At 44.8% G+C, this 72,089-nt stretch overlaps 2 protein-coding genes and 2 long non-coding RNA genes across 11 annotated transcripts; all 4 read right to left on the bottom strand.

The window, feature by feature from the left end:
* Positions 1-33,493: 33,493 nt before the first annotated feature.
* On the bottom strand, positions 33,494-34,534 carry LOC127342917 (uncharacterized). The gene is made up of 3 exons (XM_051368937.2): positions 34,130-34,534; positions 33,908-34,056; positions 33,494-33,801 (listed from the first exon to the last, which is right to left on the bottom strand). Exons 1-3 carry the CDS (start codon positions 34,274-34,276, stop codon positions 33,759-33,761), a joined length of 339 nt encoding a protein of 112 aa, XP_051224897.1. The 5' UTR covers positions 34,277-34,534; the 3' UTR covers positions 33,494-33,758.
* A 523-nt stretch (positions 34,535-35,057) lies between these two features.
* On the bottom strand, positions 35,058-37,872 carry LOC127342916 (uncharacterized). The gene is made up of 6 exons (XR_007876960.1): positions 37,826-37,872; positions 37,656-37,736; positions 36,815-36,926; positions 36,574-36,660; positions 35,860-36,197; positions 35,058-35,673 (listed from the first exon to the last, which is right to left on the bottom strand). It is a non-coding gene; the product is annotated as an uncharacterized lncRNA (long non-coding RNA).
* A 5,256-nt stretch (positions 37,873-43,128) lies between these two features.
* On the bottom strand, positions 43,129-49,635 carry LOC127342915 (uncharacterized). 8 transcript variants are annotated; one of them, XR_007876951.2, is made up of 12 exons: positions 49,549-49,635; positions 49,276-49,324; positions 48,512-48,572; positions 48,268-48,430; positions 47,949-48,013; positions 46,955-47,121; positions 46,641-46,874; positions 46,414-46,570; positions 45,908-46,105; positions 45,591-45,800; positions 44,245-44,379; positions 43,129-43,404 (listed from the first exon to the last, which is right to left on the bottom strand). It is a non-coding gene; the product is annotated as an uncharacterized lncRNA (long non-coding RNA). The 8 variants fall into 8 exon arrangements; XR_011755640.1 differs by having other exon boundaries at positions 44,245-45,800; positions 45,908-46,124; XR_011755636.1 differs by having other exon boundaries at positions 44,245-45,800.
* Positions 49,636-52,506: 2,871 nt separating this feature from the next.
* LOC127339728 (uncharacterized) lies at positions 52,507-58,033 on the bottom strand. The gene is made up of 4 exons (XM_051365547.2): positions 55,551-58,033; positions 54,370-54,477; positions 53,588-53,697; positions 52,507-52,827 (listed from the first exon to the last, which is right to left on the bottom strand). The coding sequence occupies exons 1-4, from the start codon at positions 57,892-57,894 to the stop codon at positions 52,750-52,752; spliced, it is 2,640 nt and encodes an 879-aa protein (XP_051221507.2). The 5' UTR covers positions 57,895-58,033; the 3' UTR covers positions 52,507-52,749.
* Between the last annotated feature and the right edge of the window lie 14,056 nt (positions 58,034-72,089).

Here is a 72,089-nt window from a genome sequence, read left to right as displayed (position 1 = left end):
TACAATATGCAGAACATGAACAAAGAGTTACCTGAACTCTTCTCCATGCTAAAATCTGCTGAGATTGAGATCAAGAAAGAGCACCAAGTGTTGATGGTCAACAAGACCACCAGTTTCAAGAAACAGGGCAAGTCTAAGGGAAAATTCAAGAAGGGTGGCAAGAAAGCTGCCACGCCTCCTGTGAAACCTAAGACTGGCCCTAAGCCTGATGCTGAGTGTTATTACTGCAAGGAGAAGGGACACTGGAAGCGTAATTGCTCCAAGTATTTGGCGGATCTGAAGAGCGGCCTTGTCAAGAAGAAGAAAGAAGGTATATCTGATATACATGTTATAGATGTTTATCTTACTGGTTCTCGCACTAGTACCTGGGTATTTGATACTGGTTCGGTTGCTCATATTTGTAACTCGAAACAGGAACTAAAGAATAAACGAAGACTACTAAAGGATGAAGTGACGATGCACGTTGGAAATGGATCCAAAGTCGATGTGATCGTTGTCGGCACACTTCCTCTACATCTACCTTCGGGATTAGTTTTAAGCCTCAATAATTGTTATTTTGTACCCGCGTTGAGCATGAACATTATATCTGGATCTTGTTTAATGCAAGACGGTTATTCATTCAAGTCTGAGAATAATGGTTGTTCTATTTTTATGAATAATATCTTTTATGGTCGAGCACCTGAAAAGAATGGCTTATTTCTATTAGATCTCGATAGTAGTGATACACATATACATAACATTGATGCTAAGCGAATTAAATTGAATAATAATTCTACTTATATGTGGCACTGTCGTCTTGGTCATATTGGAGTGAAACGCATGAAGAAACTCCATACCGATGGATTACTTGAATCACTTGACTTTGAGTCACTTGATAGATGCGAAGCATGTCTAATGGGAAAAATGACTAAGACTCCATTCTCTGGTATTATGGAGCGAGCTACTGACTTATTGGAAATCATACATACTGATGTGTGCGGACCAATGAGTGTAGCATCGCGCGGTGGTTATCGTTATGTTCTAACCTTCACAGATGATCTGAGTAGATATGGGTATATCTATTTCATGAAACATAAATCTGAAACTTTTGAGAAGTTTAAGGAGTTCCAAAGTGAAGTAGAAAATCAACGTAATAAGAAGATTAAATTTCTACGATCTGATCACGGAGGTGAATATCTGAGTTATGAGTTTGGCATGCATTTAAAGAAATGCGGAATACTTTCACAATTGACACCGCCAGGAACACCTCAACGAAATGGTGTGTCCGAACGTCGTAATCGAACTCTCTTAGATATGGTTCGTTCTATGATGTCTCTTACTGATTTGCCGTTATCATTTTGGAGTTATGCATTAGAGACAGCCGCATTCACTTTAAATAGAGCACCATCAAAATCCGTTGAAATGACACCGTATGAATTATGGTTTAATAAGAAACCTAAGCTGTCGTTCCTAAAAGTTTGGGGTTGCGAAGCCTATGTAAAAAAGTTACAACCGGACAAGCTAGAACCCAAAGCGGAGAAATGCGTCTTCATAGGATACCCTAAGGAAACTATAGGGTACACTTTCTATCACAGATCCGAAGGCAAGATCTTTGTTGCTAAGAACGGAACCTTTCTTGAGAAAGAATTTCTCACTAAAGAAGTGACTGGAAGAAAAGTAGAACTCGATGAGATAGATGAATCTTCACTCATTGATCAGAGTAGCGCAGTGCCGGAAGATGTTCCTGTGCCGCCTACACCGTCAACAGAGGAAGCTAAGGATAATGATCATGAAACTTCAAACGAGATAGCTACTGAACCTCGCAGATCGACAAGGGAACGTGCCACTCCTGATTGGTATGATCCTTGTCTAAATGTCATGATTGTGGACAACAATGATGAAGACCCTGCGACGTATGAAGAAGCGATGATGAGCCCAGATTCCAACAAATGGCAAGAAGCCATGAAATCCGAAATGGGATCCATGTATGATAACAAAGTGTGGATTTTGGTAGACTTACCTGATAGCCGCAAGGCTGTCGAGAATAAATGGATCTTCAAGAGAAAAACAGATGCTGATGGTAATATTACTGTCTATAAAGCTCGGCTTGTCGCAAAGGGTTTCCGAAAAATTCAAGGTGTTGACTACGATGAGACTTTCTCACCTGTAGCGAAGCTAAAATCTGTGAGGATTTTGTTAGCAATAGCTGCATTTTTCGATTATGAGATTTGGCAGATGGATGTCAAAACGGCGTTCCTTAATGGAGACATTGAGGAAGAGTTGTATATGGTACAACCCAAAGGTTTTGTCGATCCTAAAAATGCTGACAAAGTATGCAAACTTCAGCGTTCAATTTATGGACTGAAGCAAGCATCAAGAAGTTGGAACCGACGCTTTGATAAGGTGATCAAAGACTTCGGGTTTATACAGTGTCATGGAGAGGCCTGTATTTACAAGAAAGTGAGTGGGAGCTCTGTAGCGTTCCTGATATTATATGTAGATGACATATTATTGATTGGGAATGATATAGAACTATTAAGCAGTGTAAAAGGTTATTTGAATAATAGTTTTTCAATGAAAGACCTTGGTGAAGCATCGTATATATTAGGCATCAAGATTTATAGAGATAGATCAAGACGTCTAATAGGGCTATCACAGAGTACATACCTGGACAAGATTCTAAAGAAGTTTAGAATGGACGAAAGTAAGAAAGGATTCTTACCTATGTTACCAGGCAAGGTCTTGAGTAAGACTCAAGGTCCGGCTACGGCAGAAGAAAGAGAAAGGATGAGTCAGATCCCCTATGCCTCGGCAGTAGGCTCTATCATGTATGCCATGTTATGTACAAGACCGGATATAGCACATGCTGTTAGTTTGACTAGCAGATATCAAAGTGATCCAGGAATGGAACACTGGACAGCGGTCAAGAATATCCTGAAGTACTTGAAAAGAACTAAGGATATGTTTCTTTGTTATGGAGGTGACCAAGAGCTCGTTGTAACTAGTTACACCGATGCAAGTTGGAACACTGATCCTGATGACTCTAAGTCACAGTCTGGGTACGTGTTGATATTGAATGGTGCTGCAGTAAGATGGGCAAGCTCGAAGCAGTGCACGGTGGCGAAGTCATCAACAGAATCGGAGTACATAGCGGCTTCAGAGGCTTCATCAGAAGCGGTATGGATAAAGAGGTTCATTGTAGAGCTCGGTGTGGTTCCTAGTGCATTGGACCCATTAGTCATCTATTGTGACAACATGGGTGCCATCGCCAATGCACAAGAACCAAGGTCACACAAGAGGCTGAAGCATATCAAGCTGCGTTATCATTCGATTCGCGAGTACATCGAAGATGGAGAAGTAAAGATTTTCAAAGTACACACTGATCTGAATGTAGCAGATCCGTTGACTAAAGCTCTCCCTAGGGCAAAGCATGACCAACACCAGAATGCCATGGGTGTTAGGTACCTTACAATGTAATCTAGATTATTGACTCTAGTGCAAGTGGGAGACTGTTGGAGATATGCCCAAGAGCCAATAATAAAAGTGGTTATTATATATCTTTATGTTTATGATAAATGTTTATATACCATGCTATTATTGTATTAACCGAAACATTGATACATGTGTGTTATGTAAACAACAAAGAGTCCCTAGTAAGCCTCTTAACTAGCTTGTTGATTAATAGATGATTAGTTTCATAATCATGAACATTGGATGTTATTAATAACAAGGTTATATCATTATATGAATGATGTAATGGACACACCCAATTAAGCGTAGCATAAGATCACGTCATTAAGTTATTTGCTATAAGCTTTCGATACATAGTTACCTAGTCCTTATGACCATGAGATCATGTAAATCACTTATACCGGAAAGGTACTTTGATTACATCAAACGCCACTGCGTAAATGGGTGGTTATAAAGGTGGGATTAAGTATCCGGAAAGTATGAGTTGAGGCATATGGATCAACAGTGGGATTTGTCCATCCCGATGACGGATAGATATACTCTGGGCCCTCTCGGTGGAATGTCGTCTAATGTCTTGCAAGCATATGAATAAGTTCATAAGAGACCACATACCACGGTACGAGTAAAGAGTACTTGTCAGGAGACGAGGTTGAACAAGGTATAGAGTGATACCGATGATCAAACCTCGGACAAGTAAAATATCGCGTGACAAAAGGAATTGGTATCGTATGTGAATGGTTCATTCGATCACTAAGTCATCGTTGAATATGTGGGAGCCATTATGGATCTCCAGATCCCGCTATTGGTTATTGGTCGGAGAGAGATCTCAACCATGTCTACATAGTTCGCGAACCGTAGGGTGACACACTTAAGGTTTGATGTTGTAATAGTAGAACTTGAATATGGAATGGAGTTCGAAGTTTTGTTCGAAGTCCCGAATGGGATCCCGGATATCACGAGGAGTTCCGGAATGGTCCGGAGAATAAGATTCATATATAGGAAGTCATTTTATGTGTTTGAAAATGATCCGGTGCATTTATGGAAGGTTCTAGAAGGTTCTAGAAAAGTCCGGAAGAAATCACTTTGGAAGGCGGAGTCCCGGAGGGACTCCACCACCATGGCCGGCCAACCCTAGAGGGTGGAGTCCAAGGTGGACTCCACCAAAGGTGGCCGGCCACCCCCTCCCAAGGAAAGGTGGGAATCCCACCTTGGGTAGGTTTCATGTCATATGGAAGGTTTTGGTTTGGGGTCTTATTCGAAGACTTGTAGACCAACTCTTGGGTGTTCCACCTATATAATGAGGAGCAAGGGGAGGGGGCCGGCCACACCAAAGCCATAGTGGCCGCACCCCTCATAGTGGCCGCACCCCTCATAGTGGCCGGCCACCTCCCCTCTCCCAAACCCTAGCCGCCCCCTCTCCTCCACCTCTCCCGCAACGCTTAGCGAAGCTCCGCCGGAGTTCTCCATCGCCACCGCCACCACGCCGTCGTGCTGCCGGATTCAAGGAGGAGCTACTACTTCCGCTGCCCGCTGGAACGGGGAGAAGGACGTCGTCTTCATCAACACCGAACGTGTGACCAAGTACGGAGGTGCTGCCCGTTCGTGGCGCCGTGATCAAGATCTTCTACGCGCTTTTGCAAGCGGCAAGTGATCGTCTACCGCAGCAACAAGAGCCTCATCTTGTAGGCTTTGGAAATCTTCAAGGGTGAGTCTCGATGATCTCCTCGTTGCTCCCGTCTTCTAGATTGCATCTTGGCTTGGATTGCGTTCTCGCGGTAGGAAATTTTTTGTTTTCTATGCAACGTTATCCTACAATTTTCCCCCGGCCTGGGCATTTTTAGATTTTTTTTCTCACCCTATTCTCCCCAAATTGGCACATAGATATGTAAAAAAACGAATGTTTCAGTGTGATGTTTAACAAACTTTATTACATCTAAACAAATAACAGAGTTTACGTGCATTGCCATGCATAAAAAATATGAAAGAGCACATTTCCTAATTAAAAAATAAAATGAGATGACATTGCCTACTCCTCATTCTCTTCTTGGCTTGCCAATGTCCATATGTCATCAATCAATTTCATCAGCATCCGTTTGGAAATGTGACACATAGAGATTTTAACGTTCATATGCAGAAACTCCTCCCATGTTCCTGCCCTAGGCTGTGGTTGAACCAAGTCATCCTAAATTTCCCATTAGTAGCTAGTCATTGAGGCTATCAGGACGCTTTGTCTCAACGATCATGTTGTGCATGATCACACAACAGGTTATCACCTCACGTATTGTCTTCAAAAACCATGTTCTAGCTGGGTGATGAACAATAGCCCACCGAACTTGGAGCACACCAAATTTCCGCTCCACATATCTCATGCAAGCCTCTTTCCTCTAGATAAACCTCTTGGTTTTCTCTGTAATAGGTTTGCAGACTATCTTCACAAGTGTGGCACAGTCAGAATATGTGTCATCAGCAAGATAGTATGACGTATTGTATGTATTGTCATTAATCTCATAGTTCACCACATGAGCAATGGCTTTTAGAAGCCGGTCAAATACCGGAGAGCATTGGAGCACATTAGTGTCACTGTGGGAACCCGCCATGCAAAAAAAGAGTGCTAAATCCACAAATCATGTGATGTCACTGCCTCAAGAATGATAGTGCATCCCTCGACATGGCTGCTGTACTGATCCTGCCATGCAAATGAAAGGTTCTTCCACTCCTAGTACATACATTCTATGCTACGGATCATTCCCGAGAACCTTCTTGCCTCATTGATCGACAAAAGTTGTGATGTATCCTCAGCTGTTGTCTCTTTCAAGTGAAGTTTACCGAACATTGCAATTACGGCTTGGCAAAACACATACATGGACTCAAGGCAGGTGCTCTCACTCATTCATATGTACTCATCGAAGGTATCACGAGCCACTCCGTACAAAGGCATCCAAATAGCTTTGGAACACTTCTGATAAGAGGTGAAGCCTAGCTTACTAGTGACATTAGTCCTGCATTGGAAGTATGGGTCGTAGTCTCTAACATCCCCTAAAATTATCAAGAACAGGTCTATTGACATCTGATAACAACACCAGAACATGACTTCCTTGCAGATCACATCAGTCAAATGAAAGTAGTCTTTGTAGAGCCGGTCGTGGCTACCCACTTGGTTGCGCTTCACGTTAGCCGAGCGGCCCTTTTTCGAGCCTTGATAGATCGGCATCTACCTATCATTGTGCTCGTGGATGAGGGAAGCCGCGAAAGCCATGAGCTGCGACGTCTCGTCGGACGCCTCGTTAGAGGAAGTGTCCACGACTTCCCCCTCCCCAACATCTCCAACAATTGCCTGAGGTCCATCTACGGGGGCAACAAGAGTGGATAAATGGCCATAATAGTTGGCGTGAATGGCCTTCAATTGGCTAAACAGTTCTTCGGTGCCATCGCACAATTAACCGAACAGGTCCTGTGCGCAGAGCCTAGTGGGGGAGTATTTTTATCAATGTGTTGTCTGATTCATGTTTCTCCATGGGACACAAGCTCTACTCTTTGATTTTGTGCAGTAAAGAAAATGGACATATATTTTCAATGTGTTGTCTGATTCATGTTTCTGCATGGGACACAAATAGTCAATACCATCGCATAAAAAGATTCTAGGCTTTCATTGATAGCATCTTTTTTTTTCAAGCATATAAACCATTCCTAGCATTGTTTACAACATTACAACCGATGATAATTAATTTAGAAGGCTCCATCTATTGATTCTCATATGTTTGTTTGCCTTACACATGTACCGTTGGATATGTACAACTGAGTGACGTCAATCTTCTCTTAGGTTGACACATTGATTTTTTTGTGAGAGAAGAGAGAATAAAGAAAAAGAAGATTATCTTCTCTTAGCTAAGTAATGCTCCCCTAAAAATGAAACAAGGTTATTTTCTTCATTGTACTACCATATGTATTTCTTTATTATAATACAAATTTCTATTAAAATTTAATTAGTTTTCATTGATTGCTATGATGCGTATTGTATAACTTATTTTGACTGCCTTCTCTAGAGTAGAAGACATGGAGGCTTCTCCAAGATTTTATATTCCCCCTTTGGCAATGAATGAAAGTGGAACCTTTCATTTATATGTTTTCTTGTGAAAGTTGAGACTTGCCCAACTTGTTAGCAGGATCTACAATTGTTTTTTTCGTTTATATAGATCATATATGTGAGCATAGCGGAGCACATAGCATCGCATCTTTCTTTCTTTTCTCTTTCCATGTGGCATACTATCAACCAAGTGCAACTAATCATCATTATCAGTTTATCATCATACTTCATATGGCTTTGGCGGGTCGTGAAGGTTTCTCTGCTACTCCTTTGTGGCGATTTTCTCTTTTTAAAACGTGGCGCGCTATACGAATGGTACGTGAGTGAACACGGCGGTGGTTCCGTCCTTTGTTCCTGTTCCTAGCCCAGCCCAGCGGAGAACGTCGCGGTCCGAAACGATCGAGTGGCGAGCGTTGATCAATGTAGCAGCGCCGGCCAGGTACGTACTGCGACGTGCAATCGGGCTTCTTTTGGAGAAGAATTGATTGATCAGATCAGTCATAATCCGTACCTATCTGCAATAACGCCGCACTGTCGCCGAGTCCTATTTTATAGTACCAGTACTAGTACGCATAGCTGTAGCTCATGCCGCGTCATACCTCTTATTTTAAGTTTTTAAAAAACTTTGATAAATTTTGTTGAAAAGAGTATCTACAGATATGACATAAAATCTGCATAATACGAAACTACATTTCAAGACGTATCTAGTTTTTTTTAGACAAATATGGACTGCTTCCTGGCACCCTTTTTTGATTGAAAAACAAAACCATAGCGTTCTTGTACAAAGTAAATAAAACACTAAACACCAGGGAAGTAGCTAAGCTAAAGAGTTTAAGGGCATGTTTGATTTCTAGTTACAATTTGTCAAGCCAAAATTTCACAGCCATAGTTTATTTGTCATGTGTTTGGTTTTTATCACACTTTGGCTTGCCACACTTTATTGCATATATGATTCGTTTGTCATAGACTCAATACCTTTGTCAAGTTTTGCCAAAGTTTGGCTTCAATATTTTAAGCCACAAAATGGATCATACATGCAATAAAATGTAGCGAAAACCAAACACATATCAAATAAGCTATGGCTGCCAAATTTTAGCTTGGCAAATTGTGGCTAGGAACCAAACATGCCCTAAAGCAACAACATCCAACACAAAAACAATTCTAGGGCACATAAGGTTTTCCAAACCGACTAAAACCATCATCAAACTTTTCCAGGCAGCAGAAGCAGTACCCAGACACCACATGCACTGAATTATCATCGGGGTGATCTTGGAGATAAGCCAGAGAAGCTCCTCCTCCATGTGGTGCCAGACTTGCTGAGGTCTTCCAGGAAGTGATCCAACCAAATGGCTACCAGGTCAGTCCGGCTCCAGCTCTAGTAGCATCTTGAATTTCCTTAGAAGAAAGCTTTTGAACTAATCCACGAGAGCCCAGTCCTAATCCTTGAATGGGACCTCCCGATCCCTCAAATATCTTAGGGTTAGCTGCTAAACATGTTTCATATTAATACAAGCTTTCATGTTAAATACAATCAAGTTACTATTGTTCCAAATACTCCAAAGAACACCAGCTGAGACAATATCAAGTTGCAACTATCTAGCATTACACAACGACTTGGAAGCTAATGTAAAGAAATCGAGGATCATCACATCAAAGATTTAAACACTTCAGTCCAAAGCAATCAAGATATAATTCAATCAAAGAACTAGTGTGTAACAATTATATTTCTTTACGGTGGCTACACTCTAAAGGTTAGGTATACCCCTTTCTTCTCAAATTATCTCAGCTAAAGGACAATTTGAATTCTCGGGGCAATTTTCAGTTCCCAACCCGTAGGCAAATGTATTGGTTTTACCCCTCTAAAATTAATTATACCATATGGAGGAATAAACACCATTAAATTCATAAGCCTAAATTATTTGATCCTCTTGGCCAGAGAAGCAAACAGAACCAGCTATTGCTAAAACCGCATACCACTGATTCATAAGGTCCTCTGTAAAAGTTCTCCTAAAAGTACACCTAAGCTGAATGTCATCCCATAAATCAACAATGGTCTTTATTCATTGATTAACTCTAAAGTATATGTCAAAATACTGGGTGGCCAAAAGCGTATTTCCAAACCAAATATCCACCTAGGAACGGATACAAAGCGGCACCCAATCCGCCCCACTAGGTAGTCAAAACTATCAGGTTAGTTATACTTTTCTTCTTTATCAAATTAGTCTGGTTTGAATTAAATTATGCTTTCGCGCTCGCAACGCTAGTTGATAGTGATAGAAAGGACAACATTTTCTCCTTCCCAATTTAGGATGCATATTCGTTTTAGTTAAAGTCATGAAATTTGACTAACTACATATGAAAATATATTAATTTTCATAATATTAAATGCATATAATATGAAACCATATTTCTTGATGGTTCTAATAGCATTGAGTTAGTGTTGTACTCCCTGTCTTAGGGATTGTAAGACCGGTTCGCATACCTAGGTCGTTAATTTAACAACCGTAATGCAAGGTATATATTACAAAATATAAATCATTAGAAAGTTTAGACGTTCTACTTTCTAGTGATATAATTATTTTGCTATACGATTCATGGTATGTTGGTTAAATTGACGATCTACGGGGTACGCACCGGCCTTATAATCCCAAACAGAGGAAGTAGATGTTAATATTATTTCTTATACATTTGATTAAAACTTATAATTTTTTTAACTAAAACTAATATACATCCTAATTTAGGAAGGAAGAAGAGATTACTACTCTAGACCCCAGAAACAAGCTGGATTACAGGGCGTATCCCGATACCCGCTTAACCGGTCCAATTCTTGCCAACAAGTATAAGAGCATGTCTAACAGGCCTTTTATAACCCGCCCACCCCGTAAAATTCCGGCGAGATACGGGGCAGGCGCGGTTTGGGCCGTCTAGCAGGCCCCGTATTCGGGCCGCCCCGTTTCGGCGGAATACGGGGCCCAGGAAATCGGCCCCGCCGCCCCATACTTATACCGCGCGCAGGTGCGAGTGAGGGGTTAATCCCTCACTCGCAACCCTAGCTCCGCCGTGCGCCGCCGCCTCCTCCATCCTGCTCCGGCGAGCAATTCCTCGCTCCCCCGCGCCGCATTCCACCCCATCTCCGGCATGGACTCCCGCCGCCGCAGTACCGCCTCCCCGGCGAGCGGATCGAAGCGATCCCGCTCGCCGGACAACGTGGAGGATGCCTGGCGGCTTCAATGCAAAAGATCCGCCGCCGGGAGCCGCCGCGCGGCCTGCAAGTACGACGGCGGCCCGTTCGTCCCGCCGAAGCTGCGTGACTTCACGCGGGGCGGCCGCTGGTACCACGAGGTCCCGCCGCTCAGGCCGATGAGCGGCCCCAAGTTCGAGGCGTGGCGCGCCGAGTGGGAGCGCCGCCACCGGGTGGACGAGGCATGGAGGGCGACCATCGGGAGCACCAGCGGCGGAGGTGCTCCGCTCGCCGGCGAGGAGGAGGAGGAAGACGAGGACCAGGACCCCGCCTTCTTGAAGGTGATTGAAGAGTCCCTCAAGGACGCCGACGAGAGGAAGAGGGCGGAGGAGGAAGATAGGGCGGCGGCCATCGCCGCCGTGAAGGAGGCGGAGGCGCGGGAGGCGGAGGTGGAGGCTGACGGGTTCATCATCGACCTCTCCGAGTAGAAGTCGCGATCCTTGATCGCGCATTTTGTATGTAGGTACGTCGATTCCTATGTATGATCGACGAACTATGTGAATGAACAAGTTTCCCGGGGTTTTAATTTACAAATATACGGGGTCAAATACGGGGTCTGCTAGACAGAGCGGTGCATCTACGACCAATTTTTTTATACGGGACGAAAAAGCGGCGAAATACGGGGCAGAAAAGTAAGGAGGCTGCTAGACATGCTCTAACAACAAGCACATCATGCGTTGCTTCACCATGACGCGAGCAATACGCCAAGACGGCACACGCAGAATGGACTCATGGAGTCATGGGTAGTAGGGCATGTCACGCACGAACTTGACGGTACGCCACTTGCGCCTCGCGTGACCTTGCCTGCACAAAGAGAACAGTTGAGAATCACACCGGCAAAAACAGGGCACCACACGTTGAGAATCCGAACGTGCGTGACTCGGGCCACTCGGGATACTGACCTCCCGATGTTGTTGGGTGGGAAATGGATGCGATGATGTATCGCGTCCATTATGTACGCAACTAGGCGTCGGATCAGTGGTACAGTGGCATATTATGACCCGTAAAAGTCGTACACACCAGAGGATGAGGGGTGTGGGTATGGACGAGGAGCACGACCGATTTTTTTGGGCATCTTAATGCATCTCTAACACGGCGGATCCATCCCGCGCCCACTTGTCCGGATGGGTCTAACCGGATAAACACGCGGTCCAACGCGGCACGTACCGTAAATGCGGATGGCCGCGGCGTCTGGAACGACGGAAACCCGGCCCAAATCCGGGCTAGGTTTGCGTGGCCGCGGATGGCACACGGCGTCCGATCGCGTCCGTCTGCTCGCCTGCTCGTCTCCCTTGGGCCCATCTGTCGGTGACCACGCGCATCTTATTAAATGTGGACTGGATGGATCTGTCCCTTTCCAGTCCACTCCCCACTCCAGTCTCCACTCTCTCGACGGTTCCGCACGCACGCGCAACCGCCGCCATGGCCACGAAGAGACGCTTTGCTCCCGGCGCAACGACGGCGAGGCTAGCAGCAGCCGCCGTCCTCCGCCGCCGCTGCGGGCCGGAGGAAACCGCGGCGGTCTCCACATCAGATAGGCCGCCCGCGGCGGCTCGGCAATGGCGCAGCCCGCGCCGCTGCTGCTGCTGCCGAAGCCGGAGTCCCCGGAAAAAGAAGACCCCGACCTCCGCGCCGCTCTGGCGCTGTCGGCAGTGGAGGAGGAGGCGAAGTGGCCGCATCTTGCGGCGGACATTCGCACCTCCACGATGGAGGAGGAGGCCCGGCAGCAGGTCGAGGACGCCGAGGCCTGGGCCTTGCTCGAGCAGGCCCGCGCGGAGGAGGCAACGGCGCGGCGACAGGAGGAGGCCAGGCCCCGCCGCGAGGAGCAGATGCGGCAGAGGCCAGGTGCCGCGCGGCGGAGGAGAGGCGCCCCGAAGGCCACGCGCCTCGCCAGCGGGAGAGGGAGCAGCACCTCGGGGAGGAGGCGCAGCTCCGGGCTGCTGCGGCGGAGCAGCGGGCGGCTCCGGACCCGCACTCCGCCTGGGAGGAGGCCCCGTGGCCGGAGTCCCCGGCGCGGTCGAGCCACAACAGCGCCTCGCCGCCCGGGGACATCGTCGACGCCGACGGCGACAACGCCCACAGGGACTAGGCGGCGCACCGGCGGCCACCGCGTCCTCATCAAACCCTAATAGAGGGTTTTTTTTATTTGTTTTTAATTTTAAAGCCCATATAGAGGGCTTCTTTTGGTAGTTAAATTTGTCCAAAATAGGGCGTATGTACAAATTTGCCCAAAATAGGGCATATGTTTAATGAACTTCGTTTAGAATTTTTTATTTTCTTCACTTTTGCGATGCGTCCGCGCGTGCAGCGTGCGACCCAAACGGACATGCGGACGCGGGCCGCTGTCCGGGTGTCCGCGCGGCCACCCAAACGCCCAAAACGGACGGCCCAACGCGTCCGTTTGGGTCGCCGCGTTGGAGATGCCCTTAATCTCCAACTGGGCGACAAGCGACCGTGTGCGTTCGCGCGGTGGTACGTCTGGGCCTGCTCCGGCGGGCAACGCATAGTGACCGGGCCGTCCACAGCGACGCAAACCTGGCCCAAATATGCGCCTCAGATGCGTCGCTGCGGATGCTGAGCGGACACAGAAAATGTCCGCTCGCGTCTTGCAGACGTTTCGTCGCCCCCCGGCAGTGACCGAGGCTCGATGCGTCTTCTCAGGCGCCAGTACTGGCGCCGAGGCGTCGCTTCAGCAGTCTACGGCTAGGTAATGGCGATGCCTCGTGTGGCGCGCGGCCGTCGCCTACCTCTGCGCACGAAGTAATGGCGATGCCACGCGTGCTGCGGTCGTCGCCTGCCTCCGGCGGCCTATTTAAACAGGGCGCGGGCATCTCATCTCCTCCCACACAAAACCCTAGCCGCCGCACAACCTCCACCGTAGCGCCGCCGCACAACCTCCACCGTAGCACCGCCGCCGCACAACCTCCACCTTTGCCACCATGAACAGCACCGGCCGCGGCCAGGCTACCGCGCCTCCACCTCCGACTCCACCTCCCCCAGTCTCGAGCTCCGACGAGGAGTTCGACGATGACGATAGCACCGACGACCTCCTCGACCCGGTCAGGGACGCGAAGTTCCTGGCTGACACGAAGAAGGAAGCAGAGGAGGAGCGGGCGGCCCACTTGGTGTTCGACGCCGAGATGGAATGACGCAGGGGACGACTCCTCCGACATCTCATGGTCTTCTGATGACCCTGATGCGCCTACCTAATAGGAGAAGGCGGTGGAGCAGAGGGCCTTGGTCGACCCCTTCAAGACGCTCAAGAAGGCCGAGGATGCCGCGAACTAGACGTTGTGGCGGTGCCTGCTAGAAGACGCGGTGGCACACCGAGCTCTAGTGGCCGCACGGCTAGCGGCGGAGAAGCAGACGAGGGAGGGACGCAACGATGGGGCCGGGCCGTCGGGCAGAAAGTAGTGTAGGCTTGTACCAACTGTAGTTTGTATAGTTTGTAGTACCTGCTTTTTAAATATTATTGCAAAACAAAAAATGGGTCGCCCCGCTGAGAGCACACCCATACGCAAACCGACGCGCGGTCAAAATATGTTTGCGGGGCGACGGAAACGGACGTGCGCGACCACTTTTAGGCGTTCGATATGCATCGCCCCGTTGGAGATTCCCTTAGAGCATCTCTACCGACGCTCCGATAGCGGCTCCGATAGCTATTTGGGGGTCGGCGCGGTTTTTGGCTTACATAGTCGCACTCTAAAAAGTGCCGACGTGGTTTCGAGTCCAATAGAAGCGTCGGCAACCCCGTGCCTGCCCCTTCGCAAAGGGCGCGAATCGAGCGTGCCGACACCCTCGTCCATGTAAGAAAGCACCCGCGGGGCCCTCCTACCAGCTAGACGCGCCGCTTCCCACCCATCGCCACTGCCGCGTCCCCCGTGCTAGCCTTCCACCCCACTTGTCCATAGCCACCCACCATCGACACCGCCGATAGTCCCTCGACCGGCCGTCGCTATTTCGGTCGGAATAGAGGCCGCCGCCACCTCCTCCCAAGCGCCCGCAAAGTGTTCATCGGATTGCTGCAATGGACAACTACGACGAGATGTTGGTGCAGTTGTTCATGGAGGAGGAGAGCATTGCCGTTGTCCGGCGGCAGCAACAACTGATTTTGACGAGCTTCCTCCGCGTTAGCCAGCCATTCATGGCCGTGTATCGACGCGGCGGTTTAAGGCCAGGCAAAAGGAGGAATGTCGACCGGCATCGTTAAGCCGGCGCCATGCTGCTTGAGTGTGACTACTTCGCCGGCGGTGCTACTCATTCGTCGAAGGAATTTCGAAGCCGGTTTAGGATGAACAAGGATCTGTTCATGAAGATTGTCTTTAGCGTCAGGGAGTACGACGACTACTTCATGAGCAAGCAAGATTGCACATGTTTGTGAGTCTTCTCCTCAATCCAGAAATGCACTGCTGCAATACGATGTCTTACATACGAAGCTCCTCCAGATACAACCAATGACTACATACGTATGGCAGAGTTGACATGTTCAGAGACCGTCTACAGGCTTTGCCGAGTAGTCATAGCTGTGTTTGGTGGGGATTATTTGAGAGCACCAAGGGCAGATGATACAACTCAAATACTGGAACGAAATGCAACCCGAGGGTTTCCTGGGATGCTAGGAAGCATCAACTGTATGATTGGGGTTGGAAGAATTTCCCTTTTGCTTGGCAAGGGATCTACAAGGTGCATACCAGTGAGTGTAGTGTCACTCTTGAGGCGGTGACAGGTGATAGACTATGACATCTGGATTTGGTATGCTTTCTTTGGCATAGCAGGAACAAACAATGATATCAACGTGCTACATCGCTCTCCGGTGTTTTCCAGACCGGTTGAGGAAGAAGTTCCTGCCGTGAACTTTGAGGTAAACGGTCATGCATACAACAAGGGATACTATCTAGTTGATGGTATCTATCCAACATATGCTAGAATTGTGAAGACAATCCCGGCTCTAGCTTCGGAGATGGACGCTTAGTTTGCGACATGCTAGGAAGCAACTCGCAAGAATGTTGAGCATACTCTTGGGGTGCTTCAGCAGCGTTCCGCCGTTGTCAGGTACCCTGCTCTCACTTGGTCCGAGTCTCAGATGTGGGGGGTGATGAACGTCTGTGTGATCATGCACCACATGATCATTCAGAGCGAGCGCGATGAACCTGTGCATGATGATCACCCATTTGATTATCAGGGGCATCTTGCTGAAGTAGAGCATGTACCCCAATAATTTGCCGCTTTTCTTCACATGCACCAAGAAATCCGAGATGCAAGTGTTCATGTTCAGCTTCAGGCAAATCTGGCTGAGCATTAGTGGGCAAGGAGAGGAGCCACCAACAATGCATGATTTAATTTAAATTATTATATGAATAATTTTCTTTATATTTGTGTAAAACTATATTAAATTATTGTATGAATAATTTTATGTGATTGAAATATTGTAAAAGGAAATTATTTTTGGAGGTGGTTTGGAGGACGCCGGTGTGGAAACCCATTTCCCAATTGAAGGATGCTGTGCTGGCGCCCCCCCCCCCCCCCAAACGGCTGCGTCGACGCACACTTTCCGGCACCTATTTGGGGGGGGGGGGGGGGCACCGGTGGAGATGCTCTTAAGGACCTCCTAAATAGCTATTGGAGGCACCAGATACAAATAGGGGTTCGACGCGGTGAACTGAAGTGTCAACGAGCCTAGCCTTGTCAATGGCACAATTAAAATCTATTTTGCATTTCCTTTTCTTCCCTCATTTCATTTCATTTGTCTTCACATACACTCTCGTGTTCGCGTCCATGCCACACCCTCCCGTCGATGTGCACTATTTACCGCCGCCAAAGTTGCTTAAGGTGAAGGGCTCACCGAAGCCGAAGGCAGTCCGGCTCTACACCAAGCCACGCACGAAGCCGTCGCCGAAGGAGAAGTCTGATGGCATGCCGTCGGAGGTGTAGGAGAGGGATTGCACCTGGAGGGAATACACAACAGCAGAGCGTCAAGAGCGGCGCAAAAGGCGGAGCTGAAAAGGCGATGGTGTGTCGTGCATCCATTAGCCAAAGGGTTCAGTCCGGGGATAACTGCCAGAGGGAGTTCCTCGGCGTCTGTCTGTTCTATGTATGGCCGGACTTGGCGGCATTTTGGTGGCGGGTACTTTGAATTATATGGAAAATACTATATGGTTTTTATTTAAAATTTGCAAAAACAATATGGGAAACAAATCTTTTGTGTGTGTCGTGCAGGGGACGCGGCTGGGAAGAGTCACCCCATAAGCCTGACCCGACGATGTTTCCGGACACCCTATGGGCATGACTGGAGATGTTCTCAACCTAGCAATCTGAAGGAGATATGCCGTAGAGGCAATAATAAAGTGGTTATTATTTATATCTTTATGTTTATGATAAATATTTATATATCATGCTATAATTGTATTAACCGAAACATTAGTACATGTGTGATATGTAGGCAAACAAGAAGTCCCTAGTATGCCTCTTAAACTAGCTTGTTGATTAATGGATGATTAGTTTCATAATCATGAACATTGGATGTTATTAATAACAAGGTTATGTCATTGTATGAATGATGTAATGGACACACCCAATTAAGCGTAGCATAAGATCTCATCATTAAGTTATTTGCTATAAGCTTTCGATACATAGTTACCTAGTCCTTATGACCATGAGATCATGTAAATCACTTATACCGGAAAGGTACTTTGATTACACCAAACACCACTGCGTAAATGGGTGGCTATAAAGGTGGGATTAAGTATCCAGAAAGTATGAGTTGAGGCATATGGATCAACAGTGGGATTTGTCCATCCCGATGACGGATAGATATACTCTGGACCCTCTCGGTGGAATGTCGTCTAATGTCTTGCAAGCATATGAATGAGTTCATAAGAAACCACATACCACGGTACGAGTAAAGAGTACTTGTCAGGAGACGAGGTTGAACAAGGTATAGAGTGATACCGAAGATCAAACCTCGGACAAGTAAAATATCGCGAGACAAAGGGAATTGGTATTGTATGTGAATGGTTCATTCGATCACTAAAGTCATCGTTGAATATGTGGGAGCCATTATGGATCTCCAGATCCCGCTATTGGTTATTGGTCGGAGTGAGTACTCAACCATGTCCGCATAGTTCACGAACCGTAGGGTGACACACTTAAAGTTGGATGTTGAAATGGTAGTACTTGAATATGGAATGGAGTTCGAATATTTGTTCGGAGTCCCGGATGAGATCCCGGACATCACGAGGAGTTCCGGAATGGTCCGGAGAATAAGATTCATATATAGGATGTCATTTTATGTGAATTAAAATGTCGCGGAAGGTTCTATGGAAGGTTCTAGAAAAGTCCGGAAGAAACCACCAAGGAAGGTGGAGTCCACATGGGACTCCACCTCCATGGCCGGCCAACCCTAGTGGGGGAGGAGTCCCAAGTGGACTCCCCCTTAGGGGGCCGGCCACCCCATATGGGAGGTGGAACTCCCACCTTTGGTGGGAATCCTAGCTTGGCTAGGTTTCCCCCTCATATGGAAGGTTTTTGGTTCGGGTCTTATTCGAAGACTTGGACACCAACACTTGGGGATCCACCTATATAATGAGGGGCCAAGGGAGGGGGCCGGCCACCCCAAGACCACAAGCTGGCCGCCCCATTGAAGTGGCCGGCCACCCCCTCCCAAACCCTAGCCGCCCCCCTCTCCTCCATAACTCCCGCTTAGCTTTAGCGAAGCTCCGCCGGACTTCTCCACCACCACCGACACCACGCCGTCGTGCTGTCGGATTCAAGAGGAGCTACTACTTCCGCTGCCCGCTGGAACGGGAGTTGGACGTCGTCTTCATCAACAACCGAACGTGTGACCGAGTACGGAGGTGCTGCCCGTTCGTGGCGCCGGAACCGATCGTGATCAAGATCTTCTACGCGCTTTTGCAAGCGGCAAGTGAACGTCTACCGCAGCAACAAGAGCCTCCTCTTGTAGGCTTTGGAATCTCTTCAAGGGTGAGACTCGATACCCCCTCGTTGCTACCGTCTTCTAGATTGCATCTTGGCTTGGATTGCGTGTTCGCGGTAGGAAATTTTTTGTTTTTTATGCAACGTTATCCTACAGTGGTATCAGAGCCGTGTCTATGCATAGATGGTTGCACGAGTAGAACACAATGGTTTTTGGGCGTTGATGCTCTTGTTATCTTTAGTTTGAGTACTTTGCATCTTTGTGGCATAGTGGGATGAAGCGGCTCGGACTAACTTTACATGACCGCGTTCATGAGACTTGTTCCTCGTTCGACATGCAACTTGTATTGCATAAGAGGCTTTGCGGGTGTCTGTCTCTCCTACTATAGTGAAGATTCAATTTACTCTTCTATTGAAAACATTAGTATCAACGTTGTGGTTCATGTTCGTAGGTAGATTAGATCTCTCTCGAAAACCCTAAACCACGTAAAATATGCAAACCAAATTAGAGACGTCTAACTTATTTTTGCAGGGTTTGGTGATGTGATATGGCCATAATGTGATGATGAATATGTATGAGATGATCATTATTGTATTGTGGCAATCGGCAGGAGCCTTATGGTTGTCTTTAAATTTCATGTTGAGTAGTATTTCAAAGTAGTTGTAATAGTTGCTACATGGAGGACAATCATGAAGACGGCGCCATTGACCTTGACGCTACGCCGATGATGATGGAGATCATGCCCGAAGATGATGGAGATCATGTCCGTGCTTTGGAGATGAAGATCAAAGGCGCAAAGACAAAAGGGCCATATCATATCACATATGAACTGCATGTGATGTTAATCCTTTTATGCATCTTATTTTGCTTAGATCGCGACGGTAGCATTATAAGATGATCCCTCACTAAAATTTCAAAATAATAAAGTGTTCATCCTTAGTAGCACTGTTACCAAGTCTTGTCGTTTCGAAGCATCTCGTGATGATCGGGTGTGATAGATTCAATAAGTACATACAACGGGTGCAAGACAGTTTTGCACATGCGGATACTAAGGTGGCCTTGACGAGCCTAGCATGTACAGACATGGTCTCGGAACACGTGATACCGAAAGGTAGAGCATGAATCATATGGTTGATATGATGAATACTTTGAGTGTTCGCCATTGAAATCACACCTTTTCTCGTGATGATCGGGTTTAGGTGCGGTAGATTTGGTTCGTGTGATCACTAAGACAATGCGAGGGATATTGTTTTGAGTGGGAGTTCACTTAGATTTTTAATTATGTTGAATTAAAATTTGAACTTAATTTGTCATAAACTTAGTCTAAACTATTGCAAATATATGTTGTAGAGATGGCGTCCTCAATCAATTTTAATCAGTTCCTAGAGAAAGAGAAACTTAAGAGCAACGGTAGCAACTTCACCGACTGGTTCCGTCATGTGAGGATCTTCCTCTCTGGCGGAAATCTGCAATATGTGCTTGATGCACCGCTAGGTGACCCTCCTGCAGAAACTGAAACCGATGAAGTAAAAGCTGTTTACGAGACTCGGAAAACTCGGTACTCTCAAGTTCAGTGTGCCATCCTGTGCAGTCTGGAATCCGATCTTCAAAAACGTTTTGAGCACCATGATCCTCATGAGTTGATGAATGAGCTGAAAGCTATATTCGAGACTCATGCGGCCGTGGAATGCTATGAAGCATCGAAACAATTCTTCAGCTGCATGATGGAAGAAGGCAGCTCCGTTAGTGAGCACATGCTCGCCATGACCGGGCATGCGAAGAAACTAAGTGACTTAGGAATAGTGATTCCTAACAGACTGGGGATTAATCGTGTCCTTCAATCACTGCCACCAAGTTACAAGAACTTTGTGATGAACTACAATATGCAGAACATGAACAAGGAGTTACCTGAACTTTTTGGCATGCTAAAAGCTGCTGAGATTGAGATCAAGAAAGAGCACCAAGTGTTGATGGTCAACAAGACCACCAGTTTCAAGAAACAGGGCAAGTCTAAGGGAAAATTCAAGAAGGATGGCAAGAAAGCTGCCACACCTCCTGTGAAACCTAAGAACGGCCCTAAGCCTGATGCTGAGTGCTATTACTGCAAGGAGAAGGGACATTGGAAGCGTAATTGCTCCAAGTATCTGGCTGATCTGAAGAACGGCCTTGTCAAGAAGAAGAAAGAAGGTATATCTGATATACATGTTATAGATGTTCATTTCACTGGTTCTCGTTCTAGTACCTGGGTATTTGATACTGGTTCGGTTGCTCATATTTGTAACTCGAAACAGGAACTAAAGAATAAACGATAACTGCTGAAAGATGAAGTGACGATGCGCGTTGGAAACGGATCCAAGGTCAATGTGATCGCAGTCGGCACACTTCCTCGACATCTACCTTCGGGATTAGTTTTAAGCCTAAATAATTGCTATTATGTACCTGCGTTGAGCATGAACATTATATCTGGATCTTGTTTAATGCAAAACGGTTATTCATTCAAGTCTAAGAATAATGGTTGTTCTATTTTTATGAATAATATCTTTTATGGTCGAGCACCACAAAAGAATGGCTTATTTCTGTTAGATCTCGATAGTAGTGATACGCATATACATAACATTGATGCTAAGCGAATTAAATTGAATGATAATTCTACTTATATGTGGTAATCGCTGCCTTGGTCATATTGGAGTGAAACGCATGAAGAAACTCCATACTGATGGATTACTTGAATCACTTGACTTTGAGTCACTTGATAGATGCGAAGCATGTCTAATGGGAAAAATGACAAAGACTCCATTTTCTGGTATGATGGAGCGAGCTACTGACTTATTGGAAATCATACATACCGATGTATGTGGACCAATGAGCGTAGCATCGCGCGGTGGTTATCGTTATGTTCTAACCTTCACAGATGATCTGAGTAGATATGGGTATATCTATTTCATGAAACATAAATCCGAAACTTTCGAGAAGTTTAAGGAATTTCAAAGTGAAGTAGAAAATCAACGTAACAAGAAGATTAAATTTCTCCGATCTGATCGTGGAGGTGAATATCTGAGTTATGAGTTTGGCATGCATTTAAAGAAATGCGGAATACTTTCACAATTGACACCGCCGGGAACACCTCAACGTAACGGTGTGTCCGAACGTCGTAATCGAACTCTCTTTGATATGGTTCGTTCTATGATGTCTCTTACTGATTTGCCGTTATCATTTTGGAGTTATGCATTAGAGACAGCCGCATTCACTTTAAATAGAGCACCATCAAAATCCGTAGAAACGACACCGTATGAATTATGGTTTAATAAGAAACCTAAGTCAGTCGTTCTGAAAGTTTGGGGTTGCGAAGCCTATGTAAAGAAGTTACAACCGGACAAGCTAGAACCCAAAGCGGAGAAATGCGTCTTCATAGGATACCCTAAGGAAACTATAGGGTACACTTTCTATCACAGATCCGAAGGCAAAATCTTTGTTGCTAAGAACGGAACCTTTATTGAGAAAGAATTTCTCACTAAAGAAGTGACTGGAAGAAAAGTAGAACTCGATGAGATTAATGAATCTATACTCGTTGATCAGAGTAGCGCAGTACCGGAAGTTGTACCTGTACCGCCTACACCGGCAACAGAGGAAGCTAATGATAATGATCATGAAACTTCGAACGAGGAAACTACTGAACCTCGCAGATCGACAAGGGAACGTGCCACTCCTGATTGGTATGATCCTTGTCTAAATGTCATGATTGTGGATAACAATGATGAGGACCCTGCGACGTATGAAGAAGCGATGATGAGCCCAGATTCCAACAAATGGCAAGAAGCCATGAAATCCAAAATGGGATCCATGTATGATAACAAAGTATGGACTTTGGTAGACTTACCTGATAGCCGAAAGGCTGTCGAGAATAAATGGATCTTCAAGAGAAAAACAGATGCTGATGGTAATATTACTGTCTATAAAGCTCGACTTGTCGCAAAGGGTTTTCGACAAATTCAAGGAGTTGACTACGATGAGACTTTCTCACCTGTAGCAAAGCTAAAATCTGTGAGGATTTTGTTAGCAATAGCTGCATTTTTCGATTATGTGATTTGGCAGATGGATGTCAAAACGGCGTTCCTTAATGGAGACATTGAGGAAGAGTTGTATATGGTACAACCCAAAGGTTTTGTCGATTCTAAAAATGCTGACAAAGTATGCAAACTTCAGCGTTCAATCTATGGACTGAAGCAAGCATCGAGAAGTTGGAACCGACGCTTTGATAAGGTGATCAAAGACTTCGGGTTTATACAGTGTCATGGAGAGGCCTGTATTTACAAGAAAGTGAGTGGGAGCTCTGTAGCATTCCTGATATTATATGTAGATGACATATTGTTGATCGGGAATGATATAGAACTATTAAGCAGTGTTAAAGGTTATTTGAATAATAGTTTTTCAATGAAAGACCTTGGTGAAGCATCATATATATTAGGCATCAAGATCTATAGAGATAGATCAAGACGCCTAATAGGGCTATCACAGAGTACATATCTGGACAAGATTCTAAAGAAGTTTAGAATGGACGAAAGTAAGAAAGGGTTCTTACCTATGTTACCAGGCAAAGTCTTGAGTAAGACTCAAGGACCGGCTACGGCAGAAGAAAGAGAAAGGATGAGTACAATCCCCTATGCCTCGGCGAGAGGATCTATCATGTATGCCATGCTATGTACTAGACCGGATATAGCACATGCTTTGTTAGTTTGACTAGCGAGATATCAAAGTGATCCAGGAATGGAACACTGGACAGCGGTCAAGAATATCCTAAAGTACTTGAAAAGAACTAAGGATATGTTTCTTTGTTATGGAGGTGACCAAGAGCTCGTTGTAAGTGGTTACACCGATGCAAGTTGGAACACTGATCCTGATGACTCTAAGTCACAATCTGGGTACGTGTTTATATTGAATGGTGCTGCAGATAGCTGGGCAAGCTCGAAGCGGTGCACGGTGGCGAAGTCTTCAACGTAATCGCAGTACATAGCGGCTTCGGAGGCTTCATCGAAGCGGTATGGATGAAGAGGTTCATTGTAGAGCTCGGTGTGGTTCCTAGTGCATTGGACCCATTAATCATTTCTTGTGATAACATGGGTGCCATCGCCAATGCACAAGAGCCAAGGTCACACAAGAGGCTGAAGCATATCAAGCTGCGTTACCACTCGATTCGCGAGTACATCGAAGATGGAGAAGTAAAGATTTGCAAAGTACACACTAATCTGAATGTAGCAGATCCGTTGACTAAAGCTCTCCCTAGGGCAAAGCATGACCAACACCAGAATGCCATGGGTGTTAGGTATATTACAATGTAATCTAGATTATTGACTCTAGTGCAAGTGGGAGACTGAAGGAGATATGCCCTAGAGGCAATAATAATGTGGTTATTATTTATATCTTTATGTTTATGATAAATATTTATATATCATGCTATAATTGTATTAACCGAAACATTAGTACATGTGTGATATGTAGACAAACAAGAAGTCCCTAGTATGCCTCTTAAACTAGCTTGTTGATTAATGGATGATTAGTTTCATAATCATGAACATTGGATGTTATTAATAACAAGGTTATGTCATTGTATGAATGATGTAATGGACACACCCAATTAAGCGTAGCATAAGATCTCGTCATTAAGTTATTTGCTATAAGCTTTCGATACATAGTTACCTAGTCCTTATGACCATGAGATCATGTAAATCACTTATACCGGAAAGGTACTTTGATTACACCAAACACCACTGTGTAAATGGGTGGCTATAAAGGTGGGATTAAGTATCCAGAAAGTATGAGTTGAGGCATATGGATCAACAGTGGGATTTGTCCATCCCGATGACGGATAGATATACTCTGGGCCCTCTCGGTGGAATGTCGTCTAATGTCTTGCAAGCATATGAATGAGTTCATAAGAGACCACATACCACGGTACGAGTAAAGAGTACTTGTCAGGAGACGAGGTTGAACAAGGTATAGAGTGATACCGAAGATCAAACCTCGGACAAGTAAAATATCGCGAGACAAAGGGAATTGGTATTGTATGTGAATGGTTCATTCGATCACTAAAGTCATCGTTGAATATGTGGGAGCCATTATGGATCTCCAGATCCCGCTATTGGTTATTGGTCGGAGTGAGTACTCAACCATGTCCGCATAGTTCACGAACCGTAGGGTGACACACTTAAAGTTGGATGTTGAAATGGTAGTACTTGAATATGGAATGGAGTTTGAATATTTGTTCGGAGTCCCGGATGAGATCCCGGACATCACGAGGAGTTCCAGAATGGTCCGGAGAATAAGATTCATATATAGGATGTCATTTTATGTGAATTAAAATGTCGCGGAAGGTTCTATGGAAGGTTCTAGAAGGTTCTAGAAAAGTCCGAAAGAAACCACCAAGGAAGGTGGAGTCCACATGGGACTCCACCTCCATGGCCGGCCAACCCTAGTGGGGGAGGAGTCCCAAGTGGACTCCCCCTTAGGGGGCCGGCCACCCCCCCATATGGGAGGTGGAACTCCCACCTTTGGTGGGAATCCTAGCTTGGCTAGGTTTCCCCCTCATATGGAAGGTTTTTGGTTCGGGTCTTATTCGAAGACTTGGACACCAACACTTGGGGATCCACCTATATAATGAGGGGCCAAGGGAGGGGGCCGGCCACCCCAAGACCACAAGCTGGCCGCCCCATTGAAGTGGCCGGCCACCCCCTCCCAAACCCTAGCCGCCCCCTCTCCTCCATAACTCCCGCGTAGCTTTAGCGAAGCTCCGCCGGACTTCTCCACCACCACCGACACCACGCCGTTGTGCTGTCGGATTCAAGAGGAGCTACTACTTCCGCTGCCCGCTGGAACGGGAGGTGGACGTCGTCTTCATCAACAACCGAACGTGTGACCGAGTACGGAGGTGCTGCCCGTTCGTGGCGCCGGAACCGATCGTGATCAAGATCTTCTACGCGCTTTTGCAAGCGGCAAGTGAACGTCTACCGCAGCAACAAGAGCCTCCTCTTGTAGGCTTTGGAATCTCTTCAAGGGTGAGACTCGATACCCCCTCGTTGCTACCGTCTTCTAGATTGCATCTTGGCTTGGATTGCGTGTTCGCGGTAGGAAATTTTTTGTTTTCTATGCAACGTTATCCTACACAATCAATCACCATGTGTGGTTTAATATTTCGTGTAAGATGATCACTATATGAAGGGGTGGACCGAACAATGTAGCTAAGAGCATGTTTGGTAGGCTGCGGGAGGTCCGGGCGTTCCCGGGGGAGAAGAAAACATTATGTCTAGATACCCGCATGCTCTGCTTAGCTGTATGGGCACTAAGCTCAAAACACCCCACAACCATGCCCGGGGACAATGCTTGAATTGGCCGTTTTCTCAGAGCTATCCGAGAACTAGGAATGTTGCATAGGAGCTCATGCAGCTATGTAAACCGAGGGAGCTCGCGGGCAACACTGAAAATGCGGCGGGAGAAATTCCGTCGCCGCCTGCCTAACCCGCTCCCTATTTAGATGAGGTGATCTACCCCCACACCCACCCCCAATTCAAATCCATCATTCCCCTCCCCCTCCCCTTTGAGCTCTTTCACCAGCAGATCCATGGCGATGACGAGTCAGTCTTCAACAACAAGCACGTCGATAGTGGGCCTACTGGCGCCACCCTCAAGCACGGCTACGGTTTTACTACTGGCTTCTCCCTCGTCCCCAACGATGGTGGGTCTGCCGGCATCACCCTCAAGCACGGAAACACAGTTGTCCAGTCGGCTTCTCCCGCATCCCCGATGAAGGTGGGAATACCGACTTCTCCCTCTAGCACGGCGACGGTGGGTCTGCCGACAACTTCCTCGTCCCTAACCTCTATATTTTTCATGCCGAAGCGGGTGTAAGAAACCTCTAACCTTGTTTGCAGATGTTGGTAGACTTGTAATTTTGTTGTACATGTTGCTAGGTCCGTAAATGTGTGGTAGATGTTGCTAGGTTTATAAGCATCTCATAGATGTTGCTAGATCTTTGGTAGTGATTTTTTCTATGGCTTCATGCGTAGTGAGATACATGGTGATCATTGTTTGTAGGGAATCATGCTTAGTGTGTTCTCAATTATTGTTCGATAGGTCTCCCGATATGTGGGCTCCCACTACTCTAAATTTGCAGCTTGAGAATGTAGTCCCGATTCAAGCCATGTACCAGCACACCGTTCCAATGCACTGGGAGTCTACTATGTCCCTATTCGTCATGAATAGACTTTGTGAGTTCGTCAGAAAAGGGACTAGGTATGAAACGGCTTCAAAGAAATGCGCTTATAACCTCGTGTATGCAATGATGTTCTTGATTTTAATGGGAAGGCATTAACCCCAAGTCAGGTTTATAACCATCTGAGGATGAGGAATTGAAAGAGGAGGTGGTTGTTGTTGTGCAATATGAAATATTTGGATGACTTGTGCTGGTGTGAGGAGACCATGGTCTTGATGATGGAGAATAAAAACTTGAAGGAACTCCTCATCGTTAGAACATTTACTATTGTTTTCTTGTTTCACTAGTTCATGAGGCTTTTGACTAACACAATTTTCTCGATCTCAGAAATACCCAAGGAAGCATGACCTTCTCATCAAGCCGGTGTAAACTATGATCAGATGAAGCTCATCTTCATGCCTCAGTTTGTCTTCAAAGATTATGTCCAATCCCTGCTTAATGATCCGGTCTATATGGACCACCTTGCTGATAACACGACCGAGGGTGCAAGTTACGCTGCCATGACATAACTTGATAGGATGGCCTGGCTGAGGACCTTTAGTGCTACTACATTCATACTCTAGTGCTTTGTTGTGTGATGCTACTGATGACCTTTTGAAGAACTAGTTGTATATTTTTGAAGACAGTGAGATATCCCTTCCACTAGCTAGGACTTGATGAAAATTGATGGCCAAGTCCGTAATATGCTCGGAGGTGGTATATGTTAACCCCTCAAATGACGAACCACCGATGCATCGCGAGTTGTTCTTGGTTAACTCGTGGTGCATCACTAGCTAGGTTATGATGATGAACTGTTTGTTTTGGTGCTAAATCTCGTGGTGCATCAATAACTTGCTTATGATGATGAACTGTTGTATTGGTAGGATTTTTGGCTAACCTCACCACTCCAATGTAAGAGGTTACCAATATATTTTCGTTGCGGGCAACTAAACATTGGTCGCACATCTTATGAGTAGGACATGCAGGCAACGTATCTCTCTTTATGCAAAAAAAGATCGCATGCAAGTAACCAAACAAGCTGCACAATATGGCCCAACGCGTGTTTTTGCCTAGCACTGCCCACATTGGTTCTGCATGCCGGGCCGAAATCTAGGTGCAGCATACCAAACGCGCCCTAAGACTCTATGATGAGTACACTACATGTAGCTCTAGGTTCCATGAAACATGAACTGACAAGTGAGGCTCCGAGGAGAGAGAGGTTATTAGGAGATCTAGGGTTCCATCCCTCTCACTAGCGACATGCCGTCGATCTGCTCCGTCTACGGTGGCCTTGGGGCCTTGAACGTGTGGCGGACAACGAACCCTGGGTAGCAGGAGGGTTTCTATTTTTCGTTACAGAGTTTTTCAATCTGTTTTTCGAGATGATAATAAGGCGACGGTTGCATCTTTAAGTCAGAATAAGGTCCTTGCTGCCCAATTCTCGCTCCGGTGGTGCGTGAGGGCGCGTGGAGCTGTGTGTCATGCGGATCTCTTGGGATCCAATCGATTTTCGTGTTCGTTGGTGTGGTTTCAAGTCTAGCTATTCCAATATACAGGTGTCATCTTTAGGGATGGTTGCTGCTCTGATGTGATGGTACTTTGGAGTCTTAGCACGACAATTTTAATTTTATCTATCTACAACAACAAGCTTTACTACAAATTCCTCAAAAAAAATCTACTACAATAAGCTGGTTTCGGTGATGGAGGGGCGAGAATGGGGACATGACTTCAGATCGTGCAAACGTCCGTAGTCTTCGCTAGATGGTCTAAGAACCTGTTTATGCCTTTTTATGACTTTTCATTGTACTACCGTGGATGTTTATCAATTGATCGGTGAACTTCTTCGAAAAAAGTTGCCATGAAATCTACCGTGACGTAGTATTTGACAACATGTTTCCGTGTTACGAATCGCATAGCACCAATACGTGAAAGTTGCGGGCCTGTGTCCAAGGACCACCGTCTCCGTCAGTCAGATAACACGAGAAGAAGATGTGCACTAAGAGGCACGGCAGATCCTAGCAATCATGTGTAAATTCAGCAGCTTTTCGTGAAAGGAACAGCAACACGGCCAAAAAAATGATGGTCAGAACTCAGAAACCACACCAAATCTTTCGCGTGGGAACGTGTGATAAGACTGAAGTTTCCACACGAATATAGCCAACAGGTATGGCATTGCAGCTGATGGAAAGTGTCATGGAACAAACGGTGTTGTCTTTTGGACTGTCCTGCTTATTGCTGACATTTGCGTAACAAGGTTACGCGGGTTACCCAATGCCCACCTAGGGCCGAAGATTAGCGTGTCCTCGACTATTTTTCAACGAGAAAAGAAATCAACATCTCTAGATGAATCATAAACCACTAAACAAAAGATCGGGTTGGACTTTTGACAACAGAGAGAGCCAAAGTTGTCATGTAACATGAGAAGTACCCGACATCGCAATCTCCTGGTTTGTCGAATTTGTTCCGGTCAAGAAGAATATGCATTAAAACATCAGATGTAGTGCTTCCCAGGGACTATATCATATTATCATGCTTATTGGCTTATTGTGATTGCTAATCTTTGGCCATGTGTTTGTCCATAGCGACAGTTCAGTCAAACAAGGTTGCTTATATGCATACGCGTTGCAAAAGCTGCCAGGTGCGGTTTTATTTTGGAAAACGATGAGAGGTACTCCCCCATTCCAAAATAACTGTTAAGCGAAAGTATTTGATTTATCTTTGACGGAGGACTCTAGGCATATAATAAACCAGCCTAAATGTGTAGTATCATAAGCCATCACGATGCCAAACGGAGCTTCACTCATGGAACAGGTTTTCACCCCGCTATATAAAGCCACAAACGGAGCTTCAATCACTTCTCGCATCAGCCAATTCTCACTTTTCTCCTTTCAGTGTCGAGACCAAGCGGCGCCGATCTTCATCTCGTGGATCCATGTTGAGTGTAGACGTTTTGTTCCGTATCCAAGAGCACCATCCAGGTTAGAAAGATGCAAATATGCCTCCTGAAAGGCACCCCTGAAAATTAATCAAAGCGATAAAACCAGCACCACTAGCTAAAGATAGGGCAGGCGACGTGACGCCATGAAAGGAGCAGCTGAATAAAGATACGACTTGGGATCACAGAACTTATTCCCATCCTTGGGTTATCATCTCTTGCTTTGTGAACTTGATGGTGAGAGGCCTAGACAGTCAGACTTCCCAGTCCCTTTCTCCCTTGGGGCGACAGGAGCTTCGGCCCCTAGATGAGGCAGGAGCACTTGTCCCCTGCTGCTATTTCTATCAAGAGCTAACCTTAGAGCATCTCCAGTCGCGTCCCCCAAACCGTTCCCCAAACCGCGCCGGATCGAGCGTTTGGGGGACGTGTTTCGTTCGTGCCGCGTTTGGGGGACGTCGCTCCCCAGCCGCGTCCCCCAAACGCCGTCCCCAAACATTTATTGGGAACGTGGTTTACACGAAGACATAGTTTGGAACATGGTTTTCCACAAACTAATACATAGTTTGAACCATGGTGGACACAAATATAAAATATTGCAAAGAAACTAAACCTAACTAGGCCGTGCATCGAAGGTTTCGTGTGTTCGCTGCTAAGAAAGAACACTCGAGGGCACACCCAGTCACCTAAACTGGAAAATCCAGCGGGAGGATGGTGCCCTTGTTGGTTCTACCGATGAGGCGAACAGGCAGAAACCTCCGTGCACGTATTCGCTGCGAAGAAACAACACTCATTCAGTCGTCCTCCTCGTCGGTGCTGTCGTCGTGGGAGTCCCTGTCGACGTGGTAGTCCCGGAGGCAGCGCCTCTCGTCGAAGACCTTGACGCTCATGTCCCTGTTGCCGAAGTAGGAGAACACGAGGATGAAGCCGGCTTCGAGGCTGTGGTGGCGCGCGAACTTCTCCCAGCCGATGTTGAGGTACATCTTGCCGCGCGCGTCGTAGATCGCCTTGACGATCCACCGGCAGTAGCCGCACGAATGCTCCCGCAGATGCATCGTGCGCGGGCGTACGCCGCCGACGTACTCGGCGAAGGAGTCCGGCAGCCTCTGGATGCCGCGCGGGTCGCCCTTGAGGACGTGGACGAACTCGAACAGGACGTCCGGCTCCACGTCCATCTCCGACGATGAAGACGACGGCGTGGGAGGCGACGGCGAGCGTTCAGCTATGCCGCGGCCACGACCACGACCACGACCACGGCCGCGGCCGCGAGGTCGGCCTCCGCCTCTACCAGACATAGCGTCGAGTCTTGTTGAGAGATGGTGGCGGCTAGGGTTTGGGAGAGAGGCGCTAGGGTTTGTGTGTGAGAGGGACGATGAGAGGCGCCCCTTTTTATAGGCCGGAGGGAGGCGGAGGAGCGGTGGCGCTCATTAACGCCGGCACGCAGAGCTAGGCGCGACGGGACGCGTCGCTGCGCCCTCTGCGGGAACTGCACCGTCGCTGCGCGCCAATAACTTCCGTCGCGAGGTAGGCGACGGTTAGGTTTAAATTAATTGTGCCGCTGACGGGTCGGCCCCGCCACTCCCCGCCTCGCTTTTCGTTGTGTCCGGCGTCCCCGGAGCGTCCCCTGTGGGACGGGGACGGGCTCTGGGCGCCGGACACCGTATAGGGGCGCGCCGGACAAAAAAGGGCTTTGGGGGACGCGGCTGGAACGCATTTTCTGTCCGGCGCCCCAAATCCCTTTGGGGACGATGCTCTTACCTATCAATAACAATGCTCCTACCAGATTCTGCCACGAACCTGCTGCCAATATTATAAGCTTCACAGGGCAAGTAGGTGATAAACAAGAGAGGAGGAACTTCCTGCAACCGCGAATCACACGTGACGCCTTTTCCGTTCAGATGAGGTGTGCATATTTAACATAGCGAACATGGGCAAAACCATTTGGTCAGGTTGACTACCTAATTGCATTATACAAATTCATAGTGACATGCTTGACTAAACTCTGTTCAGACTGGGTAATGGGGAAACTTTGTGAATTAGAAATGGGTGTTCACAACTGTGTTACGTGTCCTTTTTATGGCTTTTATGCAAACAAAGGGATGCAGCTCATAGTTTTGCAGCTCCGGAAATAAGGTGTAAACAATGCAATTCAGATGTCAGGCATGAAGATTAGCATGTATGAACATTTTGCTCTAGCCGCAACGGAGCACTTGGAGGATCCATTGACGGCAGAGAAATATAACAAACTGACAATAGCATTCACAGGTGTTAGCAACATGGTTAGTAGTGGGCTAGTGGCAACGTTCCTGCCTTAGACGGAGCAAGTAGATGATAAAGAAGCAGAGGAGGTATTTGTAACTGCTGCCTCTCCAGTTGAGATCAGGCTTTTGCATATTTAAACAACAGAGTTCTTTTTTAATTGACAACATCACACTTTGGAGAAGATACTGAAATGTACACGCATTTTGGCAGGTAGCTGACGGGGAATACCTGTATGTATGTATGTACCGGTATCCAGTGAACATTAGGTTACGTGCAGAATACATTGCATACAGTTGAGCCTTTCAGGACAACTTAATGATGTCACACAAAATGTAGGGCAAGGTGGTCACAATGCAAGAGCAAGCAATTGGTTTTCAAGATTGAATAATGCAAATAATTGTAAATTATGTCAGGGTGCACACCACAGTTGCCCTTCACACGATTCATCTTTTGCATATTCAGAAAGAAGAGTGGAACAATGCCAACGGACATCAGGCATGAAGAGAAACATGAGTCAACAATGCTCAATACAAACCTAGACAGTTGCATCACACAGACAAAAAAACATATATTAAAACTGTAAGAGGTCATCCTATTGGCAGTCATACATAGGTTGTTGCAGCTCTTCTCATGATTATGATGGAAATATGGCACAAACAGATATCAGATGAAAGTACAGTAATATGGCAGCATATTAACAGATGTTTATTTCCTAAAAGAGTATGATATGCTTTAAACAACTGTACGCTGTTCTGCATGCTTCATCCAAAATGTTTTATGCTTATATTTCACTGGTAATTTTGTTTGAAGAGCAACTATACCACAGCCAATACTGCACAGACTATCAGCGGTTGTTGACAAACTGCAGCCTGCTTTACTCTCCTTCATCATGTCACCATCTGATTCACATCAGAGTAAGACTTAACATGCAAGATTGGCTCCACCACATAGAAGTTCTAAAATTCAAAGAATGGGAAATTGCCAGCCATCAGTGCACTACCGTTTAATGTCATCAACCAGATGAAATCTCGATTCAGAATTTCAGACGGAGAGAGAATGGTCACATGTGCCCTCACAGCCACAACCCACAGGATACGGACCATGGGTCCCGAAATAACCAAAGGAGGAAATTCATTTTCTAACCAACTATTGAAGTCACCACTTACAATTTTACATCATTGGAGTGCGGTATTTTTCTTTATTGATAACATGTATATAATCAGGTTGTAATTTAAGTTGATACTGAAGAAAATCACCTGACAAATATTAAAGCGAGATCTAACTGAGATGCGTGCTCTGCACACATTGAGAAAAGTTCAATTCTATACCTTTTTACCTAAAAATAGAGGTTAAAGAAAATAAGTCACTTCAGTTGACATCTTGGTATTCAATTTTGGATTAAAACAGAAAACAATTCACTACAAGACACAAACCATGCAATTATTCATCAATCAATTACATCACAGCACTAAAATACAACGGCTCGGTGCCAACAGTTACAGACCTTAACTTTATCAACAACTTAAAAGGACCATGCGAAGTGCTCACCAGGTAAGGTTCCTCGAACAGTAAAGCCCATCGGTAAGAAATGGCATTTGCTACACATAGCTTCCTTCATGCATAGCATTTCCCCAGGCAGTTCAAGCAGCGCTGTACTCTGAAAATAAACACATCAAGTAAGGAACATCAACGGCAAGACACGATTGCAGTAGATCCAGCAGCAACCAAGAGCAGGAAAGGTTTTGTAGAAGAAGAAGGCCAACCTGGTCCCATCACAAGTAGGGCAGAGGCACGGGTTGATGAACACCGGGTCGAAGAGCGGAGACCACTCCACCGTGGAGCTGCCCCTGCAGAGCCTGCACGCGTAGGTTCCCTTCCCCTCGCATGAACCGCAAGGCGTCGCGAATTTCCGCTGGTAACGGCACAGATTAGTCAGAACAAGGTGCTTTGGGATTTGGATGGGTTGGGGCCTAGGGGGTTGTTACCTGGTTGGCATCAGAGAGGAAGCGGAGGGAGCGGACGGCGGCCGTGGACGCTGCGGAAAGGACGAGGAAGCCGCCGCCGACGTACGCGGCGACACGACCCACGGCCTGGAGCTGCCGGCGGACGCGCGCGCCGCCGCCGGACTCCATGGGCGAGCCTAGCCAATCGAGTTTTCCCGGCCTCACGACGAGGAGCTTAGCCGTCTTCAGATTGAACTGGGCCTCCACAACACTAAGGGGCTTCTTTGGATTGGCGGAAATTCATAAGAATTTTGGAGGATTCTACTACCTCTGGTCTTTAATAATTGACGCACCAACCAGCTAAGTATATGCGTGTCTATGCCTCCCTCCGCGTCGATTAAATCCGACCGGAGGGAGTAACTTTTTATGGAAGGCCTTTGGATAATTGGATCAAAGGATTTAGAGGCCACTAAATTCCCATGGAATCCATTGGTATGCCTTCCATTTTATAGGAACTAGATGACCCGGTGCGCCCCGGCGCACAGGCAAATGCAAGACAGTACTGTAACCGTATGTTTATGCTGCTGACGGTTGTTTAGTTGTCCAAGAATCCATTAGGTCTTTGAGAGCTGCTGCATAGGCGATCTTTTTCAAAGAAAATAAAACATAAGTTTTACTTGGCTGATGTCTGTATAGTTTTCCAAGAATTCAGTATGTCTTTGAGAGCTCTTAAGCTTTTATAAACAATTCTTTTAAAAGACAATAAAAATTTCCAAGCAACTGTCTAACACATGTACAATACAGGAGCAACATTTGCTGCATCCAACCATTTGTTCATAGCAAAGAAAAATAAATGTGTATAAATATACTTTTTTTGGTGCCATCAACACATACAATAAGTACAACTGAAATAGTATAATTTCCTTCAATAAGAATACACCATCATCCTCACCAAGAATCAAAGAACAAATGCGCACAGGCCACACCAAGTGGTACTTATCATACTTGCATATACCAAGATCACCATACATCATCATGCCATATCTATTAAAATATATAGATTCTTCGGTATATATGTCAAATACAAACTGGAGTAATTTATATTTTCCAATGAATGTTGATAGCTAGTGAAACATGCTGCTATGTGTCTGCTTTGAACTGCCTGCATATTTACATACATGCATCCTTAATTTGGTGGCACTTTGTCTCATTTGATTTATCTAATGCATCAAAAGTTGCAGTAACCTCACTGAAATCTTTTAGGATTTGCTAGCACATCTAAGAAGGATCACATGATTCGAGATAACAAAAAATACGGTAGTTCCGATTTCTTGGCAACATGGCCAATTACATTACTTACATGTATATTGTGCTGCTATATTTGGATGCAGACAAAAAGACCACAACATTCGATCACTCACAGTGCCATATGTAACAGAAAAAGACCAGCATGAATCGATTTAGCTAGAGGAAGCTTCAAATCCTATCAAAAAAGAAGGAGCAAAGACCGGGACAGGAACGATGCCTTGTCTTATCACAAGGCTTCATAATGGCAGTTGAAAATGCAACTTTCCAATCTTCCTTACCTGATCACAAACAGAGTAAATATCAATGTGGGCATAGTACTATGTAGCAAAAGAATAATCAGACAATGAAAATTATATATACCAGATGAAACAAAAAAGTTCAGATGGACACAAAAATATTCAGCTAATTCGGTACAAACATGTGCAAAAGGAAGTATAAAATCAATTGGAAACAGCGGTATTTACCTGTTGGGCAAGTAAAGAGGGATGACAAACAACCTTCTTGCATTTAGCAGTTTCAGCGTCTGATGTAACACCATACACTGGCATGCATGATTATCACATAAGGGATAAGAACTACCTGACACTCTGGCTTATTTATCATATAGGTACCACCATAAACAATCCTTAGACCTGGGGCTCAAGGGAACATGCTGATAGGCGCTAAAGGCAATAGATCTGAATGCAGCAAGGCACATAGCCGCTGACGATAACAGTGCCATGCTCAAAGACTCCCTTGCCATGCTACTTGCTCGGCTACTTTAGTACAATATCCGGTCTAGAAACCAGCACGAGTTTGTTTCCTGAAGCAAATAAAAGTAATCAGATATTGTGCTAAAATATTGTGGTTATAACATAAGAGAGGCGAGGATTAGGACAGAAACATGAGCTCAAGGACACTAAACCTACATAAATGTGATTGTGGTTTCAGAATTAGTATGATCTCCTAGATGCATATAAAAATCAAAAAGATAGATATACTGCAAAAATCTGGCAAGGTAGAAGTTTCGAGCTTGAATATGCATTGCCCAATCCTAGTTCTAGAAATTTACATCTTACATTCACTAAATCCTGCAATTAAGTAAAAGGCTACATATAACTTGATTTTACATGAGGCAATAATGAAAGTATCAATACTTAACAGCAGAAAAACAGTAGCATAAAAATCAGAGACGGTACCTGTTCTTAGAAAAAAGAGGTGCGCTAGATTTATGCCTATTCTGGAAGATCCAAACAAAGCATATCTTTTCTCACGCTTGTTAACCACTGTGTAGAAATGACAAATGAAATAAATAATCTACCATTTAAAACCACCCTACCTTTCAAACACCTCAAATGCCTCTACATGATTGCCAGGGTGGCTATGTCTGAGAGTACCGATGATTGCTAAAAGGAAAAAATTAGCAGCAAATGCTAGTACCATTCTCGAGCAGATCACCTTCTTCCAATCCAGCGCTGTTTGACTACTCTGACCACAGGAAACTCTGCCAATTGCTATTGCTCTGTTCTCAGTTCAGTGTGCTCCTATGTGTCTGTTACAAAGGGAAACACAAAACTGAACCTTCTGAAAGATTCATTTAGACAATGAAAAAGATGGTAGAATCAGAGGTAGTCTCAGTTTTAAAAATGCCCTTAAGTAAGTAATCATTAGACATTAAAATGGTGATAATTAAGACAGCTATGCCACACATATTTGAGTAACAAATATATCTGAAACCAAAAGATGTCATCTTTTCTGTCTTGTTTTCTCCCCATAAGAAACTTGTCAAATTCTGTAGAGCATGCTATCTTCTTATGTACACTATCTCGTTTGGTTACCTCGTATGCTTTTTAGCTACCTCGTTTAGTCGTTTACTTCATTTCTACATAACCAAACGTCAGAGCAACAACCATATATGCATGAGATAGTCTCTGTTTCAAAAATTAAATTACTGAAGTAACCCTCCCATGCCACAAGTCACAGATGATAGTAACAAACACAACTAACTCCATTGTTCACAACTTATTAGCTAGTAAATAGTAACCCGCATCATAGATGAAGTGAAATATATTGAACCAGAACAGGAAGTAATTTTAACCGCACAAAGGAAGCTAGCATTGCAAGGCCAAACTAATCACAGTTTGCTATGCCAAAACCCATTGATATTTACTAAAAGCTACATAGTACAAAATCTTAATTCAATATGTGTACAATGCTACAATAATCTACACACAACCATGGATAGAACATTTCAGTTGAAAGCCACATCTACGTTTTATACCTCATCTAGTACAGGAGTGTATGCAGTAATTAGGGGATGCCAAATTAGCTTCTTCCTTTTGAAGTAGCCAACTGCTTTCATCTGCAGGAAAAGTACAGTAGATCGTTAGTAACAATTTTTCATTCTTTTCTCCCAGCTACATGTTGCACAACACAACAAAGTATGTTTACCTCGAAACTTCTTGATGCATCACAATCTTTCTTGATCACCTTCGCTGTGTTAGAGTAGATATGTGTGTATTATATTTTGCCCATATGTTAGGGGCCCTTTTGCATATTGCACCTGTACATTGTACTATATATTGTGGCCTTTTGGCCCCCAGTAATACAACACAGATTATTCTCCTATCATGGTATCAGAGCCGTAAGGCTTCTTTTTTCGCATCGCAGCCGCCGCCGCCGCCCGCCTTGGCATCTCGCCGCCGCGCCCGGTCGCCGCCGCCGCCTCTCCTTCACCAGCTCCGGCCGCCCGCCCTCCCAGGCCGCCGCCTCCGAGCCGCCGTCCGCTGTTTCCTGGCCTCCCGCCGGCTGTTCTCGCCGTTCCCGGCCGCCTCCCCGTCGGCCGCCCGCTTCCGCGCCACGCTCGCCGGCCGGCTGCTCCGGCCGCCCGCCGGCTGCTCGCCGGCCGCTCGGCCGCCCGCCCTCCGAGGCCGCCCGTCCGCCTCCAGGCCGCCCGGCCGTCCGTCCGCCTCCCGGGCCGCCGAGGCTGCTCGTCCTCCAGGCCGCCCGTATGAGCTTCTGCTCCCGATCGATTTGGAGATCGATCTGATCTCCTGATCGGCTCGGCTCGGCTCGGCTCCTTCGGCTCGGCTCCTGATCGGCTCGATCTGAGCTTCGGCTCGGCTCGGCTCGGCTCGGCTCCGTCAGTTAGTAAAAAAAAAAAAAAAAAAAAGCAAAAAAAAAAAAAAAAAAAAACGACAGAGCTATGTCTTCCTCGTCGGGTTATGTTGCGATTCCTCGCTGCCCGGTGACTTTTGATGGCGCGAATTATCCTGATTTCGCTGCCTTTATGCGCGTCCACATGCGCGGTCTTCGTCTTTGGGGTGTGCTTTCTGGCGAGGTCCCTTGTCCGTCGCGCCCCGTTGCTCCTACGGCGCCTACTGCACCGACGCCCGTTTCCCTTGCCCCCGATGCTTCTCAGGAGGACAAGGATGCAGCCAAGAGTGCCGCTGATACTGCTCTGGCTGATTATGACCGGAAGGTTGAGGAGTATTCTACTGCTGTTGCGACCTACCGGCTGGATCTGACTGACTACACTCAGTGGATCGATGATGATGCTCGTCTTCTTTGCTGTTCTCACTTCCGGTGTTACTGCCTCGGTATGCTTTGCCGAGTTCATGAGTCTTCCCAGCCTTCTTGCTCGATGGGCTTTTCTTCGTCGGCGCTATCGGCCCGTCCGGGGATGCTCTTTATCTGTCTGTGGTTCGTCAGAGCATGATCTTCAGCAGGTGATTCTACTATTGACGAGTTCTATACTCGAGTGCTGCTATTTGGCGTCGGCTTGATTCTCTTCGTACACCGTGTGTGGCACCCGTCCTCTGCTCGACCGTGCGCGCGCGCGGATCTGGAGTTTCAGCGCGTTTTTGAGTTCTTGTCGCGGCTCCGCACGGAGTTTGAGCCGCGTCGTGCCCAGCTGCTTGCCCGTGGTCGTGTTCCGCTCTCTGAGGTACTCGCTGAGCTGCGCGCAGAGGAGACTCGTCTTCGTGGTGCTGGTCTTCTTGCGGTTCCCTCTGCACTTGCTGCTCGTGGTCCTCCTGTGCCGTCTGCTCGTGGTTCTCCTGTGCCGTCCCCTTCGTTGCGGTCTCCAGCACCGCCGTTACTCTCTCCTCCGCCGGTCCAGGGCCAGAGTCAGTCTCAGCAGCCTCGTGGTCCTCGTCCTCCCTGCGCCTTCTGTGGCAAGGCTGGCCACGACGTCTCTGGCTGCTGGAGGAGGGACCCCGGCTTACGTCGCAGTACCTTGATAAGCTTGCTCGTCGGCGAGGCTGGTTCTTCGAGCTCGTCTCTTGTTGCGCTGTCCCGATCGGGACATTATCCGTGGTCTTCGTGGTCTGCTCGCTGCTACGGGCTCTTCTTCGACGGCATGCTGGTTTACGTGTCCGCTCTTCTGGCACCGCGCGACCACCACCTTCTACACAGTCAGGTACGTCATCCCCGTGGTATCTGGATTCTGGAGCTTCTTTTCATATGACTTCTGCGTCTTCTATCCTTTCCGCTCTTCGCTCTCTTCTTTCTCCTGTCCGTGTTATCACGGCTGATGGTTCCTCTCTTCCTGTTTCCAGTCGAGGCACCCTTTCTACTTCATCTTTCTCTGTTCCTGATGTTTCTCATGTTCCTAGCCTTAAGATGAACCTGTTTTCTGCTAGTCAGCTTACTGATTCTGGTTGTCGCGTCATTCTTGACGCTGATTCTTGTGCTGTTCAGGACCGCCGTACACAGGCCCTGGTTGGAGCTGGCCCTCGCAGCCTTGAGTCCCCGGGCCTCTGGGAGTTAGACTGGCTTCGCGTTCCTTCCGCCGACACTTCATCTGCGACTCTCCTGCCGATTCTTTGCTTCACATCCTTGGTTCTTTTCAGCAGTGGCATCATCGGCTGGGTCACCTTTGTGGCTCCCGTTTATCGTCATTAGTTCGTCGTGGTCTTCTGGGGTCTGTCTCAGGAGATGTGTCTTTACATTCGTGTCAGGGTTGTAGGTTAGGCAAACAGATTCAGCTTCCCTATCCTACCAGTGCGTCTGTATCTCAGCGACCTTTTGATTTAGTTCATTCTGATGTTTGGGGTCCGGCTCCCTTTGCTTCCAAAGGGGGCCATCGATACTATATTTTGTTTATTGATGACTTTTCCCGGTACACCTGGTTGTTTTTTATGCGCTCTCGCAGTGAGGTGCTTTCTATTTATCAGCGCTTTGTGGCCATGGTTCGTACTCAGTATTCCACTCCCATTCGTGTGTTTCGTGCTGACTCTGCAGGAGAGTATATCTCCCAGCACCTGCGTGGTGTCCTTGCTGAGCAGGGCACGCTTGCCCAGTTCTCGTGTCCCGGCGCTCATGCTCAAAATGGTGTCGCCGAGCGTAAGCATCGTCATATTCTTGAGACTACCCGTGCTATGATGATTGCTTCCTCTCTTCCGCCGCATTTCTGGGCGGACGCTATCTCTACGTCCACTTATCTTATTAACATTCAGCCTTCTGCTGCTCTTCAAGGTGGCATTCCTCTCGAGCGTCTCTCTGGCAGCTTGCCAGACTACTCGACTCTTCGTTTATTTGGTTGCGTTTGCTATGTTCTTCTCCCTCCTCGCGAACGCACCAAACTGATCGTCGATACGGTTGAGTGTGTTTTTCTCGGATACAGTGATGAGCATAAGGGCTATCGCTGTTGGGACCCCGTTGGTCGTCGGATGCGCATCTCTCGTGACGTCACGTTTGATGAGACGCGTCCTTTCTATCCTCGTCCCACCTCTGGTACATACCCGGTGGATGATCTCTCTTTTCTTCTCCTTCCTGATGCACCACCCTCTGTCCCTCCTGTTTCTCCTCCTGATGCGCCCCCTCCGACTCCGGTGCCATCGTCGCCTCCTAGTTCTCCTTCCTCTTCTTCTTCTGATTCCACTGGTCCTCCTTCTCCCTTGTCTCCTTTTCCCTTCCACTATTCTCGGCGTTCTACAGTTCCGGACTCTTCGCCTGATGATCCTTCTCCCTCCTCTTCCGATGAGTTGTCTTCTTCTGATGATTCTCCTAGTTCTCCACCTCAGCGTCGTGCTCCTAACCGTTTCTCTCCCAGTCAGTACGGTCTCTCTGTCGTCTCCGAGCCGACTTCTTATCGGGATGCTAAGTGCCATCCTGAATGGCAGCTTGCCATGGCTGAGGAGATCGCTGCGCTTGAGCGCACTGGCACCTGGGATCTTGTTTCTCCTCCTCCTGGTGTTCGTCCTATCACGTGTAAGTGGGTCTATAAAATTAAGACCCGCTCTGATGGATCTCTTGAGCGCTATAAAGCGCGTCTTGTGGCACGTGGCTTTCAGCAGGAGCACGGCCGTGATTATGATGAGACTTTTGCTCCTGTGGCTCATATGACCACCGTGCGTACTCTTCTTGCTGTTGCTTCTGTTCGACGCTGGTCTGTCTCTCAGCTTGATGTTCAGAACGCTTTTCTTAATGGCGAGTTGAGTGAGGAGGTTTACATGCAACCTCCTCCTGGGTATTCTGTTCCCGATGGGATGGTTTGTCGTCTTCGACGTTCTCTTTATGGCCTGAAACAGGCCCCTCGTGCCTGGTTTGAGCGCTTTGCCTCTGTGGTGACTGCTGCTGGTTTCTCTCCTAGTTTTCATGATCCAGCGCTATTTGTTCACACTTCTCCTCGTGGACGCACTCTTCTCCTTCTCTATGTTGATGATATGATCATTACTGGTGATGATCCTGAGTATATTGCCTTTGTCAAGGCTCGTCTTCGCGATCAGTTTCTTATGACCGATCTTGGTCCTCTTCGCTATTTTCTTGGGATTGAGATTTCCTCCACTTCTGATGGTTTTTATATCTCCCAGGAAAAGTATATTCACGATCTCCTTACTCGTGCTGCTCTTGTGGATGAGCGCACTGTTGAGACTCCTATGGAGCTTAATGTTAAGCTTCGTCCCTGCGATGGTGATCCTCTTCTCGATCCCACACGCTATCGCCATCTTGTTGGGAGTCTTGTTTATCTTCTTGTCACTCGTCTGATATCTCTTATCCTGTTCATATTCTGAGTCAGTTTGTCTCAGCTCCTACCACCGTTCACTACAGTCATCTCCTTCGTGTCCTCCGTTATCTCCGTGGCACGATTACTCGTCGCCTTTTCTTTCCTAGTTCCAGTTCTCTCCAGCTCCAGTGCTACTCGGATGCTACTTGGGCGAGTGATCCTACGGATCGTCGTTCACTTTCTGCTTACTGTGTGTTTCTTGGTGGTTCGCTTGTTGCTTGGAAGACGAAGAAACAGGTAGCGGTTTCCCGTTCGAGTGTTGAGGCTGAGCTGCGGGCTATGGCTTCGTTGATTGCTGAGGTGACCTGGTTACGGTGGTTGCTTGCAGATTTTGGGGTCTCTGTTACGACACCCACTTCACTTTTGTGTGACAGTACAGGTGCTATCAGTATTGCACGTGATCCGGTCAAGCATGAGCTGACCAAGCATATTGGTGTTGATGCCTTTTATACACGTGCTCAGGTGCATGATCAGGTTGTTGCGCTTCATTATGTGCCTTCAGATTTACAGTTGGCGGATTTCTTTACAAAGGCACAGACTCGCGCGCAACATGACTTCTTACTCTCCAAACTCAGTGTTGTGGATCCACCCTGAGTTTGAGGGGGGGTGTTAGAGTAGATATGTGTGTATTATATTTTGCCCATATGTTAGGGGCCCTTTTGCATATTGCACCTGTACATTGTACTATATATTGTGGCCTTTTGGCCCCCAGTAATACAACACAGATTATTCTCCTATCACGCTGCATCATGGACGACCTTCTTTGACATCGGCCCAAAGCTGCAGATCTGCAGCCCCCTTGTACCAAACTACCAAGTCCTAGCTTAATGACATTTTCAGCCGGGTTCTAAGCAAAGCTCGTCCGTGGTCTTAACAGCCATTCCTACCGCATGTCCAGTCTGCTGCATCGTCCGCTCTGGTCACACATGCTCGTCGCCGCCCCGTATCGCTTGAGCCACCACTCGCTGATTCCAATCATGGGCGGTGCATGAGAAAAATCAACATTAACCAACTCAGAGACCTACCAAGGAGAAGAGGACATTAAATTTCCGCAAGTTACATATATTAAACATGTCAAATACATATATAGATGAACAAATCACATATGGGGAAAACCACATGGAGTATCCTCCTTCCAATAGTAAAAGCCAATGCATCACAAAACTATAAATCTTCTAGTTGGGCTTTCCCCATTTGGAAAATCAGAACTATAGCTTTTCTGTTGAGAACCAGTAGGAAGCAGCCCTAAAGGACTACAAGTTTTGTGTTGATACCCAATAAAAAACATTGTGCACGTAAGCATGACATTGACACAGTTAATTGTACATTATCAAGCACCAATAACACATATCTGAATAGCAGAATAACATCCACAATGAGTTGGACCGGCGCATATATTATTGCAAGCTAAATGCACTGATGTAGGAAATCATAGTTATTAGCAAAGCAAGTTAAATGTTCAGAGGATGGCGGGAGCAATGGATCAATGAAATAATTACATAGAGAATGAATGTTAGTGAATGGGTGATGAATCTTCACGTGAGATAGAAGAAATAAAATAGGATGAGCTCACATTTGATCTACAATAGCACATTTAGGAATAACCAATTTCTTCCTCAATATGCAAGTACCCAGAACAAAAACACTTTCAGATCATTGGTGCAAACCCTGATGCTTTTCAAATAGGGAAGCACACAACTACTATGGAAATGATACAAAAGAGCAGACTTGCAACTTAAAAAAATTATACACCAGTGCACCTACAGATGTTCATTTATATTCAGAAGAAGAAGAAAACAAAGCTTGTGTTGAGATAGCGTTAACTAAAAGAACCAAAAAACATAGCTAAGAGAATACTCACATGTTTGGCTTCCAGTAAATCTATATTTTCATTCTGCAGGAGTATTCCGAAAATTAGTAAATTTGCATCTGTCAATGCAGCTTCCTAGAAAGTCATCTAGCAATGCTTGAGCGCAAAATCAATTTAGCCTCCAAACTGGCCTCGAAAAAAGAGTTGGCAGAAAAGAGAGAGGATACACATATTAGTATCAGTACACAATACTGTATAGAAAGAAGTTCAAATGCAGGTGCAACATCCAAATTATCTGGCGAGAAGTACATGAAGAAACATACTTATGATGGTTTTTTAGCCCATATTCACCTAACAGATGACCCATTGCGCCCCGGCGCAAAGGCATAAGCGATAAACTATTAACTATAGGTTTTGCCCATGCGGTTATACATGACCCTAGTGCTAAGGAAGCATGTGTTTGCAGACAACCTATTCTCTTCGATTCATATTAAGTGTTGATTATTTTGTACAAAGCTGTGGTGATTCAGCAATACCTATTATGGATCATAAGGAGTATTTCATGCAAAGTACATTTCATTATTTACAGGAATGTCGAAGAAATATCCAGAGTAATAGCACCAGAAAAAAAAGTTGGTGCCAAAATTTGAACTACGAGCCAAACTACATAACAAACTGCAAAACCATTAACCGAATGGAAGACCGAAAATAAATCAAGTGAATTTGCAGAAAAGTTTTAAAGCTATGATACAAATGCAGTAGGGTAGAGTAAACCGAAGAAAGGTAAATGCTTGACTCTCTAGAACTCTGTAAAATTGGTTTACATTGTTTGGCCACAAAACGAACATGCTAAGCCTTCTACTGAGTACGACAACCCAACCTTTGGCAGATTAAACATCTTCAGGACACCTTATATAAGCAACAAGATCCATGTAGGCATAGAAATCAAACGTGTGCTCAATCAAAGCAGCGACCAAAGCCAGTTGGAAGTACCAATGCCACAAAATAACCAACTATGAAAGCATAGTCATGTAAAAACCTAGTGTCGATGACAGGCTAGTCATATAAACAAATTTGAGCTAGGTGAAATTATATATTAAGATCAATAGCATATATATGCATAAGACATAATTTAACAGAAAGAAAGATCAGGAAAAGCCATTGGCAGCGAATCAAATAACTGCACTGAAAACGGCCAACATACACAGAAAAGAAAGTGATTTCTGGTGGTCTATAGCCAAGTTTCAACAGGTCAGGCGTTAGTTAAGGGCTTATGACCGATAACTGGTCATAACCTGGAATGTCCTTCCTAGCTGGAAAAAAAATATAGAGTTGTATTTTTAAGAACATGAATGGACGCCAAAGAGAAAATCTGGAGCGTTAAGCGCTAGCTTTACCTATCTTAAATTCATACCCCTGTATAACCTTCTCAGCAAGAAGACACATTAACACCAACGGTGTGATAAAATATATGAACATTCGATCAATCTCGTATACTTGAAAATTTAAAAAGGTCATCACGAGCAAGCACGTGATTGTTGTCCCTCCCCATCCATGAGCAAGCCTATGACTGTTGTCTTCCCCATCCACGAGCAAGCCTGTGACTGCTGTCCTCCCCATCCATGAGTAAGACATCATTTAACTATGCTCAAGTGGCAGGATGCCATCATCAACTGCCCCCGTTAATAACAAATCAATGTGGTTAAGGGGATACCTGGAGGCTGGATCGTCTTGGCCGAGAGCCGGAGGCATCAGACAAGCACGTCAATGGAGCGGAGAGACGCCCGCATGCAGACCATGTCGTGACGAGTGCAGGCGGTAGGGTTGGCCTGCAACCTTCATAGCGCCGCCTCCAACTCCCGCCCATCGCGAACACCGGAAGCCGGGAAACTGACAGACGAGGATCCTTGGGCTGCAGAATAAAGCGTAATCTAGATACTATTATAGATATATTAGCTATCAGTGTACCGGTCAACTATTTCAAGAGAAGAACCTAACAGCAAGAAAGCTTTATACTACAACCGATTAGCAACCAACAGAAACTAAGAGAATTCTGAGATGCATTGAAGAAATACGATAAGCAACAGAAACATTCTAGGCATCTTAGATTTAAATGAAAATATTAACACGAAGTGTGCATCAGACAAGTAAGAGACGGTAGCAACAATACATATATAACAACCGCAAGTTTAAATCACACAAAATGCGAGAAATCTTTACCTGCAAAATTCGACCATAGGAGAGACTACCACAAATCCACAACTTTGGCAAAATGTAGTTGTAACTGAAACAAGCATGTTTAATTCTAATCATCGTGTACCCTTTCTGTGAACATGTGACACTATATCTTGCAGGTCTATGTAGAGTCAGACTCATCCTGCAACATCATAACCATGAATTAGGCACCTAGCACCTACATCACGTACGAATCAGCAGCAGCAGCTCACCTAGGATGTACATCACGTACGAATCAGCAGCAACAGCTCATGCTTGCAGGTCCGCCTCAGTTTGGCGGGCGAATTAAGTCAAGCCGTCATCACCATCGACATCCTATGAGCAAGGAAAAAGAAGATGGAGGCGGCTCTGCTCCTCCTTTCTCGCTGTTGATCTCCACAGCCAACGCCAGAGCTCGAAGCCGTGCAGCAGAGGCGGTGGCCTCTCTCCCCCATCAGTGTTAGAAGCTACAGGCTAGACCCCAAACCTTATATAGGAAAAGGGAGAGAAACCAAATCGGAGTAAGGAATCAGAAGAAGAAACTCACCTGAGAAGATGCAGGAGGAAGGAGATGGCGGTCTGCTCCGATTCGGCCACCCATCCTCATCAAGCCCCGCCGTCTGTGGAAGAGCTCCTCAAGGCGGCGCTCGCGTCGCCACCACTCTCCGCGCTGCCACCCACCTTCATGCGCTCTCCTGCATCTCCTCTTCCGGCCTGCCACCATGGAAAATGGAAACCAACTGAGCTGATGATAGTACAACGTTACAACTAATTTCAGAGTTAATAACTCAAACATAATTCAATACACTCTGCCATCAGAAGATTAATTTTTTCAGACCTAGCTTGCAACAACTTTAAGCTGATAAGATACAGTTATACCTACAGGAAAAGATGTACTGTTAAAAAGAAAGTTGGATTGCCTTTATTTTGTAATAACCAAAACTATACAGATGCAACAAAAGGATTATCCAATTAACAAACATATTAATAGTCCATTAATTTCTGTTTAGCCAAAATATCATTAAACCCACTATGTATACGTAGTCAGAAAAAATCTAGAGCAACTGCAGTTACATGTTTTCCGAAAAGCATATAATTTAGAGCAGAGATAGACAAGTAGAACCTGCACCACACGATGTGGTGAAAGCAACAGCTTAGATGAATACAATACGATATCACTACAAAAATATATACTCTCTTCGTTCCTAGATATAAAATGTATAGTTTTTTGAGAAAAGTCTCCAAAATATAAGGTATATTTAAGAGATTTGCTTGTGTGTTCTTATCTTTTGAAAACCCCTCTATTTTATGATGTCAATTATCCAGGATCAATCCCGCCCAAACCTTCTGTAGTTTTCTCTCCATGTGTGTTTCTTAATTTCCGTGCCAAAAACTATACACCTTATATCTAGGAACGGAGGGAGTATTCATTAGGCAATAGCTTGTCAACATCGTAAAAGAGGGGCAAAGAGGTAAACAATTTTAAAAATAGTTGGTAAATTGCATAATACGAACTCTAAAAATCGAAGTAGGGATACCACCTGCGAGGAGTATTGCTTGGATACATCAAAATCCAATCTTCTTCAGTATAGAGGGATACCATCTACTGCCAAAGATATGGATTCATCAGAACTCTAAATATTCATATATGGAAAATATGACCAGAAAAATAAATTAAAAATCCAATACACATCCAAATATATATGTAGATCTAGAGAACATGAGCGAGACCTGGCTCCAATCTCTGTGCAAGTCCAAGAATGAGAAATAGCCATCACAGAGCATGCAAGATAACAAATTGGGGAGAAGTAGAAGTGTATAACGGACACAGGGGGTCGCAATGTAGGTAAAGGGCCGTACCTCACCGACCGTGACCGACGCTTCCCTCCTCTGTTCGCCGCCTGCAGCATCTGTCTCCGAGCCACTGCACATCCCCGCACCAGAAGAAGTACCGCCGTACATGGATCTCACGAGGCAGCACCATCACGCAGACCGCGCCCCGCTGTCTCATGTGGGTCCCGATCTGTGCACAGAAAGAGAAAGTGAGAGAGGGATTGCACGCTGCCCATGACGATGAGGAGCACGAGCTGCAGAGAGCTCAAACCTAAAAATGGCGCAGAGCTCCACAGCCTTGGGCAACAACCGACAGCAAGAAAAGGCAGTCTCTACATGGCCAAATATAGCTCAGTCACCAATAATTCAGAAGTTGCATAATATTGCACTACTACCAGGCTCACTTTTCATCACAAAACAAGAAGCAAGCCTATGTGCTTGCCAGATCCAGTGTGTTAAAGTAGCACAGAAGAAATTGCACAAATAAATCTAAAATATATAGGATTGGGAGCAGGGAGGGAGGAAGGAGAGCTGGGACCGAGCGTCCCATGGATGTATCTCCTCCTCTAGGCCAGCGCCGCCCCAAGCGCGCCCTCCACCCATCGCCGCCCCCGGCCAGCCCAGAGAAGTGCTACACTGGCTAGCATGTGCTCATCCATCCAATCGCTACTTTCTCATCAGAAAGTCAATACCTAAGACCTTCTGTAGTTCTGTTAAAAATGTAACTAAATATATGAGTCAAGTGACAACAGCTTGATTATCCAAGGGTTTTCCTAGTATTTAATAGTCTCAGAACATCTGAGAAATCAATCAAGAGAAATATCCAACCTAGAATACATATGTATTATCATATTCCCCTAGTGGACACTTATTAGCATCGGTTGCCGGTGCGCATTGATGCTTAGCGAGAAAAGTCCAGCACACGGAAACGAAAGTATGCATGTAAGTCGTTTTACTTACCGGAAGTGGATGATTACATATAGAACCTACACTCATATAATGCCTGGAGGAGAAGTTTCACTGAAGAGTACATACCAGTAAGACATTTAATCGAACAGCAGCTCCACAACCTTGACACGACCAACTGCATATTGAAAGCAAAAGCCCATATGACCAAAAATATTGTAGAAATTTGAAAGACTACAATAGATATGTGATTTTGATGTAGTATTCCAGAAATAGATAAGGCTACTTATCATAAATCCAGGAATAAATTCATGTATTGACCATAAGGATTCACAAATGGTCTGATATTCTATCCAATTTATCAAATCACTAAGCAGGGTTCAAGAACGGAGAAGCACACACATTGATGCAAAGAGTCATAGGCTCTGGAACTTGTGGAGAGAACCATTGTCACTGCTACAGCCTCGACTCTGCACACGAAAGGACCTGCAGAAAGCAAAAGTAGCGGAGATGAACATGTCTGCACTCCACTAATGTTTTTTAAAGAATTAAATATAAACAAGCTCTTAGTTATATGCACTCGAATAGTTGTTCAAGAATTAAATACATATTGGAAAAATGCAACAGCTACAGATTTCCAGTGGCAGAAAAAATAACTGCTTAAGTACATATATTCCTCAGGTCTGATTATTTTCCAAAAACAACTTAAGATATGTATGTGTCAATAATATTCTAAAGGTGCACCTGGGCTCATCTGTTGTTATATACTTATAATGCAAAATCAAATTATTCTGTAACAAAGAAATATTAGCAGCCATACTCACTGAATCAAATGAATACTCATAGGTGCAAATAGATAGGTGTGTTTTTCAGACATGTCATACATTTTATAGTGACATGGGGACTAAGCAAACAGGGAAGAATAGAAAGAAATCCCACTCTAATTAAATTTTATGTCAGCACTAATTACATTCTGTAAAATGCATGGAACTAAGAAGTGCGATGAACTAACATGTGCAGTGTGGTGTGGCTATCAAGAAAAAGAAGTATTGAATGGATCGAGAAGCAAGCTGGCGAGTTGCAGCCCGCCGCACGTCCACCACGCCCAAACACGCGGGCGCTTGCCGCACTCCGTGATGTCACCACCGGCCAGTGCACAAGAGAGAGAGGAGAGAGAGGGGATGGACTTGCCTGGTACCGTCACATCGTCCACCGCCGGCTTTCCACTGTTGAGCGGTCCACCACCGTCGACCGCCCGCTCAGCCCGGAGCTCACACCGATGGCTGGATCCGAGGTGGAGGAAGGAGTTGGAGAAGTGCACTCTCCTATGGCAGCTCCTCCGGCCACGACCGCGGCCATCCCCGTCCGGCTCCATTCCGGGGGAGAGGCGGCGCGCCGCTGGCTTCCTCCACCTGGTGAGAGGGAGAGACCCAAATACGTGAGAGGAGAAGAAAAGCGAAGTGGGAGGAAGGTGACGAGAGAAGTAGCTCCGCGGATCCGCCCCGCGCGAGCCCGTCGCCTCCGGTCGTCGCCGGAGCAGATCCACCCCGCGCCGGCCCGTCTCCGGCCGTGCCCGGCGCCTCCAGTCGCCGCCGTGGATCCGCCCCGCGCGATCCCGTCGCCGGCCGCTCCCGCCTCACCTCCACCCGCTGGTCGCCGCCTCCATCGGAGCTCACTGCAGGAGGTGGCGGCGGCTCCCGCGCTCCCTCCTGGCTCACATCGACTGCGTCGTGCAGCCTCCACTGATCCCTTCTGCGGCGCCTTGGAGAGGAGGAGAGGAGGCGGCAAGAATCGGGGGAGCAGGACAGCAGCCGGTCTGGAGGCAGACGTGGACGAGCGCGGGGCAGTTGGGGACGACGACGGAGAGGACGTTGCGCGGGGCAGTTGGGGACGACGGCGGTCGGAGGAGGAGAGACGGCACGGGATTGGGGAGAGATGAGGCTTTTGGTTGGCCAACCGATTGGGCTGGGGGAGTGGTTGATCGATCTAGGGTTTCACCGTGCCCCACGCGCGTAGGAAAAGAGTGTGACCCAAACAAGCTATCCTTGCTGCCTCTGTCTGTCGGTCCCACACAGGTCTGGTCCACGAGTCATGGACTATCTAAGAAAACCAACAGGTGAGGAAATCTTTTACGCATCGAACGGCTGTGGTGAAAAGTGGGACTGAGGAGAGCAAAACGCACGGACCAGATTGGTTTGCCCCTCTCAGATGGCCTGGTTGGCTGGGTAGTCTTTCAACATTTATAGGAGAAATTGCAACATGAGATCAAATCTCATTTTATTTTTTCTTTGAGAAGCCCAGTGCACTTACATTCTATCTTTCTCTAGTTTCTCTTCTCGTTCTTGCAAAATTCCCAGTGTTTGTTTATGCACACCATCCAAAGGCACCTTTTAAGAAACTCATGTGTTTTAAAATCCTGTAGAAATTTACACTACATGACATCTTAATCCTATATTATTTTTTATTCCTAAAGTTCTCCAAACCAAAGAGGACCTAAGGTTTAAGGCCCAACCATGAATTTGAGCAAATTAAGAGTCCAATTACATGCAAAAGTATGATGAAGCTAAGCCACTAGAAATTCATCCTTGTACTGTTGTAATGTTAGAGTGCGTGTGTAAGATTTATGGAAAACCATGTACACTGAGAAAATTGAAATGCCGATGTTTTCAAAATAGTTTTGGTCGACTCGTGAAGCACCACCTATTCCTATGTCTCGAAATACCTTTGGCATCAAAGCCATTCAATAGCAAAAGGGTTTGTTTTCAACATTTAGCATGTAGAACCTCATTGAGAAGAGCAACTTACGAGCTTCTCCCTAGGTTTGAAAACACGTACTTTTAAAGTTAGACATGAGAATAAAATGTCTAAAACATTTGAATAATTGTAACTTCCTCTAACTAAGTTTGGAGGCCTTTCGATAGGACGGAGGAAGCATATTTAAGAGCTGATTCTATGTTTCAAACTTCAAATATTATGTGCACCTGCATTAAAAATAGCTAGTATTGATTTGTATTTTGTACAAAAAACATGTTATGTAATGTACTTCCAACTATACTACACAGTTCCCTTTTCACCTTTTTTAGGTCTCCTTGTAGGTTTTTCTCTCCATTAGTACCTATGTTCTTCACCCAACTCTTTTTGGAGAAATAAAAATCAGGCAAGAAATAAGTGCCCTAGATAAGAATCTCAAGCAAAGTTTGCATGATTCCTTCACATGTTATGAAGCAACTGAAAATGACAAAACACTATCTTTTCACAGACTAGATTCGGGGACACTATCTTCAGCTTTCATATTTATCCCCAAGCTACATGCCGGATTTGAACTTTGTACATCTTTTTTTTTTTGGACTCGGCAATACCTTCGATTGATGAAGTCAAAAAGATTTTGGACAGTTTATAAGGAAAACCGGCCGAAAACCATACAACACAACGCACCACGCCGGCCCCGAGGCCGCGCCCCCACACGAGCAAAATGCCCGTGCCAAAAAACTGCAAGAATACCCACAGCAGCATTTTCAAGTTTTCCTTTTACTTGTTTAGACTGCGTTTCAGGATTTCTGGTATTACAGGAATCAACCAGGTATAGAGAACCAACATTGATTACTAGCCCTGGTTAACCAGCTCTGGTGGGTGAGGCGACGCAGCCTGCTGGACTGATATCCGAGGCCGAACATTCCGCTCCTGAAACAAAGAAATTGGAATAGATTCAGTGCACTGGCATTGCTGTACTCCTACCACCGACAGGAAAGTGTGATCATAATAATGATCAGAGACGGTCAAAATTGAAGCTACCAAATAAGACAATTTCTAAAGCTCCAGACCTATCAGAAACCAGAGTGGTTATATTATAGAAGAAGAGCAGGGAAGAGAAAAGCTTCATATGTTGGCTGGGTTTCAGGGTAGGTGACATGTTTGCTGTATGCATCGTTTCGATGCGGAGGCCAGGGCATGTTCCCCTATTCGAAAAGAAATAAAAAAAAGGGGGTGGTGACATGTTTATTACAGGAGCTGGCATGGAAAGGTTTACAAGAGTTTCGTGAGTAATGCCCAGAACATGAATCGCAATGACACAGAGAATAAAGTTGACATAACTGTTTTCAGGGTGAAGTTTTGACATGATTGATTAATTGATATGATTGCGTAAGGAGCACAACTTCTGATCCTATTCAATGGATGGTGACGTCTCTATTGGTAAAATGGAGTAGTAAGTGTAATGACGCATTTTGTTCATCCCAGAAATTAATATGTTCTGGGCCGCATAGGTAATATAGCACATTTCCCAAATCATATGCATAGGGATTGTGTAAATCAAACAAGCTGGATGCATAGCAGATTGGTGCTACTTTTTGCAGTGGCATATAATCTTTTCTTGCTCGAAAATATTGCAACAAAAAAAGGCTATGTACCAAGTTAATTATGTGCATAGTCAAAGTTCACTTACTCCAATCTCAGTGACGAAAAAGCACAAAGAACATTTTACAGCAGGAGCCCCCAAAGGATACATCAACAATATCTCACATCGTCCACAGCGTACATTACCAACTTCATGGGCTGCAACAGAAATTTAAGGTAAGGTACCGTTGGGAAGCATATGAAGATGTTATGTTTCAACACACTTGGGAGGATAAATATGAGAACATATAACCCCACGATTATATCATTAAGTGTGTCCGTGTTCCAAAAGCTTTTAAATTGACATAAATTTGAGCTGGTAGCCATAAAAGCTAGTAGACAAATATAACGTAAGGTACCGTTGGGAAGCATATGAAGATGTTATGTTTCAACACACTTGGGAGGATAAAAATGAGAACATATAACCCCACGATTATATCATTAAGAGTGTCCATGTTCCAAAAGGTTTTAAATTGACATAAATTTGAGCTGATAGCCATAAAAACCTAGTAGAGTTGTAAGAAGTTCAGAATCCTCACATTGCTGTTAAGTGGGCCAGTGTTGATATAAATATAAATGACATCTCATAAAGTTTAAACCATGATAGATGGACAGAAGAGTAAAGTTGCAACTTAAAAACTATTATACAGAAAAAAGAGACATGACATAATGTTCAGCAACCAGATAAGAATTGTGTGGTAAATACAGAATCGAGTGAAAACGGAACTTTTGGAGTTTTACCTCCCTAGAAGTCACATCAGAGGAACAAAATGAATAAAAAGGAAACACGAAAAGTAGACAACTGTTGAACAAAGCAGAAATAGTACGTACCTTCCAATACAAGGTTTATTGTCCGACAGCCAGCACACTGTACATGAACAGCCCCTCGAGGATAAGCAATAAGTTCACGGCAGCTTCCACATACCATTTGACCCATTTCTGTACAAAGTTAATATATTGAACATTTGTTACCCAAAAAAAAATTGAACATTTGTTACAAAAAAAAGTAACCAAAATCTACAACCATGTCACATTTCAAATACATACAGTATGATTTAATAGACTTCATATTCATGTGTTATGCCACTGATATGTAAAATGTGGCCGCACTCATATCCAATAACTAGTCAAGGTCTGATAACACTGCCCGCATATTCCTAGGCCAGGTTTGATAACACTGCCAGCAGATTCCAGGGTCGTCTATTGTCTTGTTCTAAACAGCCTAAAGAGAATTCTCATGGACAACATCAATATGTACATCAACCAGTGATCCTAAAGTCTTAGGAGCTTTATGCATGCATGCTGTCTCACCAGCTCTTCATCGTTCACCTTGTTCAGTCAGATGTATAGTTTGAGCGTGCAGTTAAGTTAATTAATTGCCTCCACAAATCATTGCTGGGTGAACATTTACATATAGCACAGTGCTAAACCAATTAGCTAGCAAATAACATAGTTGGTGAACATTACAGTATTTATGCTAATTGTCTCCTATAGTCCGTTCAATTTGTATTTGCTAGCCCATGTGCGTGCACAGTTCATGACTATGAGAAAGTAGAACGAAATAATTCCACAGTGTGATGTGATTCCACAAAGCGCCTTCCAGGGAAATGATGCATAAGAAAACTCTAGAAAGTAAAATATTGCTTCTTGTTACAGTGTCCTAGATTCTTAGTACTTTGACGTGATACTTATAACGGTCCAGTTGTTAATACTATCGGCTACATAAGTCCTCCATCAGTACCATGCTAGATTCTGGTGAGAAATTAAGATCGCCATAAAACTGGCGAGGACGTCCAATTGCCTGACAAACACCTGAACAAGCTACATTTATGCACAAAAAAGTACAGCAACTTTGTGTTGCATCTAAGATGGGCATGTGATCCCAACATTATTCATCAATAGACATGAAACTGTGTCATGAACTCCATTGACGGCAAATAATTACTAGCACAAACAATAGTAACTTTGTAATATATATATGCAATGCAGCAAATAGATGGAACATTAGTAACCTTTGCTGACGAAAGGAGGCGGTGGTGGTGGCAGAAGTTCCAAGTTGCCCAATGAACAGGGTGCAGCCTGCATACTTGGTGAAGATGGCTGATGCTGTCGCTGGGGCGATGTCCCCTCTGCTCCATTCCCTGATAGCAGGAGCTCTGTAGTTGAACGGTCCATGTTTGTATCCATTGCCTGCAATGCAGGCAGCGGCTGAGTTGTTTCTTCTGACTTCAAATCCATATAATTTGTGGCAGGTACATCTGGCTTGGTGTCCACAGCATGCGTCTTCAAAGAAATCACCTGTGGCTCTAGATGTGGCAACAACCCCTCAGAACCACTCTCCAACGGTGGTGACAGAATGAGTGATGTGCCCTCTTCAATTGCCCCCAGCAGAGGCACTAGATGATGCACTTGATCCAATGCCTCTATAACTGACTCAGTGGCAGCCATATCAGCCAAGACCTTAGGCGTCTGAATTTCAGGAAGAAGAGGAGGCAATGGCAAAAGCTGCAAGTTCTCATGCCCTGAAGTCACCATCTCGAGTGAACAAGCAGTACTCTTCTCCTCAGGAGTTGGCAGCTCGTGCAGTTGTTGTGGCAATGCTCCACTCTCCAATGATATCTCCATGTTCACATCCATTGCTTCCGGTGCAGGCGATGGCTGAGCAGCTTCCTCTGACACTTGTTCAGCTTCACTGGTGACTGAATCGTTGCAGGTGTATGCAGTCTGTGCCAAGAGTGGAGACGGTAGCAGTAGCTGTGGTGACTTAAAATCCTCAAACCCCAGAGGTGCCATATCTGGCGAACAGGGCACATCTTGCACAATGGGAGAAGGGGGTCTAGGATGTTCCTCTTGCAGTGACCCCTCCATTCCACTCTCTAAGGGTGCCAGCAGGGGATGTACAGCATGCATGTCCACATCCATTTCCTCGAATGCAGGTCGTGGACCAGCCTCTTCCTCCAGCTTCACGGCCAAAGGCTCCGCTGCAGCTGCTTCTTGCATGATATGTGTAGTCCCACACAGAGGAGTGGATAGCGGTTGCCATGACGATCTAAGACTCTCAAACCTGGGAGGTGCCATCTTCGGTGAACAAGTTTCAGACTGCGTCATTGGAGTAGTTGATCTCAACAATGGCAGTTTCAATAACACCTCCCCCTTGCTCTCCAATGGTGGCAGACAACTGCGTGCACCGTCTGTCTCCACATGTATTGCCTCCAATGCTGGCACTGACAAAACCGCTTCCTCAGTTTTTACTGTCCCTGCCTTGGTGGAAATCAAATGGGACGAGGTATATGTGGTCTCATTGGGTGGCGGCAGCCTTGACAAACTCTGAGACCCAGGAGGTGGCATATCTGACGAGCAGGGCTCAGCTTGTGTGATGGCAGAAGGTGGTCTCAGCAGTGGCTGTTGCAAAGACCCAAATGATGGCCGAGGAAGGCCAGGTGCAGTGTTTATCCTTGCATCCATAGCTTCCAATACAGTCAGTGAATTCGACGCCTCCTCCGGCATGGATGCATTTGGGAATGAGTGTGTAGTTGTGACTGACAGGTTGGGAGAGGGTAGTGGCGGCCATGAAGATTCGAATTTTTCCGGCGACCAGGGTCCAGCCTCTGTTGGGGAAGAAAGCGGCATAGGCATTGGGAGTTCAAATGACTCCTCAGCCTCACTCTTACATGCTGACGATGCACCAGGCTCAGCCGAAGTCACTGCCATTGCATCGGTCTCGGCTGTGTCAGGCGAGGCGCGTGCAATGTCAGACGGGGCGGGACAGCGAGGAGAAGGCGGCTGTGCTCGCTCTGAATTTTCACACCCCGGAAGCATGGTAGGACAAGGTGGCCGCGGATGCTGTTGCGGCAAGAACCCCTCTTGTCCACTCTTCAGTGGTGGCTTGGACACCATTGCTGCCGAATCAGCGGGGGCCGCATCCGACAGGGCGCCTGGGGGACTAGATGGGGTCGACGGCGGTGGAGTACCGGCCGCCGCCGAGGGCGCCAATATTTGGGGCGACGGGGATGGCGACGCCCCCGTGGTCGCTGCCTCGGGGCAAGCCTCGACCTTTGGCGGCGGCAAAGGCGAGGTGGGCCCCACTGGTTCCGTGGCTTCGAGCGCAGGTGGCGCGGAGAGCGAAGACGGCCGGGCCTCCTGCCGCGCTGTTCCGTCCTTCGGCTCCGGCTTCGGCACCGGCGCCGGTGATTCGTAAGCTTCCGGAGACGCCGCGGTGGCAGTGGCATTTCGTGGATGCGGCGGCGGGGTCGGCTTGGTGTGATCTGATTGGACTGGCTCCGGCGGATCGGGGTCGGTGGGTTGGGGGTTTTCTTGGGGAGGAGGTGCGGAAGGGAATGGTGGCGGTGAACCCATGGGCTTGCTCTCCGGTGGTAGCTCGGGGCTCGGCGCCGTCAAGACGACGGGGAGGAGAACCGCTGAGCCTAGTCGCGACAAGAATGTGCTCCAGTGCTTGTGGGGTTTAGCGTACTCGAACTCAAATCCTGGTCGCCCATCTTGCTTGCTGTTGCTGAGTGCTGACCGACCGGCAAAAACAAAGGAGCACGGAGCCACGGAAATTCACTGTTCCCGGTGGAGCAAAATCTGAAGAACAAAATAATGTCGATGTCCGAAATGAGCACCCTCAATTCGCTGTTTCCGGTTTCATCTTTCGTTGCCCAAAAATCGCGTATGTGGCAAGGGTTAACGTTTTTTTTTTTTTGACATGAAGGCAAGGGTTAACGTTGAGACTGTTGACTTGTTGGTTAAGTTGTGCCCACATAGGCTGGATCGTCGGAATTACCGTCTTTGCTCTTTTGAATGGGATAAGAGGGGAAGTGAGGGCGTCGATAACGAATGTGGGCGGTGACGATGATGTCTGCATCCGGCACATCTTTTTTTTCGCGGGGACACGCCAAGAGCGTGCCTAATTTTTATGGAAGGTAGAGGTTTGAATACAAGAACGGTACCACTCGCTGCGAACAGCAAGCGTAACCCAACACCACACACCACACCACAGACCAAACAACCACACCGCAAAAAACCTGTCCTAAGATAGGAACAGAGCCGTGTCTCGACCGACGCTGGACATCTCCGAAGAGGACAGCTCCAAAAGGAACCTCCTTGTCGACGCACCATCAGAAGGAGATCGATGGCAGGACTTGGAAGATCCCGAGAAGACATCCACTAGGACAAGCCAGCAGTGGCGTGCATAGCGCCCCTGGAGAAAGCCTTGGACCGCGCGAACACCGGAGGAAAGCAACAACAAACCTCTACGCCGTGTCTTCATGCCCGATGCTCCCAACAGAGTTACGACGTCAATGACGTCGCCATCATGCCGATCCACGAATCGAGGCTTTCGCTCGAAGACAACAACCAGCTCCAAGCAGGTTAGGGAGATTCCGACACTCCTCGGCGGCGCCTCCGAGGAGGGGAACGACACCCGCGGGGCGCCGTCGCCGTCGGCCCGACTGAGCCAAGCTAGACTTTTGTCTGAATCATCGCAAGCCTCCCCAACCCCCGGAACTGGGGCATACCGTCCGTGAGGCCTCGCACCACCGCCGTCGCAGCCCCTCGTCGATGAAGTCGCAAAATCCGTAGAACTCTGAAACACCCACCGCATGGCTGAAGGCTAGGTGAAGACTCCATCTCCAACTCCATCCCGGCGAGGCACCGCGGCCTTCACACCCACCGACACGAAAAACTGCAGCCACCACTCCCGCTCCTCCGGCTTGAGCTGGGGTAGCAAGTCACGGACGTCGCCCACGCCAGGCGAGACGTCCATCACAGCATCCCAGCCCGTCAGACCCAGATCGGGCCCGCAAGCCCATATCGGGCCCGGGCCGCCAGCTTCCACTCCTGCTCCAGTGACGTATGTTGGAGATATGCCCAAGAGGCAATAATAAAAGTGTTTATTGTTATATCTTAGTGTTCATGATAAATGTTTACATCCCATGCTATAATTGTATTAACCGGAAACATTAATACTTGTGTGTATTGTAAACATAAAGCAGTCCCTAGTAAGCCTCTTGTTAAACTAGCTTGTTGATTAATAGATGATCATGGTTTCCTGATCATGAACATTGGATGTTATTAATAACAAGGTCATATCATTAGGTGAATGATGTGATGGACATACACCCATAGTAAGCATAGCATATGATCAAGTCATTTAGTTCTTTATGCTTCAAGCTTTAATATGCATAGTAACTTAATCCTTCGACCATGAGATCATGTTAATCACCTACACCGGATGGATGCTTTGATGACACCAAACACTATTGCTTAAATGGGTTGTTATAAAGGTGGCATTAAGTGTTCGGAAAGTATAGGGTTGAGGCACTTGTATCAATAGTGGGATTTGTCCATCCTAATGACGGATAGATATACTCTGGGTCCTCTCGGTGGAATGACATCCAATTAGCTTGCAAGCATGTGACTGGTTCACAAGGGATATCATATCACGGTACGAGTAAAGAGTACTTATCGGTAACGAGGTTGAACCAGGTATGGAGATACCGACGATCAAACTTCGGATAAGTAAAATATCGCGAGACAAAGGAAATTGTTATTTTATGTAAATGGTTCTTTCGATCACGAATTCATAGTTGAATATGTGGGAGCTATTATGGATCTCCACAGGTCCCGCTATTAGTTATTGATCGGAGAAGAGTCTCGATCATGTCCGCATAGTTCTCGAACCGTAGGGTGACACACTTAAGGTTTGACGTCGTTTTAAGTAGATATGGAATATGGAATGGAGCTCGAATGTTGGTCGGAGTCTCGGATGGGATCCAAGACATCACGAAGAGGTTCGGAATGATCCGGAGAATAAGATTCATATATGGGGAGTCATTTTCCGGGGTTCGGGAAAAGTCCGGTGTTTTGACCGGAGCTTCTAGAAGGTTTTGGAAGGACCAGAATAGTCCGGAATATTATGGAAGGTTCCGGAAGTGTCCGGGACGACCCGGGATGTCTAAGAAAGTCCGGAGGGTTCCATAATAGGTGCAACCACGTTGCCTTAAGGAAAAATAAGTCTTTCCTTAATGCAATTTCGAAATTGGCAAAAGAGTCCGAGTAGGAGTAGGTTTTCGGAACCGGAAACCTATCGGAACTCAGTCAAACTTGGGGGCAGGTTTATGGACGACCCAAGGGGCTTGGCAACCTATTTAAAGGGACCAAGGGGCACCCCAAGGGCACCTCAAGTCGCAGCCCTAGCTCCCCAAGTCGCAGTACCACCCTGCGCCCAAACCCTAGCCCCTCTCCTCCTTCCTCCTATTTCTCCCACAGTGCTTACGGCGAAGCCCTGCCGAAGATCTCCACCGCCACCGTCACCACGCCGTCGTGCTGGCGGGATTCTGAGGAGGATCTACTACATCCGTTGCCCGCTGGAACGGGGAGAAGGACGTCGTCATCAATAATGAACGTGTGACCGAGTGTGGAGGTGCTGCCCGATTGTGGCACCGTCAAGCTCTTCTACGCGCTTTTCAAAGCGGCAAGTGATCGACTACATCAACAACGAGATCTAATCTCGTAGGCTTTGGAATCTTCAAGGGTTAGTCTCATGATCTTCATCTCGTTGCTACCATCTACTAGATTAGATCTTGGCTTGTTATTCGTTCCTGCGGTAGGAATTTTTTTGTTTTCTATGCTACGAATCCCATCAGTGGTATCAGAGCCGTGTCTATGTATTGATTGGTTGCACGAGTAGAACACAATGGTTTTGTGGGCGTTGATACTTTTGTTGTCTCTTGTTATGTGTACTTTGCATCTTGTGGGATGGTGGGATGAAGCGGCCCGGGCTAACTTTATATGACCGTGTCTCATGAGACTTGCTCCACGCTTGACATGCAACTTGTATTGCATAAGTGGCTTTGTGGATATCTGTCTCTCTCACCATAGTTAAGATTCAATTTACTCTTTCAACTGACAACATTAGTATCACCGTTGTGGTTCATGTTCGTAGGTAGATTGGATCTTACTCGAAAACCCTAAACCACGTAAAATATGCAAACCAAATTAGAGGCGTCTAACTTGTTTTTGCAGGGTTTGGTGATGTGATATGGCCATGATGTAATGATGAATATGTATGAGATGATCATTATTGTATTGTGGCAACCGGCAGGAGCCTTATGGTTGTCTTTATATTTCATGTAGTAGTATTATTTCAAAGTAGTTGTAATAGTTGCTACATGTGGTGAACAACCATGAAGACGGCGCCATGGACCTTGATGCTACGCCGACGATGATGGAGATCATGTCCGTTGATGATGGAGATCATGTCCGTGCTTTGGAGATGAAGATTAAATGCGCAAAGACTAAAGGGCCATATCATATCACATATGAATTGCATGTGATGTTAATCCTTTATGCATCTTATCTTGCTTAGATCGCGACAGTAGCATTATAAGATGATCCCTCATATTAATATCAAGATAATAAAGTGTTCTCCCCATGTATGCACTGTTGCTACAGTTCGTCGTTTTGAAGCATCTCGTGATGATCGGATGTGATAGATTCTACGTTCACATACAACGGGTGTAAGCCATGTTGCACACACGAAAATACTTGGGTTTGCTTGACGAGCCTAGCATGTACAGACATGGCCTCGGAACACAGGAAACCGAAAGGTTGAACACGAGTCATATGGATGATATGATCAACATGTTGATGTTCACCATTGAAGCTACATCATCTCACATGATGATCGGTTTTGGTGTAGTGGATATGGATCGTGTGCCACTAAACAACTATGAGGGATGTTGTATTAAGTGGAAGTTCATTAGTAATTAGATTAAAATATGAACTAATTATCATGAACATAGTCTGAATAGTATTTTGAATTAAATTTGTAGAATTGGCATCCGTTTTCTACCATGCGCTAGTCTTGTAATTGAGATAGAAATATTGTTAAGTCTGACAAGTAACTTTACGGACTGGTACCGTATTGTTAAAGAATCAAGAAATGATTAAGTCCTATTGCAAACTTTTAGTAAACCTCACATTGATGATTCAAAGAACAATGGTTTCAATTAGTACCTAAAATCATCTTGTCTCGGTGAAACTTGAAGTTCAAATCCGTTTGAAAAGTAAGGAGCTGGAAATTTTGTTTTCAGAAATAAGCGAGGTATGAGATATATGTGATATCTAAGACCTTATTGCAAGATGATAGAATATAATCTAGTGAAACTAGATAAACTCATAAATTTTATGGGAATGTACGAAGGGTTGAAGACGCTAGACGTCCCAATCCTCCAACTAGTTGGGCACTAACGATATTCGCATATCCATGAAGTGATCATCCTTAGTATGCACCATTGCTAAGACTCGTCGTTTCGAAGCATCACATGATGATCGGGTGTTATAGATTCTACGTGTGCATACAACAGGTGCAAGCCAGATTTGCACATCGAATACTAAGGTTTAACTTTACGAGCCTAGCATGTACAGACATGGTCTCGGAAAGTCGTCATGATTTGATAGATAAAATTATGAGTAAAATTGTTCATCACATTAAAAGTTACTAATAGTGAAATTCGGAACACTTGTCATGTGATGATCAACTTCAAAGTAAGAACCTCAAGGTTATTGGTAATTGACCAATGGACTTAGAATTTATTGAAGGTGAAGTGTTTTCTGAGAATGAGGAAAGCTAAAAGAGAAACTACAAAAGATTTTTTGGCAGAAAGAAAGAAAAGACTAGAAAGTCTAGCTCAGGTGTATATAGATGATATACATGTTATGAATGTATTCTTTGTTTGGTCACACAATGAAATTCTTGGGTATTTGTACCATATTGGTTGGTATGAGGTGTCATACAAAATAACGCAATACAAGAATACAATGGCCTAAGTGACTGATAAGGAATATGGTAGGAATGCACGTCTGGAACAAAATAAAGTGTTATTGTGTTCGTCGTTGGCATTCTACCTAGCCCTTCAGATTTATAATAAAGAACTTTATAATTGTTGTTTTGTTCTGGTTAAATAAAAACAATGAGTTGTTCAAATTTTGACAGTATTCTATGTACGATGGATAAGTTTTTATAAGTCTTTATGGTGAAACACACATGCATAACACTGATGCTAAAATGCCATAATACAAATGATGTGAATTCCACTTATTTGTGGAACCGCCATTTAGGTCATGTTAGAAAGGAACGCATGAAGGAACTCCATGCAAATGGATTTTTTTTGGAGTCATTCGATTTTTGAATCGTTTGACGCTTGCAAATCTCTTCTAAAGAGAATGACTAAAATACCGTTCATAGGCCAAGAGTTGAACGGGCAACTAACTTAGTGGAAACATACATGATGATGTATATGGTTCACTGGGCATAGTTGTGTGCGGGAGATTTTTCCACTTCATGAAAACTTCCAACACTGAATTGAGTATATATATCTGGATATATTTATTCGATAAGGAAGAAGTTTGAAACATTTGAATGGATTCAAATAAATTTCAGCATGAAGTGGAAATCATCGTAATAGAAAAGTCAAATATCTATGATTGGATCATGGTGGAAATATTTGAATTACGAGTTTTAGCGAACATCTAAGAGAGTTATGAAATTGTTCTACAACTCACGTTTCTTGGAGTATCATAGTGATGATGGAGTATCCGAGAGACGTATCCAAACCTTGTTGGGTTAATGATGAGATAAAATAAAATAACGCCATTATATTTTTGTGGATTATGCTTTTTTTTTTACACTAAATAGAGCATCGTCATAATCCGTTGAAATGGCACCATATGAGTTATGGCATGGGTATAAACCCTAATAGTCCTTTCTTAAATTTTGGTATGCATAGCATAAGTAAATGAGTTTACAACCAAAATCGGATGAATGTCTTTGTTGGTTATCCCAGAGAACAAATTGGGAAATCTTTCCACTATGAAGTCAAAGACAAAAGTGTTTGTCGATGTGTCTTGCTTATTTCCAAGAAATTGTTTCTAGCGAAGTATTTGAGTGGGAGGACAATGTTACTTGATAAGGTTGATGAACCTGAGCATGATGATCAGAGTAGGGTAGCATTGGAAATGGTTCCAGAAGTAGCCACGACGATTATGGCTCCCATGTCTACAAAGTGTTATAGTCATGGAGATCGAAGTACCTATTGAACTTTGTAGGTATGGTTTACTTTGATCAAATAAATGATTTATGGACAAAGGATAGATTTTGAACAATGATAAACCAACTGCATACAAAGAAGCTATGATGGGCCCTGACTCCGTTAAAATGGCTAAGAGCCATGAAATCCAAGATAGTATCTATAATCAAGCTTGGAGCTTGGTAAACCTTTTGAAGGAATAAATACTTTTTGAAAGTAAATAGATCTATAAAATTAATAGACTTGGATATAATATCCTTAAACAAGCTTGACTTGTCGAAAGCTTGTTTACGACGAAAGTTTAAAGAGTTGACTGCTATAAGATTAGATCTTTCGCAGCGATGCTTGTAGTCTATACGAATTGTTCTAGTAATCGCTACATATTTCTTTTATGAGATATGTTAGTAGGATGGTAGAAATACATTCCTTATCAGAAGTATGTATTAAAGGTGTATATAAGATACAACTGAGAGTTTTGCTAGTCCGTAGAATGCTAGAAAGGTATACGAACTTCACTGGATGAAGTGAGTATCACCGAGTTGGAATCTTCACCGGATGAAATAATCAAAGAGTTATGATTTCATCAGAAATGATGAAGATGCTTGCATTTGCAAGAAATTAAGTGGGAGCGCTAAGACATAGTTATAATATTATATGTGGTTGACATATCATTGATTATAAATGTTGTAATTATATACTTGATGTGATTAAAAGGTTTCATTGAGAATTAACTTCAATGAAAGGATATGGACTGAAACATATTTAGTGTCAAGATCTATGGAGATAGATTGAAACACATAATAAGTTTAAGTCAAAGTACATAGAATGAATATTGAAGTAGTTCAATATAAAAATATTAAGAAGGTGTTCTTTTCCATGTGAAGGTTTAACAAGACTTAAGTGTATTTGACACTCGATGAGTAAAAACACATGAGTGATTTTAGACCACGAATAATATGTACAAAATCAGATGTCCTGTGCTACGAGCATATACCAGAATGATTCATGTGATGATCATTGGACAACAGTAAGAATATCCCTGAGTGCTTTAGAAGAACCAAGGATAAATATATAGTTTTATATGGGGTAATGACAAACGAATCGCTGTAAGGTGTTACACCGATATTAGTTTGGTCACATATAAAAATGAATTTTCAATCTCAATTAAGCTAATGTGTTCATTCAAAGGTAGCACATTTGGCTAGATAGAGTCTATGCTAGATTTAGAACGAGTTCTACATATTGTGATGGATTCTACAAACGAAGGCAGAGTATGTCATTGTTTTGACAATGAATGAGAAGTTTTAAGTTGAGGAGTTCTTTGAGAACTTGGTGTAGTTCCGATAGTGTCAGAACTTTGAAGCTATATTGTGTGTGACAATATTAGTGACATATTTCAGACCGTGGAATTAAGGTTCCACCAGAAGACTGAACATATATGATTAATGCCGACTCATTTGGAAAATGAGTGATGGGTTGAGACGCAAATGAATTGCAAAATACATACATTTCTGAGCGTGTCAGATCCGTTGACTGAAACCTCTCCCGTGAGCAAAACATGATAAACACCAGAAGGCCAAGGTGTTATATCTTTATAAATGTAAACTAGATTATTGACTCTAGTGCAAGTGGGAGACTGTTGGAGATATGCCCAAGAGGCAATAATAAAAGTGTTTAGTGTTATATCTTAGTGTTCATGATAAATGTTTACATCTGATACGTCTCAAACGTATCTATAATTTCTTATGTTCCATGCTACTTTTATGATGATCCTCACATGTTTTATACACATTATATGTCATATTTATGCATTTTCCGGCACTAACCTATTGACGAGATGCCGAAGAGCCAGTTGCTGTTTTCTGCTGTTTTTGGTTTCAGAAATCCTACAAAGTAAATATTCTCGGAATTGGACGAAATCAATGCCCAGGGTCTTATTTTTCCACGAAGCTTCAGGAAGATCGAAAGGATTACGAAGTGGGGCGACGAGGCGCCGCCACGCCAGTTCCATGCGGCCAGGCTAGGGCCTGCGCCGCCCTGGTGTGTGGGGCCCTCGTGTCGCCCCTAAACCTACCCTTCCGCCTACTTAAAGCCTTCGTCACGAAAACCCCAGTACCGAGAGCCACGATATGGAAAACCTTCCAGAGACGCCGCCGCCGCCAATCCCATCTCGGGGGATTCAGGAGATCGCCTCCGGCACCCTGCCGGAGAGGGGAATCATCTCCCGGAGGGCTCTTCATCGCCATGATCGCCTCCGGATCGATGTGTGAGTAGTTCACCCCTGGACTATGGGTCCATAGCAGTAGCTAGATGGTTGTCTTCTCCTCGTTGTGCTATCATGTTAGATCTTGTGAGCTGCCTATCATGATCAAGATCATCTATCTGTAATGCTACATGTTGTGTTTGTTGGGATCCGATGAATATTGAATACTATGTCAAGTTGATTATCAATCTATCATATATGTTGTTTATGTTCTTGCATGCTCTCCATTGCTAGTAGAGGCTCTGGCCAAGTTGATACTTGTGACTCCAAGAGGGAGTATTTATGCTCGATAGTGGGTTCATGCCTCCATTGAATGCAGGACAAGAGAAAGTTCTAAGGTTGTGGATGTGCTGTTGCCACTAGGGATAAAACATCAATGCTTTGTCTAAGGATATTTGTGTTGATTACATTACGCACCATACTTAATGCAATTGTCTGTTGTTTGCAACTTAATACTGGAAGGGGTTCGGATGATAACCTGAAGGTGGACTTTTTAGGCATAGATGCATGCTGGATAGCGGTCTATGTACTTTGTCGTAATGCCCTGATTAAATCTCATAGTACTCATCATGATATATGTATGTGCATTGCTATGCCTTCTTTATTTGTCAATTGCCCAACTGTAATTTGTTCACCCAACATGCTATTTATCTTATGGGAGAGACACCACTAGTGAACTGTGGACCCCGGTCCATTCTTTACATCTGAAATACAATCTACTGCAATTGTTCTTTACTGTTCTTCGCAAACAAACATCATCTTCCACACTATACAATTAATCATTTGTTTACAGCAAGCCGGTGAGATTGACAACCTCACTGTTACGTTGGGGCAAAGTACTTTGATTGTGTTGTGCAGGTTCCACGTTGGCGCTGGAATCCCTGGTGTTGCGCCGCACTACACTCCGTCACCAACGACCTTCATGTGATCCTTGACTCCTACTGGTTCGATAAACCTTGGTTTCTTACTGAGGGAAACTTGCTGCTACACGCATCACATCTTCCACTTGGGGTTCCCAACGGGCGTGTGATTTAAGCGTATCAAGCTAAATTTCTAGCGCCGTTGCGGGGAACTGAAGAAAGTTACACCACAAAGATTTCTAACTCCCACGTCAACTACACGCCAGCAATAAATTTCTGGCGCCGTTGCCGGGGAGATCAAGACACGCTGCAAGGGAAGTCTCCCACATCCAATCTCTTTACTTTGTTTTTGTCTTGCTTTACTTTATTTTATTTACTGCTTTGTTTGCTCTTTATATCAAAAACACAAAAAATTTAGTTGCTAGTTTTACTTTATTTACTGTCTTGTTCTCATATCAAAAACACAAAAAAATTAGTTACTTGCATTTACTTTATTTAGTTTACTTTATTTACTATTGCTAAAATGGGTACTGTTGAGAATACTAAGTTGTGTAACTTCACTAGCACAAATAATAATGATTTCCTATGCACACCTATTGCTCCACCTGCTACTACAGCAATTAAACCTGCTTTACTAAATCTTGTTATGAGAGAGCAATTTTCTGGTGTTAGTTCTGATGATGCTGCTGCCCATCTTAATAATTTTGTTGAACTATGTAAAATGCAAAAGTATAAGGATGTAGATGGTGACATTATAAAATTGAAATTGTTTCCTTTCTCCTTAAGAGGAAGAGCTAAAGATTGGTTGCTATCTCTGCCTAGAAATAGTATTGATTCATGGACTAAATGTAAGGATGCTTTTATTGGTAGATATTATCCTCCCGCTAAAATTATATCTTTGAGAAGTAACATAATGAATTTTAAGCAATTAGATAATGAACATGTTGCTCAAGCATGGGAGAGAATGAAATCTTTGGTAAAGAATTACCCTACCCATGGACTGACTACTTGGATGATCATCCAAACCTTTTATGCAGGACTGAATTTTTCTTCGCGGAACCTATTGGATTCAGCTGCTGGAGGTACCTTTATGTCCATTACTTTGGGGGCGGCAACAAAGCTTGTTGATGATATGATGATAAATTACTCTGAATGGCACACTGAAAGAGCTCCACAAGGTAAGAAGGTAAATTCTGTTGAAGAAACCTCCTCCTTGAGTGATAAGATTGATGCTATTATGTCTATGCTTGTGAATGGTAGATCTAATGTTGATCCTAATAATGTTCCTTTAGCTTCATTGGTTGCCCAAGAAGAACATGTTGATGTGAATTTCATTAAAAATAATAATTTCAGCAACAATGCTTATAGGAATAATTCTGGTAACAACTATAGGCCATATCCTTCTGCTAATGGTAATTCTTATGGGAATTCTTACAACAATAATAGGAATGTACCCCCTGGTCTTGAAGCCATGCTTAAAGAATTTATTAGTACACAAACTGTTTTTAACAAATCTGCTGAAGAAAAGCTTGATAAAATTGATATTCTTGCTTCTAAGGTTGATAGACTTGCCTCTGATGTTGATCTTTTAAAATTGAAAGTTATGCCTAATATGGATAATGATAATAAAATTGTTACTACAGCAAACGCCATCCAAGTTTGAATTAATGAGAATATTAGATTGATGGCTGAATTGCATGCTAGGTGGGAAAGAGAAGAAAACGAAAAACTAGCTAAAGAGAATAATGTAGCTAAAATTTGGACTATTACCACCACTAGTAATGATAATGCTTCACATGTTGCTATACCTCCTACTATCAATGGTAAAATAATTTGTGTTAGCAATGTTTCTACTCCTAGTGCAAAGCGTGCAAAATTGCCTGAAACTGCTAAAACTGCTGAAACTGTTTGTGATAAAACTGCTGAAATTTTTCAAAATGTTGGTGACAATGATTCCATTGTTGTAGATCATAATGGTTTATATTTTGATGATTTTCACATCTCTGAAGTTATAAAGTTCTTACAAAAACTTGCTAAAAGTCCCAATGCTAGTGCTATAAATTTGGCCTTTACAAAACATATTACAAATGCTCTCATAAAAGCTAGAGAAGAGAAACTAAAACTTGAAACCTCTATTCCTAGGAAGTTAGAAGATGGTTGGGAGCCCATCATTAAGATGAGGGTCAATGATTTTGATTGTAATGCTTTATGTGATCTTGGTGCAAGTATTTATGTTATGCCTAAGAAAATCTATGATATGCTTGACTTGCCACCATTGAAAAATTGTTATTTGGATGTTAATCTTGCTGATAATGATATAAAGAAACCTTTGGGGAGGATTGATAATGTTCGTATTATGGTTAACAATAACCTTGTCCCCGTTGATTTTGTTGTCTTGGATATTGAATGCAATGCATCTTGTCCCATTATATTGGGAAGACCTTTTCTTTGAACTGTTGGTGCTACCATTGATATGAAGAAAGGTAATATTAAATATCAATTTCCTCTTAAGAAAGGTATGGAACACTTCCCTATAAAGAGAATGAAGTTACCTTATGATTCTATTATTAGAACAAATTATGATGTTGATGCTTCGTCTCTTGATAATACTTGATTCACACTTTCTGCGCCTAGCTGAAAGGCGTTAAAGAAAAGCGCTTATGGGAGACAACCCATTATTTTAATTCTGCACTTTTGTTTTATATTTGAGTCTTGGAAGTTGTTACTACTGTAGCAACCTCTCCTTATCTTTATTTTATTGCATTGTTGTGCCAAGTAAAGTCTTTGATAGTAAAGTCAATACTAGATTTGGATTACTGCGCAGAAACAGATTTCTTGCTGTCACAAAATTGAGCCGCCCCGTCTGTAGGTAACTCATAAAAATCTTCCAATTTGCGTGCGTTATCGTCAGATATGTACGCAACTTTCATTCAATTTGAGCATTTTCATCTGAGCAAGTTAAGTGCCCCAGAAAAATTCGTCTTTACGGACTGTTCTGTTTTGACAGATTCTGCCTTTTATTTCGCATTGCCTGTTTTACTATGTTTGATGGATTTCTTTGTTCCATTAACTTTCAGTAGCTTTGTGCAATGTCCAGAAGTATTAAAAATGATTATGTCACCTCTGAATACATGAATTTTCAATTATGCACTAACCCTCTAATGAGTTTGTTTTGAGTTTGGTGTGGAGGAAGTTTTCAAGGGTCAAGAGAGGAGGATGACACAATATGATCAAGAAGAGTGAAAGGTCTAAGCTTGGGGATGCCCCCGTGGTTCATCCCTGCATATTTTAAGAAGACTCAAGCATCTAAGCTTGGGGATGCCCAAGGCATCCCTTCTTCATCGACAACTTATCAGGTCACCTCTAGTGAAACTATATTTTTATTCCGTCACATCTTATGTGCTTTACTTGGAGCGTTTGTTTGCTTTTGTTTTTGTTTTTGTTTGAATAAAATCGGATCCTAGCATTCTTTGTTTGGGAGAGAGACACGCTCCACTTTTTCATTTGAACACTTGTGTTCTTCGCTTTACTTTTAATGTTCATGGCGAAGGTTGAAACTGCTTCGTTCATTGTTATTTGGTTGGAAACAGAAAATGCTTCATGTGGTAATTGGTATAATGTCTTGAATAATTTGATACTTGGCAATTGTTGTGCTCAAATAGATCATGTTTAAGCTCTTCCGTCATGTACTTTGCACCTATTAATGAAGAACTACATAGAGCTTGTTAAAATTTGGTTTGCATGATTGGTCTCTCTAAAGTCTAGATATTTTCTGGTGAAGTGTTTGAACAACAAGGAGACAGTGTAGAGTCTTATAATGCTTGAAATATGTTCTTATGTAAGTTTTGCTGTACCGGTTCATACTTGTGTTTGCTTCAAACAACCTTGCTAGCCAAAGCCTTGTACTGAGAGGGAATACTTCTCGTGCATCCAAATCCTTGAGCCAAAAACTATGCCATTTGTGTCCACCATACCTACCTACTACGTGGTATTTCTCTGTCATTCCAATGTAAATTACTTGAGTGCTACCTTTAAAATTCCATTCTTTGTCTTTGCAATATATAGCTCATGGGAAAATAGCCTTAAAAACTATTGTGGTATTGAATATGTTACTTATGTATCTTATTTCTTATAAGTTGCTTGTTGAGCGATAACCATGTTTCTGGGGATGCCATCAACTATTACACCTTTGTTGAATATCATGTGAGTTGCTATGCATGTTCGTCTTGTCTGAAGTAAGGGTGATTTATCATGATCAAATGGTTTGAGTATGCATATTGTTAGAGAAGAACATTGGGCCGCTAACTAAAGCCATGAATCATGGTGGAAGTTTCAGTT

Source organism: Lolium perenne, chromosome 3 (genome assembly GCF_019359855.2).
Source record: "Lolium perenne isolate Kyuss_39 chromosome 3, Kyuss_2.0, whole genome shotgun sequence".
Lineage (NCBI taxonomy): Eukaryota > Viridiplantae > Streptophyta > Magnoliopsida > Poales > Poaceae > Lolium > Lolium perenne.
The sequence above is the reverse complement of the archived record's forward strand: the minus strand, read 5'-3'. Positions and strand labels throughout refer to the sequence as shown.

Bases quoted from the DNA above. Each gene is read 5' to 3' on its own strand.
- LOC127339728 (XM_051365547.2), bottom strand. From the start codon at position 57,894: ATGGGTTCACCGCCACCATTCCCTTCCGCACCTCCTCCCCAAGAAAAC. The intron at 54,478-55,550 runs GTTACTAATGTT...AACTTTGTACAG, and splicing joins GCCTCCTTTCGTCAGCAAAG to AAATGGGTCAAATGGTATGT. The intron at 53,698-54,369 runs GTACGTACTATT...TTTCTGTTGCAG, and splicing joins AATAAACCTTGTATTGGAAG to CCCATGAAGTTGGTAATGTA.
- LOC127342917 (XM_051368937.2), bottom strand. From the start codon at position 34,276: ATGGAGTCCGGCGGCGGCGCGCGCGTCCGCCGGCAGCTCCAGGCCGTG. The intron at 34,057-34,129 runs GTAACAACCCCC...TGCCGTTACCAG, and splicing joins TCCTCTCTGATGCCAACCAG to CGGAAATTCGCGACGCCTTG. The intron at 33,802-33,907 runs GTTGGCCTTCTT...GTTTATTTTCAG, and splicing joins CCTACTTGTGATGGGACCAG to AGTACAGCGCTGCTTGAACT.